The sequence below is a fragment of the Conger conger genome, chromosome 7 (assembly GCF_963514075.1).
Source record: "Conger conger chromosome 7, fConCon1.1, whole genome shotgun sequence".
NCBI lineage: Eukaryota > Metazoa > Chordata > Actinopteri > Anguilliformes > Congridae > Conger > Conger conger.
In genome coordinates, this window is record NC_083766.1 from 30,792,563 (window position 1) to 30,845,429 (window position 52,867).

The following is a 52,867-nucleotide window of genomic DNA, read 5'->3' on the forward strand; positions in this document are numbered from 1 at the left end:
ATTAGATTATACATAGTAATAGTATTTTTATTTACTTTGCTTTACTGCAGTATTTGACCTCCAATAGTGTCATGTTCAACACTTTTTACTTTCTGATGAACAGCCAGAAGTAGATATTGAGATCTGAGCACATACGAGAGATTTTATCCCGCTCTGATTGGATGTAGCTAGTTATAGCACCTCAACTGACCAATGGCAGTGCAGTGCAGTTCTGTTCTGTGTCAATATAAAACCAGCCACCTTTAGCTGGGGGAGAATTATTGATGCGAAGGAAGACGGGCAGTCAGATCATCTCCTGGAAAGCATCAACCAAAAGCTCACCGTGACGGAAATCTGAAGACCTCATATTTCTTATATTCTCTGAGGTATGATACTTTCTATATGAACTATGTTAACAAGACTGAGGATGTTGTGACTTATGTTGTTACAAACTATGGTGTTTTGTTTGTTTTTGCGGTTTTATGAGGGCACAGAGGCAATCAAATTCAAAATATGTATCATTAATATGGTACACCAATACAGCTTATGTTGTAAACTCATTTGGTTGAGCGCAGTGTGCTTCAGATGGACTCTTTGCCGTTTAGTTTTGTTTAAGTTTTGAATTTAGAAATCCAAGATGCAGAGAAAATCCAGACGGGTGTGCTTGTATTAATTTTAGCAGTTTCGAAATAAATTTTGTCCCTGGCATATCGGCTCTACAGTGGGTTAATTGCTGAATGTCACTTATGTAGAGTGTGATTATATGAGTGTATATGGGTTCTAATACCACCATGTACACTGGGGTTCATTAGAAATTAGGACCCTGGAAATACTGTGCCTGCCACGGGGCCGCGCTCGTGCACAGACAAAGCGGTCGACACCTGAGTCATCTGAATTAACTCTTTAAAGCATGACCTATACGGCACATGTGGTCGGATTCCCGTCAAATGCATATGATGGGATAGCGTGTTCTGGGACCACGGAAAGCCTACTTACAGGTGCTACGAGTTCTGTTACGAAAGTAAAATGCACCTGATAAATTGCTGTCGAAGCAGTTTGCCCAGTAGGAAAAAGATCAGTGACAGACGAGTTACATTGCAAAGGTGATTATGTCAGACTTTAGAGTAAAGAGATAAGTGCCCAGTAGCCGCACAGTGCTATTGCAAAGGTGTTTCTTGTAGTCTTTCAAAATTATACAATTACTTGGGAAACTTAGCCATTTTTCTCAACTGTTATTATTCTCAGCATACTGGTTATTTTCAGATTATTAAAAACCCGATTGATACAATTAAGTAATTATATTTCTCGCCTGGGCAGCATGAAACAGACGAGAATGACTTAATTTAAAAAATATGGCTTGAGATCATGACCCCTATACCTTTTCACATCAACTGGAATTTGCCCTCAGTTGGCGTAACGCAGGTGACGCAGATGGGGCGTCAATAATATTGGGTTCAGTTAAGCGGTGTGGCGTTTATTTTTGGATTAGGCTACCCTGCAAAGAGAACGAAACGGCGAGCTGTTTTCACGGATTACATGGCTAATGAAAGCAAATTGACAATTAGTTGCTAGTTGACTCTATGTGCGCTGAAATTTACGCAGCCCTCCCGGACTAAAAAGGCAACTACATGGGGAATAGGGGTAGGAAAAGAGGAAGAGCTATGCAAAATTAGATTTCCAATTTGGGAAAAGTATGGCAATGAAGTAATACACAGAAATACATGTCCAACTTCAAGTTGACAGGTTATCAATCATTCCTCCGTGTTATAGAGGATGTGTCACATGCTAATGACTCATTTGTAGAAGGGCTGGAAATCCGTCTGAAGGTCTTTGAAAGGGAACTTGGGAGGAATTAGTTATAGCATGGTGAACAGTTTCTGCCATAAACGGGTGAGATTTCTATGGAATAATAAAATCTATTTTAATATATTTAAATATGTATATATTATTATGAGGATTTAAATCCCAATTATCAGGGTAGGGCCCGATTCCCCTCTCTCTCCATAATGAATATAATGAATGTAATTCTTCATATAACATAATAGTTGTTTTCGGTTTCCTGAATTGAATGAATTGAAATGGAATTGACCCTGATGAGTATGTTAAATGCAGTGCTCCCTTGGCTCCACATTATTTGAAGGTACATCCGACAACTTAAAATAGTGAGATCTGTAGGCTATGCCATTTCTGCATTGTACTATTCAAAACTATTCATATTCTTAAAAAATACTAAACATTTCTATAATCCCTGTCAGTCTGCAACGGTATAGCTGTTATTTGTTCATATTTTAATGTAGGGAGTTTCCCATTAAAATACAGTTTTCCTCATGAACCATTACCTCAACTCTAAACCTAATATTACTCTTACCAACAAAGCCAAAACACAGACCTATCTTTATACTGTATGTGAATGGGCACTTCCTTGTGCATGTAACAGCACCGTTCAATAAGCAATTCCCATGTGTTTGTGAGACACTTTCAGCCCCCTTAAATGAAAACATCAAAAACATGACCAAAAAAGTATGCTGTTTGTTTATTATTATACTGTATATACTCTCTGTACTGAGCTGCTATCTTGGTCGAGTCTCAATCAGTTATCTGGTTAAAAAAGGCTAATGTATTCTAATCCCCTCATTTGATTTAGTGTGCTTTTACCTAAGAATATTTGAAATTTATATGGTCATTCTTCATACACATTCTTTCTCATGGGTTGTCTTTTTTTTTTACTTCACTATGAATTGCTTTGAACTGCTTCTTACCTTCAATGAAAGGTTCTCTACAACTATTTTACTGTAACCCCCCCCCTCTTTTTTTTTCTCTAAACAGAGTCCCCTGGAGCATTTCCAGTGTCATCCCCCCATAATCGGCAGTAACAGAAGCTCACTGGCCAGCAAGCTTTGAGTCTTTTTCTCTCTCTCCGCCTCTCACACTTGTCTTGCTACCATGGCTCCAACACTGGCCACGGCCTTCTCCCGCCGGTGGTGGATGGCGGTAACTGCAGTTGTGGAGAACCTGCTGTTCTCTGCGGTGCTGCTGGGATGGGGCTCCCTGCTCATCATGCTGAAGTCTGAGGGATTCTACTCCTACCTCTGCACAGAGCCCGGTAAGGCCATAGTCTGGTAAGGTCATAGCACAGTAAGGCCATAGCCTGGTAAGGCCATAGCACAGTAAGGTCATAGTCTGGTAAGGCCATAGCCCGTTAAGGTCATAGCCTGGTAAGGCCATAGTCTGGTAAGGCAGTAGTCTGGTAAGGCCATAGCCGAGTATGGTCATAGTATGGTAAGGCCATAGCCCGGTAAGGCTATAGGCGAGTAAAGCCATAGCACAGTAAGGTCATAGTATGGTAAGGCCATAGCACAGTAAGGTCATAGTATGGTAAGGCCATAGCACAGTAAGGCCATAGCCCGGCAAGGCCATTGTCTGGTAAGGCCATAGCGTAGTAAGGCCATCGGCTATGAAGGCCAGCCACTGGACAAGAAGGGGGTGGGGTCTCAGGGATTGCAATATGAGGGCTGTCAACAGAGAATTTCACCCTAGACAACATTTTCTGACAGTAAATCGATCTGTCCAAGGGTGATACAATCAAATATGGGCTATGCTAAATAATGCCTTACTTTCCATTTCTGCACACATGGTGCAGTTGGAGGTGTGACAAAGATATAGATTCAGTGTAATTGAGTAGTCACGCATTACTTAGTGCTGCTTACCTCTTACAGTATCTCTCTTAAGATGTTAAATGAAATGAAATGCCATCTCAATTAATCACAAATAGTTTCAATGAAGTAGGTTTGATTAAATACAAATAATCTGAAATAATATAATTTTGAGGACAGTAAAAGCATCTTTTGCCTAAATAAGACATTGTCTTCCCTCAAGGGGACAGAGGATAAATCTTTACTGTAGTGATTATGACGACTGAGCCTGCAGTGTGGCAGATTTAGTCAAATAGAATTCTTTCCTTTCTGATTCTGCTAGGCTACAGATCTTGGGGAAGGCGCGATTGGGCAGAGAACCTCCATTTTAAATGAACACAAAAGAGGAACTGATCTATGGTTTCTCACCAGCAAAACTCAGAATGAGAGCCTCTGTGCTCTGCACGGACTAAAGAAAGGGCAGTAGAATTGAGCATATAATCTCTCTGGGAGATCTGCACCTCTCCCTGAATACCTGAATACCTGTTTACTTGTGTGCCAGAGGTTTGTGTTTGTGTACCTCTGTTACTTTCCTCCATTGCATTCAAGTCTTTGTGAGTCTTTGGCCTCAGGCGGTCAGTTATGTGTTGGGTTAGATTTCAAGGAAGCTGCAACTGTTATGTCCAACTGAAGGTGCTGTGCCTCGGGAAGACGCATTACCTCTTTTTGATGGAAGTCTATATGCATTAAACGCTTTATCAGTAGACTTGGTTGCTTGCTGGGCAAAGTCCATGTCGATATCACCCATCTCTTATGGACTTGCATCTCTACAGTTTTTTTCCCCTCATGGTTACTGAATACCTGTGGAATGTCTGTGTGTATATAAATATCTGCAATTTGGGTCCCACTACCCCTCCCTCTTTGCCCAGCAAGAGCTAAAACCCAGTTCAACAGACTTTCAAACAGACTGGATGAGACAAAGTTGCTCCTGTTTGAGCAGGGTCAGATTTCTATGATTCCCTGATGCCACAAACAGCCCAAAGTGAGGGAGGAGATAACCAGACTCTCAGGTACTGTCCTTTTCAGGGGAGGAGATAGGGGTAGAGGAATTGGGGGTGGCGGGAAATGGAACATTAGTGTATTTGCAATTCAACAGGTCTGATGAATCTGTGATGAATCTGAATTTGTTCATGACCAGTGTATATCAGGTTTACTGTAAATGTATCTTATGTTAATGTCTTTGCATACAATTCCCAAGCCATTCCCTAGCCTACACAACACACTGAATTACAATGAACTCAGACACTTGCAGTACAGTAATACAGAAAAATGTAGTTTAATGTATGTTAAACAGAAGTAATAAAATAAATGATAAAAAATTTAGATATTCTAAATTTTGATGTGCAAGGGCGTGGACTTTGCTTTTTAAAAGTTCTCAAGGCTCATTAGTGACAGGAAAGATAAAGGAGTTGGCCTGAGGCACACACACGTGACCAAAATGAGACTAATGAATGCAGGGTACTCATATGAATGAATGCAGAATACTCATCATTTCCATGACAACCCACCACACTGGGGAAGGAGCTCAGTTTTTATTTATCAGTGTATTTGCGTGCGGAAATATATGTACTTGAGGTGTACACATGGGTGGTTAATCTACTGTTATGAGAGTCATTTGACTTGGGGAAAGTCATTGGCTCGGCAGAAAGGGCAGAACCGTGTGTTCTTCTGTGTCCCTCAGTGCAGACAAGCACAGTTCTGCTCCTCGGGCTGCATCGGATATGGCCAGTGAATGCTTTGTCAATGTTCTAACATTGCCACTACAGAGCAGCAACGTTATGCAAATTTTTCGTGTTAGCAGGGACCGTTCTTATGTTGAGCCACCAAAGCCCTATGGCTCCGAATGCTGTTCACCTCTATTTGCCCCTTCGGTGGGGCTGATGGTCCTGTCATCTCCTGCCAGGTGGGGTATAATGAGACCATATGTGTTATTTCTTGGAGGTGTGTGCCTCTTATTTCCCAGTACTTTTATGTTTTGTGCTGAAGTATCTGACTGTCTCAGCCTTGCATGGACTGTGATACAGGCAGGGGCAATTCCCTCTGTCCAGGTTATCTCACTCTCCCTGTAATAACACTTTCACGTGTGCCGCACGAATTCCACGCTATCGCCTGCTGATATGTCGCCTTGGTGTGAGGAAAGATGCGAGACGTTTGTTTGGTACGATAATCTGTCCAGGCACGTGCTATAACCTTCCGTACTGAAGTACGCTTCCCAGTGTGCAAATACAGCGGTTGGAATTCTGTAAATCCCCTAACCTCATTTAGATGAACAAATGGACCACCAGTGCAGAAACACAGAGGGGTCGTAGCCAAGCTAGTGCTCAGTCACAGCCCTGCCAAGCTAATTAGACCGCTCGAAGCTATATTTCGTGCGGAATAACATGTCCTTGTGTTTCTGTATTTACCCATGAATATCACAGTAGAAACATCTTAACGGGAACAACAAAACGGGAGTCCTTTCCGATGCCGTTTAACGCTGATTACACTTACGAAGTTAGTGAGGACTCCATTTTCATGTTAGCTATACGTCAGCAATTTGCAATCGGAGGGCATCCAGAGGATTGCCCATTGATACATGTGGATGCGCTCTGAAAACAGAGTACCTATTTTCTGTTTGGATGAGGCTGCCGATAACGGCAAATCACTGCTAAGATTGTTTTTATTCAGTAGTTACAAAGTAGCGCTACTTTACACCTGGGTGAGACTACCAGGAGCCGATGATGTTGCTTTGCGCTGTGGCCATGGTCTCTTCACGCATTACGGTGATTTAATCTCAGGAATCGGGTTAGGATACGCCAAAGCATACAGCTCTCCATTTTGGCAGTCTCCATTATCACGGGGCCTCAGGATACCCTGCAACGCAGTCCTTTCGCCAGTCCACCGACAAACGCGTCACGGAATTCTGCAGTGTGGCACGACGCAAAACTCTTCAGTTGCTGACACCATTCCGACCGCAGGTGATGGAAGGATCACGTGTGTCACATAGTTGAGGCTGGCATTACTTGTTTGTGATTGTACTGTGAGTTTGCGGAAGTATTGAGTGCTGTCTCGAAATTCTCCACCCCAATTTAGCAGTTGTCCGATACCTTCTAATTTGTATTCGGGCGCAAATGGTGCTACATTTGAGAGACATCATCACCACTGGCTTTTGTTTTTCAATGTTTTCTCTTATTACTATTGACTCTCATGTTATCTATTATTCTACTCTTCCATTTTTCTAATAATTCTCAGATCTTTATAATTGTCATAAACACTTTCTAAAAACATATTTTGTCTGAAACAAAGTCATGAAACATTTTAGTCTCAGAGACAAGAAACATACATCATCTATTTATGTACAGCACCCCAAGGATATTTTGTATCTCTGTTATCGGAGTAGAAGACACACACACACACACACACACACACATGCACACACACATGCACACAAACAACGCTGTCTCTTTGTAAGCATAATATTTACCTCAAAATACAAACCAAAAAGACCATAGATCCTATCATTCAGTTTGTGCTGGAAAAACTGGTTATACCTAAAGCATACCAAAAACAAAATAGATCTAAAAGAGCAATAGAGGTCCACAGAAAAACTGAAAGTGGAACCCCTCCAAGTTTTTTGGAGGAGTTCCAACAAGAATGTGTTTTTCTATATATACATTTTTGCTTGTGTACTGTACACACTATAAACTATTGTATTTCACAGTTTAGATACTGATGCCTCAGATACTGCATCAGAAAGTTTTGCTGTATTCTTTTTTAAAGAGGCCAGGAACAAAATTATGAGAATCACCGCGGCTGTCACATTCGTTTTTACGTTACGTTAGGCTAGTCCATCGTGTATGATGATGACCTCCACTACTGTTTGTGGGACTGTATAGTCCAATGAGGGATGCACACTGTCTGCCACATACAGGGCAAGTGAAAGCCTGACCCGATGGGACAGGTGCAAACATGGATGCCTTTCTTCTCTGGCTTCTTACCAGACGATGTTCAATCCTGTGCTCCTCAGCCAGCTGTACTCCTTGTTGACAGAGTCCATGCCAGGAGGAGCGAGCTACAGCAGCAGCTTCCAAGGAAGAAGGCTTTATTCCACACTTCTTTAGGGAGGTCTTTAATTGGTCCTTCAGCCTCTTTTTTTGACCCCCTGCAGAACGATGGCCTATGAGCTGGCCATACAGGGTCTTGCGCGACAGGCGGCTGGCCGGCATCCTGATAACATGGCCAAGCCATCTCAGTTGGTGGTGCATGATGGTGGCCTCTATGCTCCTGTAGCTGGTTCTCTGAAGGACCACAGAGTGCGGAACACAATCCTGCCAGGTCACTTTTAAGATGCGTTGGAGGCACGTTCTGTGGAATGACTCCAGCATCTTTAGATGGCGGGCATAGATGGTCCATGTCTCACAGCCGTATAGGAGAGTGGAAATGCATATTGCCTCGTAAACTGCAACTTTGGTGTGTAGATGGAGGTTGCTGTTATTGTAAACTCTTTTCCTCAGCCGCCCAAAGGAGGATGAGGCCTGCTTGATCTGGTTTTGGATGCTTCCAAGGTACAGTACTGTGCAAAAGTCTTAGGCACCTGTATAACATTCTGTACAGATAAGATTATTTCAAAAATAATCCAATGAAAGGTCCTAAATAAACATACTGTACATTTATGTTTTAGTAATTTTGCAGAATAGTTAAAAACTGAATCAAATCAATATTTTTTGTGACCACCCTTCAGCGTTAAAGCTGCATCACTTCTCTGCAGGACAGTATTGGCTAAGACAATCAGCAGGGAGGTTGTTCCAAGCATGTTGGAGAACTTGCCACTGTTCTTCTGCAGACTTTGGTTGGCTCCTTGCTTCTGATCTCAGACAGCCTTGATCAAGTTTTTATGTAAAAATAGTCACACAGTGACTGGTGTGTGCACACAGTCATCAGCATACTGGAGCTCCAGTTGTAGCTTGGAGCCTCCTGATGTTGAAGAGGTTCCCATCCAGTCTGAAGTCCAGGGTCACCCCACTTCCATCGTTACACATAGGAGAAAGATGTTAAAGAGGACCGGAGCGAGAATACATCCCTGTCTCACAAAAGGGGCAGATTCCAGTCCACCTACTGTAACTTTGGCCTTCATTCCATCATGGAACTGCCGCAGGATGTTGACAAACTTCGCTGAGCAGCCGTAGTGCAGAAGGGCTTTCCACAGGATGTATGGTGTCAAATGCTTTGGAGAGATCCACAAAGGCCACGAACAGGTCTTATTTTTCTTCACAACATTTTTCCTGCAGCTGCTGTGAGGTGAAAATCATGTCCATTGTGCTTTGGTTTTTCCGGAATCCACACTGGGATTCTGGTAGTAGGTCTTCAGTGATGGTATTGATAAGCCTGTGGAGCATGATTTTTGCCAGAACTTTGCCAGCAACAGAAAGAAGTGCTATACCCCGGCTGTTTCCACAGATGGATTTGTCCCCCTTTATTTGCATCCTTCCATTGATGGGGGATGCTTTCTTCCTGCCATACTAGGGAGATGAAGAGGTGGATTGCTCTGGTGCAGAGATAGCCCCCCTGCTTCAGGATCTCAGCAGGGATAGAGTCAGGACCTGGGGATTTATTGTTTTTCAGTGCCCTTATGGCAGCATGTACCTCGGAGAAGGAAGGAAGGCCTACATCCTCATCCGAAAACTGTCCCACCAGCCAAGATTTCTGCCAATGTAGCTCACTCGTCACAGTATTTTTACCCACGATTCTTTGCATCTGCACTTAGGCACCCAGCTGTCTCCTGGATGAAGCCCAGGTAGAACATTATGTAAGCACTTATGTACGTGGACTGATAACAGCTACTCCAAAAGGGACAATAAAGAGCGATAAACTGTACTGTTGGACTCTTCCTTATCCTCAGCTCTGAGCTAAATGAACAGATTTTTGTGCTGAAGTCAGTAAGTTTGAAGTCTAGGGAGCTTTTTTTAATACTCGCAGTGCTGCTTCAGAGGATGGTCAAAGGTCGAATTTCCCCTGCCGGGGCAGAATGATGCGTTTGATGTCTGTGCAGCAGGATAAGCCATAGTACCCACTTCCTCATTCCCTTTGTCCGAGTCTCTCCCCCCGCCTTGAGCATGTGCACGGGATCAAGGTCGCTCAGCGGCTCTATTCCATGGAAGAGTTCCAGGAACTGCCGAGGGAGGCGGGGTAGGATGGGGCGGGACATACGTGTACCCATTGTGTCAGGAAGCTGTGAATCCCGGGAATGAGGGCTGGGTGTTACTTCAGCAGTGCGCTGCGGCCCGGTTTTACGCCAACATCACCCTTCCCCCGGGGGCCTCGCATGTCCCCTCGTTCCCCCGTTCACACCCCTCCCTCCTCCATCCTTCTTTCCTTTCTTTGCACGTTTCTCCCTCCTGCTTCAGCAAAGGGTCGGCAAAAGCATATTTGGTGAGCTGAGCGTGTCAGCTTTTTGACCCCTCTGTTTAGTGGGCTCAAAACCGACAGCTGCAGAGATGTGAATCGGATCTTCACATATGACTGTTGTCGCACAGAGAGGGTGATTTATGATGGGCGAAGCGCATACTGATATTACTGCCGTCCAGCATACGGTGGACCACTGGTGGAGCGGCGGGTGTTTTGCTGATGAGCAGGTTTGCGGGGTGTGCTAGCACGTACAGTGTAGGGTGTGCTAGCACGTGCAGTGCACTGTGTTAAGTTCTGCTGGTCTAATGAGCTTTCCCATTGACTCAGCACTGCTTTCTGACCCAGCGTTACTCATCAAGGCCAATGACTCACTCTAACATTCACATACCTCGTGCTGCTGGCACACTCTGCTGTATGTCTGGAAATAAGATGAAAATGTTTCGGGATTTGCTTTGTCAGGGCATATCTGCACACAGCGAGGAAGTCCTGGGTTCGAATCCCGGTCGGCCGGGGCCTCTCTGTGCGGAGTTTGCATGTTCTCCCCATGTTCGCATGGGTTTCTTCCGGGTACTCCAGTTTCCTCCCACACTCCAAAGACATGCAGGTTAGGCCGATTGGAGAGTCTAAATTGCCTGTAGGTATGAGTGTGTGAGTGAATGGTTTGTGTGCCCTGTGATGGACTGGTGACCAGTCCAGGGTGTATGCCTGCCTTTAGCCCAATGTATGCTGGGATAGGCTCCAGCCCCCTGCGACCCTGTTAGGGATAAGCGGGTTAAGATAATGGATGGATGGACAACTTTAAGAGCAGGCCGCATATTGGCTGACTGTGTGGAAGCTGCTTTTAAAGGAAAGGAAACATGAAAACTGTATTCGACTATACAATCAGATGCTCAGTGTTACTTCAGTTCCAACTAAATTTTTATCAGTTCAGTTCTCTGATGCCTCCTGTTTATGTATATTTTTGCTCTAACTACAATAGTAGCTTTTGAATTATACTAAGATAATGATTGTTGGGGTGTCTCGGTGGCGCAGCCTGTAGAGCACTGACCGCATGCTCATTGCGAGCCGTGACGTCTGAGTGACCGTCTGACATTTGTCGCATGTCTTCCCCTCTCTCTCGCTCCAATTCTTCCTGTCTCTCTATACTATACTGTCCAATAAAGCTGAAAAAGGCCTAAAAAATATCTTTAAAAAGATAATGATTGTTTCAACATTTTGAATGTTGAGGGAACTGGGGAGTGGTTTTCTCACAATTTACCTTTTATGTCAGAAACAGTCATGCGTGCCTCAAATGGCAGTGTAGTGTAATGGTTCAGAGACTGGACTTGTGACATAAAGGTTGAAGGCTTGTTTCCCAGGTTGGACTCTGCCGTTGTACCCTTGAGCAAGGCCCGTAACCTAAACCACATACAGTATGTACCTAGCCTATAAATCTTTAGAAAAAAATCAAAAGCTGTTTATGCCAATCTAGATAAGAGTCACTGTTAAATGTATGATGAAAGTCGTGAGGACCTTTAATCAGTCAGATCAGTTCTCAAACAACCAATGCTTTTAATTTTCCATATTGTTCTGTATGGAAAATGATTGCCTTAGAAAGTCGTTAGTCTTCTTTCAGGTGAAATCAACAGTGTTCTTAAATGCTCAAATTGTTGGCCTTAGAAACTAAAGACTATGTAAGATTGTGTAAGATTGTAGAGTTTCTAGACAAAGAAAACAAGCCAAATAAGTTTAAGGGGAACCAAAATATGTAAGGTAAATTCAACATGTTCTCCACAAGCATTCATTGATCACAGGGTATCTCCGTGCTGAGTTTGATAAAGGTGTCAGCACACATAGAGGGGTCTCTGTACTGAGTGCTCTCTCTCTCTCTCTCTCTCTCTCTCTCTCTCTCTCTCTCTGTCCACCTATTTGTTTCTCTATCAATTTCTGATTTCAATAAGCCTTTTTGTATTTCATACATGGGTAATGTCTAAGCTTATTTTCACCACCTCTGTGTCCTCCAGGGAACAGCTCTGTACACAACCATACAGAGTCGAAACCTGCAGACCCAGTGCCTGCGGACCCAGACTACACGGACTACTCAGACTACTACGGCTCGCCGACCAAGGCCCCGCCCGGCCACGCTGACGATGGCCTGCGCATGAACGGCTGGCTCATCTGTAAGGAGCAGGACGAGACGCTGAACCTGGCCTTCACCATGGGCTCTTTCCTCCTCAGTGCCATCACCCTCCCGCTCGGCATCGTCATGGACAAATACGGTCCCCGCAGCCTCCGTCTGCTTGGCAGGTGTGTGGGGTGTCCCCCTGTTAAGTTGTGTTTTGCTGTGGTGTGTTGCCTTCTCAAATTGTGTTTTGCTGTGGTGTGTCCCCCTGTCAAGTTGTGTTTTGCTGTGGTGTGTTGCCTTGTCAAATTGTGTTTTGCTGTGGTGTGGTGTGTTACCTTGTGACGTTGTGTTTTGCTGTGGTGTGTTGTGTTATCTTGTGAAGTTGTGCTTTACTGTGGTGTGGTGTGTTACCTCGTGTAGTTGTGTTTTGCTGTGGTGTGTTGTGTTATCTGTGAAGTTGTGTCTTGCTGTGGTGTGTTGTGATGTTGTATTTTGATGTGGTGTGGTGCGTCACCTTGTGAAGTTTTGCTTGTGTTTTGCTGTGGTGTGGTGTAGTGTGTTACATTACGAAGTTGTGTTTTACTGTTGTGCAGAGTTATATGGTATAGTTATCCTTCAGAAAAAATGTAGACCAACCTCTTACAGTATCATTGTGCTTATATATACACTATGGATGGATTATGGATTCACTTTGGTTATTGCTGTGCAAGCCATCCATAGTCTATATTTCCAAGAGATTGTTGAAAAATAGGACTGATAGCCATTTCTGATACAATATATACCTAAAAATAGCCATTTAGCAGATGCTCTTATCCAGAATGAGTCATAGCCTTGCCTGAATATGATGGCCTCAGCTTTGTTTTCACTGTTCCTGTGTGTGATTACAGTGCCTGCTTTGGCTTCTCCTGCCTGCTGATTGCCTATGGAGCCAACGACCCAAACAGTGAGTGTTCCTACTGCTTCTCCTGCCACTCCTTCTGACCTCATTCAGCATGCTCACTCTCTGACTTCACCTCTCTCATTCAAACTAAACATGACCTCTACAACCCTGCTTACTGTTTTCTTCATCTGTCTGTCTGTCCTCCTAACGTCCGCACCAGCCGTTTGTCTCTCTGTTTGTGTCTCTCACAGACATGTCTGTCCCTCATCTTCATCACTCTGACGCTCTGTTTGTGTCTCTCACAGACATGTCCGTCCTCATCTTCATCGCTCTGGCGCTGAATGGCTTTGGCGGGATGTGTCTGACCTTCACGTCTCTGACGGTGAGTGACCAGGGGAGGGACGTGCTGCTGCCAGCTCAGCAACTTTATCCCCACATCCCGCAACTTTCAAGAACCCCAAATGGCAACATTTTCTTTAACCAGTCAACTTTTTTTACTCAGAATTTACTTTGAAAATCTCTGCATCCTGCTTACATTTGAAAATGGTTGAGAACATACATGAATAATTTCATTGCATAATGACATCATCACATCAATATGCCATCATTCAATGACTGCTAACAATCGGCAAATCATGAGCAACTCCCCATGAAAAAAAATATGTTGTCACCATATGGATGGGGGAGGGGGATACAGCACAGATACAGTGTCACATTGGTGTGGTAGCACTGGACTGCACCTGAAGCAAGGCTCTGTACATAATTTCACCTGAGAATAATAACATTAAACTTGTGAGCCAGGGTGTCTTCAACTGTGGTTCTGGAGAGAAACAGGGTCTGCTAGTTTTTGTTCTCACCTTAAAAACAGCAACCAACTGCTGGTTGACCAGTTCAGACCAGTTCCACTTCACCTTCACCAGCTTAGGCTATGTTTTGAAACAGTTGGTAGCTGGTCATTTCAAGCTGGTCAAAGCTGGAATTTACACCAGAGAAGATCTGTGATGTAAGCATTAAAATCCCGCTTCCTCTGGAGTTTTCTTTTCTCTCTTCCTCGGGCGTCAGCAGGATTTGTTGTTGTTTCAGACACTAAATCCTGCTTAGCCATATGTGTGGCCAGTGTCGCAGGAGCTGGGGGGCAGAGTATCTGTGAGAGGGAAGAAAAAAAAACACAGTGAGAGAGTGAGACAGAAAGAGAGGGATGGACAGAAAGAGTGAGACAGAAAGTGAGAGATGGAGAGAGAGATTGAGAGAGCAAAATGTAAGTTTGGCATCAATGGGGTTCTTCCTAAATTGCGCGCAGTGACCACTTTATTAGGTATATCTGTGCAGCAGCTTGTTAATGCAAATATTTAATCAGCCAATTATGTGACAGCAACTAAATGCATAAATGCAGACCAGGTCAAGAGGTTCAGCTGTTTTTCAGACCATATGTCAGAATGTGATCTAAGTGACTTTCAACATGGAATGATTGTTGGTGCCAGACACGGTGGTTTGAGTATCTCAGAAACTGCTGATGTCCCAGAATTGTCGCACACAACAGTCTCTAGGCTTTTCAGAGAATGGTCCGAAAAAAAATAAATCCAGTGAGCAGCAGTTCTGCGGGCCTCGTTAATGAGAGAGGTCAGTGGAGAAGGGACAGACTGGTCAAGGCAGTCAGGAATGTGACAGTAACGCAAATTACCACACATTACAACAGTGGTATATAAAAGAATCTCTGATCACACAACATGTCAAACATCTAAGTGGATAGGCTACAGCAACAGAAGACTTTATAAGTCAAAAAATAAGTAAATACCTAATAAGGTGCTCGCCGAGTGTAGTATGTGGAGTCAATGTACATATCTGTATATCTGATGTGTGTGAGTGTTAAATATGTGAGTGTAGCCACGAATCTTCACCTCTTTGCAGTTAGAGATGATAGCTGCTATTGGTGCCTTACGTATTGTAAAGCTGGCGACCTGCGCTGATATGAACAGAGACCAGAGTTGTGTGCCTGATATGGTGGAGAGACAGAATAGCTGGGCGTAATTGAGCCTGAGAAATTGAGTCATTTCAAGCTGGTCAAAGCTGGATTTTACACCAGGGAAGACCTGTGATGTAAGCATGTAAAAAAACGCTACCTTTTTCTTCTCTCTTCCTCGGGAGTCAGCACGATTTGTTGTTGTTTCAGACACTAAATCCTGCTCAGCCAGAAGAGAGGCCAGTGTCGTAACTTCCTGTCCCGGCCTTTTAGGGTCATGCAGGGCACTGTGCTGGAGCAGGCTCGAGTGCAGTCACATGACCTGCTACTTCTCTTTTGTTTTTGCCATTTTCTTCAGTTTCAATTTCGGAGCAGGAAGATGTTTTGAGTCCCTGGTTGTTTGTGCAGTTCTGCCATGTGAGAGAAAGAATGTGTGTGTGTGTATGTGTGTGCGTGCGCATGTGTGTGTGTCAGTGTGTATGTATGTGAGTGTGTATGCATGAATGTATGTGTATGTACAGAACGGTTAGCATTACTATGAATAAAATATCTATCTGTGAGAGGGAAAGAGAGATAGACAGAGAGACGCAGAGAACAACATGTTGTATAAGCTTGACATGATTGGGGGTTCTTCCTGAATTAGTACATGGAGTAAATGTGCTTATGTATGTCTGCATGTGTGTAGTGTAGCCAGTAAGTGTTAGGTTTTGTGTTTTTGCCTGTATGTTTTCTGTCTATGTCATTCGTTTCCGCGTTTTTGTTACCTCTGTGCCCACCGTAGCCACACTGTCAGTTCATTCACTTCATTCATCGTTTCACCTGTGTTTCTCTTCCTGATTGTGTCCCACACCTGTGGCCATTCCCTCTTGTTACCTGTCTTATTTAAACCCCTCAGTTTGTATGTCTCGTCGCCAGATTGTTATGTCTTTAGACCGTACTTTCCAGCATTTTCCGATTGATATCTGTTACGACCTGTTTCGTCCCCGACCTCCGAGTTTAGCGTATTCCTTCTGTCTGATTCTGACCCGTAGTTATTCAACCCGTTTATGTTTTTCAACGTTTTTTTCTGGTTTGTGTTTCCGTTTGATTAGCCAGTTTGTTTTTGACCCATTGCCTGCGACCGCTACCATTCTTTGGATTATCATTGAAATATCTGTATGCCCATTGCCTGGACTATCGTTTACGAACTCCATTATCCCTACTGTACTTGATTGGTGGCTTTTGACCCTCGCTTGTTCGACCTGCTTTAAGAAAATAAATACTTTGTTAACCAAAGAACTTTCATCGTGGTCTCGCTATTGCATCCCCAGTTCTGAGTGCCTGATAGTAAGATGTGTGAGAGTAGCCAGGAATTGTCACCTCTTTGCGGTTGGAGATAATAGTGACTATTGTCGCCGTTACGTATTGTGAAGTCTCTGCTCTGGTCAAAGCTGGCGAACAGAGAGCAGGATTGTGTGCCTGATATGGTGGAGAGAGAGAGAGAGCGGCTGCCTGCCGTCACAGAGTACCCTTCAGGCTCACTGGCCAATGACCAACTCTGTTCTATGAAATTGTGCTGCGTGTGTGCGGGCCAGAACCGGTTTCAGCTGGCTTGTGTCAGCTGCTGTTAAACTGTAACATGTTCATTGCGGTTTCTTCCACCACCTAAACTTCTTCTCTTACTCTCTGCATTATTTCTCCTCTCCCCTCCCACCTTTCCCTCCCTCTCCTTCCTTCCTCATTTCATTCTAATTTTCCCTGTCAGTTTTTTTTTTCTCTGTATGATGCTCTCTCGCTTTTTCGTTTGTCAGCAAAGTGCTGAAGGTTTTGTAGATTTGCCTATAGAACAGGCAAATCTAATCAAACGATCAGGGAGTGCAGTTTTCCAGTGAATTGCCACTGAATCCATTTATACCCAGGCTGTTCTGTAGGTCCGTTCTTTGCGAGTTCCTTCTCTTCCTCCCCGTGTCCCATCACTCATTATGTAAGAGCCACAATTGTTCAAGTGATCCATGAAAATTGCTTTATTGCCAGAAAGGCAAACAGATGAATCCCAGGTCGGATGCGAACGGGAGTGGGTTGCCTGGTGTAGCAGGTGAACATTCTTTCTATTCCACATCCCCCTGGGAAGGACGAAGCTGGTTACTGATTAGCCCAATCAGCAGGGCTCATTACACCTCTGTTCAACCTTATATAGTCACGCCTGGGAACTGCGCTCTGCACAGCATGGCACGGAGCACACTCACACACGTACGGTACTGACACACACACACACACACACACACACACACTAACACACTCACTCATGTATGGTACGGGCACACACACACACACACACACACACACACACTAACACACTCACTCACGTATGGTACTGACACACACACACACACACACACACACTAACACACTAACACACTCACGTATGGTACGGGCACACACACACACACACACACTAACACACTCACTCACGTATGGTACGGGCACACACACACACACACACACACACACTCACTCACGTATGGTACTGACACACACACACACACACACACACACACACACTAACACACTCACTCACGTATGGTACGGGCACACACACACACACACACACACTAACACACTCACTCACGTATGGTACGGGCACACACACACACACACACACACACTAACACACTCACTCACATATGGTACGGGCACACACACACACACACACGTACGGTACTGACACACACACACACACTCACACACGTACGGTACTGACACACACACACACTAACACATGTACGGTACTGACACACACACACACACACACTAACACACGTACGGTACTGTCACACACACACACTCACTTATGTATGGTACTGACACACATACACACACACACACACACACTCACTCATGTATGGTACGGGCACACACACTCACCCACATGCGGTACTGGCACAAGTTGCAGAAACACTGCAGTTTAAAAAATATTTCTGAAAAATATCTGGCTCAAAAAGGGAGACGCAGACTGACACATTAAAAAAAAGCAAGGTCAAATATTTTTTTATAACCAGGTAACAAAGGAAATGGGAGAAATGTGGGGTGTGAAAGTCAGTTGCATCAGTAAATGGTAAATGGTTGGCATTTATATAGCGCCTTTATCCAAAGCACTGTACAATTGATGCTTCTCATTCACCCATTCATACACACTCACACGCCAACAGCGATTGGCTGCCATGCAAGGCGCCAACCAGCTCGTCAGTCGGAGGGTTGCCGGTTCGATGCCCCGCCCGGGCTGTGTCGAAGTATCGAACCGGCAACCCTCCGACTGCCAGACGACTGCTCTTACTGCCTGAGCCATGTCGCCCAGGAGTGTGAGTTAGTGGATGTGTGAAGCCATGTTGTCTGATGAAAACCCAAAAGGTGATCAGTGGAAACAGGATGCACCTGAGCTCAATTTTGAGATTCATGGCAAAGGCTGTGAATACTTATGTACATGTGATTTCTTAGTTTTTTATTTTTAACAAATTGCAAAAATTAAAAAAAAACTTCTTTCATGTTGTCATTATGGGGTGTTGTGTGTAGAATTTTGAGGAAAAAAATGAATTTATTCCATTTTGAAATAAGGCTGTAACATAACAAAATGTGGGAAAAGTGAAGCGCTGTGAATACTTTCCGGATGCACTGTATGTAGCATTTCTGTTAAACAAGTAGTAATCGTTATTTGTCGCTTGCAAAGTTAGCAGCATGTGTTTGCTGAGTGGATGCATTCAGAGTAGAGGAGGCAACAGAGAAAATGGTGGCTGAAAAAAAACCCAAATGTCATTGTTCTGCTGGTTTTACGTATGAGCAGCGGTATGCACTGTGGAAGTGCTCTGCCTGTTCCGCCCCCTGCGTCCAGAGTGACGTCTGGGTCCATGTTGAACAAAGAGCCGCAACTTTCATATCCCCTTTTTCCTCCTAGCACTGCCTTCCTCTTCAAAAGGAAAGAATGAATTTTGCAATTGCATGTGAAGAAATTAGTATCTGCTCAAGCCTGCCTGGTTGTGTAAATGGGTCATTCTCATTTGACATTTTACCAGTTTAAGTATCTCAGGCTTCTTGATTAATTGCATCTCATTAATTTTCCAAATAAATAATGCAATGAAATTATTTCAGCTTCCATTTAAATAGCGTAAATTCTTTCATGAACCGGGTGTACCAGTGATGTGCACAGGCTCACACACTTATGTAATGAAGCGATTGTAGTTGCCCAGCCAGTCATAAAGGGAGTGTTCCAGATCAGCTCCTGTTGAGACAGAAATTGGGGGAAGGGTTGGTGGGTTTGTTATTGTTGTCATAGTAATTGCCACTTTGGTTGCTTGTGTCTCTGGGCCACCTCTGTCCCAATTAGAGAACTAACGAGCCTCAAATGGACAGGGATGAAGGGGCAAGACTGTGGGAAGGGAGGGAAAGAAGAGAGGGATTGGTGGAGTAGGCAGGCAGGAGGGTACCAGGAGGACCGGGGGGGGGGGGGGGGGGGGGGGGGGCAGGTGGAGGGGGTTGTTCTGATGAATGGGGCAGGTGTAAAAGCATATTGAAACCACCTCCGGTTGACGGATACTCCTGCTTAGCAAAACTCAATAGTAGCGAGTTGGGGGGTTATACGATGCATTAAACCCATTACATGCTCCCCTTTTAATCTGAATAAATGAGCGAACGCACCTAGACTCAGAGAGAGAAGCAGCAATGGAGTCTCAGCCGTTTCCCTCTCTAAATTCCCTCCCCCCCTCCGCTGCACGCACAAACACACACACACACACACACACACACACATCTGAACACTTATCCTCTCTGATCAAAGTTGTTTGCTTTGGTCCAGTGGGTACAGACTGTGCTCCCTCTTTGAGATCAAAACAGCAACATTGCTCCACACTCCTGTTTTGGCTGTCCTCACTGCTGACCTCACTCGTGTAATCCCTGCCTGCACAATCCAACCCACAGCGGCTTCTTTTCTTTGGGCACTTCTGTTACAAGTTACAAGTTTCAGGCAGGGTATGCAAACCTGCTGCGACTGAAAACATTTAAAGATGACCTGAATGCATCAATGTAATCGAGCCTCTCTCTGTCTATTTTTTTCTCTCTGTCCTTGTGAATTGTGGGAGTTGATGATTTTCTGTGCCTTGTGTTATAATAAAGGTGTGTTAAAACTCTCTCCCTCCCTCCCTCTCTCTCTCTCTCTCTCTCTCACTCCCTCTCTCTCTAACTCTCTCCCTCTCCCTCTCTCACTCCCTCTCTCCCTCTCCCTCTCACTCTCTCCCTCTCTCTCTCCAGCTACCCAACATGTTCGGTGACCTCCGGTCCACCTTCATTGCCCTCATGATTGGGTCCTACGCCTCCTCTGCCGTCACCTTCCCTGGCGTCAAGGTACTGAGCACGCTCTGTGTGTGGCGTGAGAACCGCGCTTCTTCTCCCAGGTCTTCTCGTCTCTTCCCAGAGGGGAAGTGTGCGGGCTGTGACAAAACTCAGTCACGGGGCCCGATGACTTCAGTGTGCTGTTCCTTCTCAGGTGATCTATGACATCGGTGTGTCCTTCATCACCATCCTGGTGTTCTGGGCTGGCGGTGCCGGCCTCGTATTCATCAACTGCTTCCTCTGCTGGCCATTGGAGCCTTTCCCGGGACCCGAGGACATGGACTACACGTGAGAGACTTACACACGCAAACATCTGTACAAATATGGTCATACTACAAGCACACTTGCAGACCCACACGCTTACACACGCAAACATCTGTACAAGTATGCTATACTACACACATACTTGCACACACACGCTTAAACACATGCCCACTTAAGCACCCACATGCACATATATACACACACATACACACACGCACACACACATATATATATACACAGTGTCAAAACCAAGAACACGCACACAGTGGCACATGCTCACATACATCATGCAAGCAGACAGGGAGAAACTTGTTTTAACCATTGATATTATGTAACAATATCGGAGAGCATTCTGACCCAGTTCCTGGTTGGCACGCGAGGTCTGACAACCTCTGTCATAGATATCTCGGCCATTTCCACCACAACTGGTCACCAGTACCGATATGGTTCCTCTTACACTTGAACTCAGATAGCAGGTATCCCACCATGACAAATGGTCAAACGTCACATGATACCACACATGTACCCTTCACTTATGTAATAAATATTTTGCATATGCATTTCCAGTGCATTGGATTTTTGATTAATAATTCATTATGTCTGTTAAATTGCAATTATATCTGACTTGGGCCAAATCATAAATAATTGACATATTAATATTATACATGTATATTTCTAATTGCCATTGTATGGCCTTTCATATAATGACATATTTCGTTTTGTTTCGTCAGGGGTTCATTAATAGAGAGGGAAAAAAACATCCTGTCTTAATGTAAAGGTCATTGCTTCATTTCAATGCTGGCATTCCTCCCAGCTCTAAATACAGTTTCCATATATCGCATGCCTTCCATAGATGCTCTATACCCTGGTGTGGTAGGGTAGGCTGAGCGGAGAGAGGTCACTGTGGAAAGGGCAGGAGGCTGGCTGGGTCCTGGTGCGCAGTTTAAGCTCAGGACGCTTAGCGTAGCTGCTTCCGTAGCCTCCTGTTTGCGAGGCTTGCCCTGGAGAGTTAACACAGCCATCTCTTCTCTCAGCTCCATCTCTTCTCTCAGCTCCATCTCTTCCCTCAGCTCCATCTCTTCCCTCAGCTCCATCTCTTCTCTTAGCTCCATCTCCTCTCTTAGCTCCGTCTCTTCCCTCAGCTCCATCTCTTCTCTTAGCTCCATCTCTTCTCTCAGCTCCATCTCTTCCCTCAGCTCCATCTCTTCTCTTAGCTCAATCTCTTCTCTTACCTCCATCTCTTCTCTTAACTCCGTCTCTTCTCTTAGCTCCATCTCTTCTCTCAGCTCCATCTCTTCAGCTTCACTCGCTGTAGAACACAAATGTATTCTGCTTATTCTCTCTCTCTCTCTCTCTCTCTCTCTCCCTCTCTCTCCCTCTCTCTCAGTCCAGTTCAGTTTAAAGATGCTATACTGGCAGGGCAACCAGAGCAGTGTTGACAAAGCACATTACTGAACATACACTGATACAATTTAAAAAGTGTAAATATGCCAGTGACATTTTAACGATACACTGTGAAGCCTACTTACGGCTTGTAACTTGTAGTATGGTTTGGGTCTTTTGTTACACGAAATAAGCCATTATTTCAATAAGTATGTGTCTACATTTACCACTTTTATGAAGGTGTTATAAATATACCATATTATAGCATATCAGCACAACAGTAATAATGACAGCAACAAATAATATAATAATGATAAAACATAATAATATAATATTACATCTCGCTCTCCCTCTTGATCCATCTCTCCAGTGTGAAGATCAAGTTTAGCTGGCTGGGCTTTGACCATAAGATCACCGGGAAGCAGTTCTACCAGCAGGTGACCACTGTGGGGCGCCGTCTGAGTTCGGGACAGTCCATAAAGCACAAGGAGCTGCCCTCACAAGACGGCAACAAGCTGTGCCTGTCCACCATGGACCTGGAGCTGAAAAGCGCGTCGGAAGAGGAATGTAAGGGTTAACCTGCAGATCAGTGCCCGTACACACGCTCACACCTGAACGCGTCTGCACGGGGTCAGTACTCACCTGAACGCGTCTGCATGGGGTCAGTACTCACCTGAACTCGTCTGCACGGGGTCAGTACTCACCTGAACGTGTCTGCACGGGGTCAGTACTCACCTGAACGCGTCTGCACGGGGTCAGTACTCACCTGAACGCGTCTGCACGGGGTCAGTACTCACCTGAACGCGTCTGCACGGGGTCAGTACTCACCTGAACACGTCTGCACGGGGTCAGTACTCACCTGAACGCGTCTGCACGGGGTCAGTGCTCACCTGAACGCGTCTGCACGGGGTCAGTACTCACCTGAACACGTCTGCACGGGGTCAGTACTCACCTGAACGCGTCTGCACGGAGTCAATACTCACCTAGACACTGCCAGACTCAAGGCCAGTCTATAGACCTGCGACAGAGTCGTTGTCCATTCGACCCCAGGAGACTCCATTGCACACAACAATGCGATTGGCTGCCATGCAAGGTACCTACCAGCTCGTCAGGAGCGTTTGGGGGTTAGGTGTCTTACCCAGGGACACTTCGACACACCCAGGGTGGGATCAAACTGGCAACCCTTCCGACTGCCAGACGACTGCTATTACCACCTGAGCCAATGTCACCAGTACTTTTCAATTCATTAGTCGATTAGTCTGGGTGAAAAGCACTGGGCCACAGTTGTTGCTGTTGTTTATAGTTTTTGTTATACTATAAAGTGATTTACAGTTTTGAGAAGTGACGCATAGTTTGAGAATATTTACTGAAACTTCTGTGTGCACAAATATATTTTGGGTAAATTGTCTCTCCTCCTTCTCTCCATCCCTCCTTTTCTCCCCTTAGCTCAGTCCTTCATGAAGAGTGTCCTGAGCCCTGTTTACCTGCTGTGTCTGCTCACCATGTCAATCACACAGCTCCGCCTCATCTTCTACATGGGAGCCATGAACAGCATCCTGGAGGCCCAGTCCGACGGAAACCTCGACACAGGTGTGTTCACATCTTCGGGGGTGGAAGAAAGGAGGGAGGGAGGCGGGGGGGCTGCGATGTGTTGTGTGAGAAAGAAAGAGAGAGCATAGGCAATACTGCTAATAATAATAATGTGTATAGGGCAGTATCGGGTTTGAATTATTTTTAACCAGCATCAGGTTGGTGTGTCTGTATTTTTTATACATGAAATGACGCCCAGTGCCTGTGTTTTTTTCTTTTTTTGGTCTAAAAAATATCTGCCATTTCCTCTTGGGTTTTTCATATTTCTTCGTACATTTAGGAGAACTGTCGTATTGTAATCCCAGTATGAAGCTGCTGTACTGTGTTCAAAACGTTTTCTATACTTGGAAGTGTTGAATACAGTGTTGAAATAGGGTGCCCACCTCACTGCTTGCAACAGCGAGGCATAGCGTTTTAAAACGATCTTGGTCTCTTTCTCCCTTCCACTCCCCCCCTTCCTTGTTCATGCTTTTCCAGTGGAGAGGATGGAAGTGGGTAAGGCAGTAGTTTGAGTCATTTTAGCTTTAGAGCTAAAAACTAAACCATTACCAGTTTTTATTTGACTCATTACTCCATGCTCATGCTCACTTTCCTGATAACATGTGAAGCACCTCTAACCAGCTAATTCCCATTTCTCTTTACTCTCGCCTCACTATATACTATACTCATACTATGTATGGAGACTAGTATACAGGTATTATTGATATACATTCCTATATATGGAGACCAGTATACAGGTATTCTTGATATATATTCCTATATATGGAGACCAGTATACAGGTATTCTTGATATATATGGAGACCAGTATACAGGTATTCTTGATATATATTCTTGATATATATTCCTATATATGGAGACCAGTATACAGGTATTCTTGATATATTCTAATTGCTGAAATAAATGGCAAAACATTATTTTTTTAAAATTAAGCTCTTATTCGGCAAAAAGAAAATGCACAATAAATTGGTATTCGTTGAAAATATATTTGGAATGCCTCCATATTGAAATGTAGCCTTTGTATGTGTTATAGTATATATTTCAATATATACTATATATGGCACTATATATTTGTTGCCTAAAGGGTTGTCTTATGAACCTTATTAGCTTCTCGGTAAACAGTGAGCACTAGGTGCCCTTTAGTGGTCGCATTATTGGACTGAATGGTTATGTTATGTTATCCTATGCTATGAGTAACTGGTCTCTCTCTCTCTCTCTCTCTCTCTCTTTCTGCCTCTCCCTCTGTCAGTGAGTCTTTACTCCTCCATCTTCGGCATTCTGCAGCTCCTCTGTCTCATGACCACCCCTGCGATCGGCTGCATCATGGACTGGAAGCTGAAGGAAAGCGATGATGGAGAAGCGAATGAGAAGGAAGTCAAGAAGTGAGTCTCTCTCTCTCTCTCTCTCTCTCTCTCTCTATCTATGTCTCTCTCTTGCTCTCTGTCTGTTAGTGTGCATGTGGAAGGGCAGAGACACAAGGAGCAAACCTTAAAAATGATGATTCAATGAGCAAAGATTACTAATAAGTTGAGGGCGACATGGCTCAGGCAGTAAGAGCAGGCATCTGGCAGTCGGAGGGTTGCTGGTTCGATCCCCCGCCCGGGCTGTGTCGAAGTGTCTCTAAGTGTCCCTAACCCCTAAATGCTCCTGGCGAGCTGGTTGGTGCCTTGCATGGCAACCAATCGCCGTTGGTGTGTGAGTGTGTATGAATGGGTGAATGAGAAGCATCAATTGTACAGCGCTTTGGATAAAGGCGCTATATAAATGCCAACCATTTACCATTTAAGTGGAACTTAACACATAAAAGGAGCCACTGCCAGACAGATAGACAGACAGACAGAGTACAATCTAGGAGGGAACAATCTAAGGAGGTCCAACCTAAAAACACAGACAAACAGGGAACAGGTGAAAATACACAAAAGGTGCTCTCATAGACACAAAATCGATTCTTTGCCACCCTCTGGTGGCAAAAAGGAGCCACGATGAAATACATCAATGAGAATATGTGTTTCAGATATACCTGTGTATTGGTGCAGGGTTAAACCCAGACAGCCTAAAATGTTTTAATTCTTCCCAATATTTCATGATAGTCAGACAGAGATAAGGGCTGTGCATCTATCAGGCTGTCAGTCGATATGAACTACAATCAAAAGGGTGGGGCATAGGCTGCTATAAATATATATGAGGTATGAACCATGTAAAGTTTTTGTGCTTCAGATACACTTGTGCTGGAAGTGCTTCCCTCCGGTGTTCCACAGGGGTCAGCCACAACCCAAGAACTTTGACCGTCAGATTCAGAAGATCACCAACGCCACCCGGGCCTTTTTCATCACCAACGTGCTGCTAGTTGGTTTTGGGGTGACCTGCCTGGTGCCCAACCTTCCCCTTCAGGTGAGTGGGGGCATATACCCGGCGCCTTACCTGGGAAACCACCTGAGCAGTTAGCGTATAAGCGGCCTGTTGGTGGCCTACCATCAACACGGTTGTCTGGTCAAAGTGAGGCAGTGGAGGTGAGGGTCAGCAGAGTAGCAGGTGAACAGTCCTGTCACTTGGGGGCGCTGTAGTGACGTGTAAATGGCTGGCAGATCAATAGATGCTACTCATCACAGTCCAGTAAGGGTTCACTTGCTGTGTCTGTATGGAGGTTTGGGCAAAATACACAAAGATTTTTTGGGAGCTAACGCTGTAAAGACTCTCCAAAAGCAAAGCGCAAGCCCTGCAGGTGTTCAGGACTCAGTCACCAATTCCCGGAGCTTAAATATAAATGAATAATAATTGAATTGTAATAAACGTATATTTGGTATGAAATACATCCCAAATAAACGTATCCACAAACTACACCATTATAAACGGGACATGCAAACCCAAATTGCATGTGAAATTTATACATGCACATTTCCCATGCAGTGCGCGTGTTGGGAATGCTCTTGTCTTTCCCTGTTCACTGTGACTGGAAAGTCACGGCTTGAGACAGACACGGTTGTGGCGCTGTGGCTAAAGCAGGGAGACTCAGCTCTTTCCCCATTTACGCTCCGGATGACTGAGGAATTCCCATTAATCCCGCCTAGGGGCCAACAGCTCCTGTCCCTGGGTGCGTCCCAATACTGGAACAAATGTGTGTTTTTGTGTCTTTAGTATTGGGATGCACCCTGTCCCTGAGGACAGAGGCGTTCTTCGTCACCCCTGTGGGTGTGTGCGTGGTGGAACATCCTGGGGGTCGGGGGGGTTCATTTCAGCCGCTTATTTTACTTGTCCTCGCTTGCTCGGTCCTCGCGTGACCCAAAAATCTGCCATCTTTTATGACACTCCGATCCGTTAAACGCTCCTCGTAGTAACGGGTAGGCTCCCGGAGGATGCTCCAGAGAGGATACGGGGGTGCAGCCTTTGTGCGATTTTTTTTCCGGAACGCGCGACGATGATCCACCGCTTCACGTCTGCCACGTCTGTAATTGACAAACACGTGAGAATTGGGAAGCTGTTGCTTCGAGGTCTTGCGGTACAAGGCCCCCTTGGTTGAAGCGTCGATGCCTACCCCCGGTGGCCATATCTGGTCCCTGCAGACTAGGGACAGCGGCATGAACGGATATGCATCAGTGGCCTTCTCATTTACCAGGGAACTCCTTAAAGGACAAAAGAAAACACACAAAGCCCCAAAGAGGGCTTAAAAGGGGTTGCGCAGGGACACTGCTCTGGAGGTAAAAGGCTTCTCTTTCTTGTTTTTTTCCCTCCCTCCAGATTCTGTCTTTTGTCCTGCACACAGTTGTCAGAGGGTTCATCCATTCCGCCGCCGGAGGGCTGTATGCAGCTGTGTAAGTGTGATCCCTGAGTCCCAGAAACTATATACATCAGATTGCCAGTTACATTGTCCTGCAATGACCTGTAATATCTGCCTGCTCTACTTTTTTATAACTTTATTGTTGACTGTTTATTTGTCATTTTAGTGAGAATGGAATTTTAGCGTCTATCTACATGTTCCAACAATGTCATGTAGTTCTATCCTGACATAAGAATTTGTTAATGTACATGTACAACATATTATTGTATATAATAACATTTTATTTAATTATCAATATAAATATATTCATAGTTTTTTACCAATTGCTGCTTTTTGGAAAATATGATATGAATTGGAATTATATTTCCATATTTCCAGTACCTCCATATATACAAATCTATTCAATATATTTCTGTCTATAGCCACACTTAAATATCTTGTATGCTGATACCTATTACAAACAGAAGGGGGAGCTCTCCCCTTCAACATCACATTCCATCCTGTATATTAAATAGCTCACAATGTATATTTTCAAAGTTGGATATTTATTGAGTCTCTACATGCCTGTTTGCATAGGGAAAGTTTATTGCAAGAGTGTGTAATATGTATTGAGAACTCAGTGCTCTGCTCAGTGTGTAATGTGTATTGAGAACTCAGTGCTCTGCTCAGTGTGTAATACGTATTGAGAACTCAGTGCTCTGCTCAGTGTGTAATACGTATTGAGAACTCAGTGCTCTGCTCAGTGTGTAATTGTATTGAGAACTCAGTGCTCTGCTCAGTGTGTAATACGTATTGAGAACTCAGTGCTCTGCTCAGTGTGTAATACGTATTGAGAACTCAGTGCCCTGCTCAGTGTGTAATACGTATTGAGAACTCAGTGCTCTGCTCAGTGTGTAATACGTATTGAGAACTCAGTGCTCTGCTCAATGTGTAATGTGAGCTCTGTGGCCTGTTTGGTCTCCAGGTACCCATCCTCTCAGTTCGGCAGCCTGACAGGGATGCACTCCCTGGTCAGCGCACTCTTTGCACTGCTGCAGCAGCCCCTCTTCATGGCCATGATGGGTCCACTAGAGGGAAACCCACTCTGGGTAGGCCTGCTCATGTACACACACATTCACACACATACACGCACACACACAGATACACACACACACATGCACATCTATGTACACATACACATAGATACACACACGTACGTGCACACACACACACACACACACGTGCACATCTACGTACACACACGTAGATACACACACGCACATGCCCATCTATGTACTCACACACACACGCAGATACACACACATGCACATCTATGTACACACACATACAGTACATTTGTGTTGACACAAACACACTCTCAGAAATAAAGGTATGAAAAGTGCCTAAAAAGGTGCAAATGCTTGTTGCTGGGGGGTATCCTATAATTTTATCGTAAAATTGCCAACCAGCAATATATAATTAATTTGTACCTTTTTTGCTGCTAAAAAGTACTCACTTTACTGAAAATGACTGTACTTTCAGGGTACATTTGGAAAATTTGAACCTTAAGAAACAGAAATTTACCTCCACTGACACTTTATTTCTGAGAGTGCACACACAGGATGCAAAAAAGGCATCTTGACTCTCTGTGTGATATGTTGAAGTGTCCAATAATACATTGACTCAGTGAGCACATTATTAGGATTAGGTTGGTTTTAGAGAAAAAAAAAAATCAAATAAATCAAAGCAAATCAAATAAATTCTCAAACATTGTCAATACTCAAACCACCCTGTCTGGTACCAACAATCATTCCATGGTCAAAGTCACTGAGATCACATTTTACCCCATTCTCATGGTTGATGTGAACACTAACTGAAGCTCCTAACCTGTATCTACATGATTTTATGGCTGATTGGCTGATTAAATAATCGCATGAATAAGTAGCTATACAGGTGTTCCTAATAAACTGTGTGAGTGTATAGCAGTGCAATAATGGATGATTCACATCAGTATGTTGCTAAAGTCCCATGACCCACTACATTACATTGTAGTGATTTAGCAGATGCTCTTATCCAGAATAATGTGCAACTCATAACCAGGGACAAATGTGCTGAAAACTCGAGAGGGAAGCACAGTTCCTTGTGCGAGAGTGATCACACAGATAAAAACTTGAATCTTTGTAGAATAATTAGATAAACTGACCAAGTAACGATACCACAGTTGGCAGCTAGAACCCCAGGAATAGTAAAATGCTGAATCCGGGTCCTCCTCTCTCCTGCACAGGTGGATGTGGGTCTGCTAGGGCTCAGCCTGTTCGGCTTCTGCCTGCCCATCTACCTGATCTGCTTCCGCCGGCAGCTCGCCCACCAGAAGAAGGCACAGGACGAGGACGCCAAGATCTACCTGAAGATCAACGGCAGCAGCAGCCCAGAAGCCTTCATATAGAGAGAAGGGAAGAGGGAAGAGGAAAGAGAGAGAGAGAGAGAGAGAGAGCGAAGAAGAGGGAGTGAGAGGAGGATGGGGGAGAGTAGCTCTTACTGTGACTTTATGTCCTTTTTCCGATTTCTTTTAGCCTTATTCACTTATCTCAACACATCACCTCCTGTAGAACGACACTACTGAGAAACAAGTGTGTGTACACATGCAGAGACACACTCACTCACACATACACACACACACACACACACACACACACAGGAGCTCACACACACACTCTCACACACACACACACTGTCTCACACACACACACCCACACACACACACACACAGGAGCTCACACACACACACACACACACACTCTCACACACATGCACACACACACACTCTGTCTCACACACACATACACACACACACACACACACACACACAGGAGCTCACACACACACACACACACACAATCTCACACACACGCACACACACACTCTGTCTCACACACACATACACACACACACAGGAGCTCACACACACACACACACACACACTCTCACACACACGCACACACACTCTGTCTCACACACACATACACACAGGCACACACACTCTCACACACACATACACACACGCACACACACACTCTTTCTCACACACACATACACACACACACACACACACACACAGGAGCTCACCCGCACACACACACACACTCACACACACGCACACACACACACACACACACTCTGTCTCACACACACACACACACACACACACACCCACAGGAGCTCACACAGTCCCCAACACGCAGTCTGCATTTATCAGGCACATCCGCAAAAACTCAAAAAGTCACATTACTCCAACACCCTCCCCACTCACACACACACACACACACACACACACAAGCCTGCCTGGCGCGAGGCACACAGACGGACTGATAATGCTGTTGTCATGGAGACTGACACTTAAGATCTGGGATGGCAAGAAGAGGAGAGGAAAGTCTTTTTCTCTTTGCACGTCCCTGCCTTTCTTTGTTGAGTTGTGCCACCGCGAATACTGAAGACCTGGCTGAACATTTCCTCTGCACCCTGAAAAACTGAAACCAGAGAATGCCTTCAATGACAGAAAAAACATGAATCATGTTCAGTTATTTCCCCTTTGGACAATTCAGGAGTATTGTTTACTGCCAGTGTTTTTAGCAGGCTAATGTTTTTCTTGTTTTTTCTATGCTTCTCCTAATTTTTGAACGCCCAATCGTATTAACCAGCTACACTCACTGCTGCAACCCCCGCTGTCATTTCGGGAGACAGACGGGCACGAAACACGATATCCAGCCGCTGCTTCTTTTCAGAACCCCCCGTCCACGAGCTGAAGACAAGCGCTGGGGGACGGCCATTAAGCGTGCGGCTCGAACGAGCGCACTGCGGGTGCCTGTCTGACCAGCAGGGGTCGCCTGCGAGCAATGGTTCACAGTCCTCTTGACCAACTGAATGCCTCCCTACCCCTCCTGTGGGGCCCCTGGCCACAGTCAGCACTGGCACTGCCCTGATTCCATTCCAAACGGCTCGGCTCCTCCGCACACAGGAACAGTGTCTTAGCAGGATCAGCTTCGTAGCAGCCATGTCTATTCTCCTGCCATTTTAACCCAAGTTAAAGACTGATGGAGAGACTGAACTGTTCCGTGAGGATGATCCTCTTGTCAAAGTCATTTCACTCAAGGGGATTTTCTTTGCTAGTGGGGTGATTTGTTAAAAAGGGTTTTCTAAAATTATTTATTTTCTTGGTCACAAGTCACGTGGTGACAAGCATTTTGTCTCACAGATTCGCAGAATCAATACGTAAGACGTTCGTTTTTTTGGTGCCTCAAACATAAAAAAGAAATTGCATCTTTTTCATTGGTGCTTAATAATTATAGCAATTCAAATAATTAATTAGACGTAGATAATGGTTTTCTTAAAGAGTGACCAATGAGATCTCCTGCTATGGAGACGGAGTGAGTTTGTGAGTTCTGAGTCTGACCAGGCATGAGTCTATAAACCAGTTTAAACCAGTTTAAACTCACTGCAACACACAGGGCTGCAGTCCATGACCTCCTGACTGAGACTGACTGGACGGCTCAATGCCTAGGGTTGCGAAACACCCGGTTTTCCACCGGTTTTCAAATTACTTGTAGATGTCCGATAGGTGCTGGCTCGCTATATTCCAACTCTAGCACCACTTTCTGCACTTAATGTTTGGGATAGAGTAAAAGACAGACAGAGAGAGACAGAGGGATGACATATTGAAAGAAGAAAACAGAAAGCGAACGGAAAGAAAGACAGGTGTGCTCACAGTATGGTCCTCTTCCTCATCGAATTGACCCGGTGTGTACGTTATTTAACTCGTCCCCCATGAGATATTGTAATTCAAGCCAACGGCCATAAATGCCACCACAAGGTTAGCTGATGTCAGGGGCAGCAAAAGCTCTTACTAATTCGAGTCCTGGCCCCTTGAGGGGAGATGGATGGGTGTGTGTACACCTCCCAAATGTTGTCTGCCCTTCCTCAGGTCCTGCGTTAAGGAAGGGGGCAACAAGTGATCAAGTGCACCTTTAGTATTTAGCTTCCGGCTGACCTCCACCCTCCTGCCTCCACCTCCACCTCCCTGGTCCCTCCATCCCTGCCCTCCTTTCACCTGATGTTCCCTCGTTTTGGTTCAGGGGCTCTGTCCTGGACAGCTCAGAGTGCTGCTGGGAAATGGGTGGGGCCTTGTAGGCAGGTGGTAGCATTAATGATTTAGTATGGAGCCAAAAGTAAGTTAATCAGTTAACCACAGGTAATTATTTCTAGGGTGATGGATTTCTAGCAGTGTGCCCTGGTATGTTTGACCAGTGACAGAAAGTGTGTGTGACTGCGTATGTGTGTGTCCACGGTGTGTAGTGTTTCAGAGAAAATTAACCCTGTTGTCTTGTTAGCACATGTGAGGGATATGGATTGAGGTACTCCAACCACCAGTATTGTTAACCTAACGCAGACAGGCAGTGCCCTGGACTAGACTATACTGTACATCGGTGATGTGGAACATTGCTGAACCAATCGCAGAGCTCCACACTCACTCTGCTTGATTTGTTGTTGTTGTTTTTTTTTTTTTGTGTGTGTGTTTTCACTGAAGTAAATATACTGTATGTGCACCTGAAAAACCTACTGTAATCTGTAAAATTTAATTTCTTAATTTACTTGCAGTATGATACTGACCAGGTTCTATTCTGTCGGTGTTTTCAGTAATATAACTTCAGCAGTAATTTTACATTTAAAGCATTTTTTAAAATGTATACATTAAAAACAGAAAGGCAAGCAGTATGCATGAGCAGAATGTAGCAGTGCAGTGTTGTCACTAAAGTGGAGTTGTAACCATAAGGTCCTGGGTTTGAATCCCAGGGGTGGAACTGCTATTGTGTTCTTATGCAAGGTACCTGAGGTGAATTTTGTCTGTGAATATCGAGCTGAAACAGTTGATAACACTGTATGTATTATATGTGCTGAGTCTCATTTTATTTCTCATGAGTGCCTACTCAAAAATAAATAATGCCTAAATATATGTGATGTATTTTATATATATATATATCAATTATTGCAAGTTATTTTATATATTGAAATATAATATTTTTGTATATTGTGGATTATTATTATATTCTTACTCAGATGAAAGTAGCAATAATTGATATACTAGGACAACATTTTGAAATAAAGGCTTGTAAACATACTCTTTTGTACCTGGGTGTCTTGAATCTTTAGGAAGTTTGCTCTCCTCTGACCTTAAAGCAGTTTGACCAAAATCTTTAATATTTATTACTTCCCTCCATATGCACAGTTATTTTGTTCTCAGGTATGACTTGTTATAAATAATAATGACCATATAACAATCTGACATGTAAAACTAAAACAGACAGGGGATCACACATAAAGTTGTAGTTATGACTAACTTGTGTGTGATGGTGAAAATGTAATAGTCAATGCAGATGGACTGGAATTGGGAGAGGCTTCTGCTTGATTTGTGTGTATGTGTGTGCATGCGTGCGTGTGTGTGTGTGTGTGCATGCGTGCGTATGTGTATGTGTGTGTGTGTCTGCATGTGTGTGTGTACGTGTGTGCATACGTGTGTGTGTGTGTGCGTATGTGTATGCATGTGTATGTGTGTGCATATGTGTGTGTGTATGTGTGTGCATGCATGCATTGTGTGTGTGTGTGTGCATGCGTGTGTATGTGTATGTGTGTGTGTGTCTGCATGTGTGTGTGTATGTGTGTGCATGCGAGCATGTGTGTGTGTATGTGTGTGCATGCATGCGTGTGTGTGTATGTGTGTGCATGTGCGTGTGTGTGTGTATGTGTGTGTACGTCCCTGGCAGTCCCTGGAATAATGACTTGTTACTGTGAAAACCACAGGAACTTGTTTTACTCTCCAGGGGGTGATTCTTGTGTCTGATAAAATTGCCTCTATGAGTGTCTGGGCATGTTTTGGATAATCAAATATTTGTTAAATCTACAAGAGCTGCCAATTATGTCTGAAAGGGTAATGAATAATGGGTTAGTCCTTTGATTGCCCCAGGGAAGAATATATCCATCACATCATGTTAACCTGACCATCCACATGTTAGTGGTAGTTCACCCAGTGTAAACCTAAGAAGTCTATAAGTATGCCCTACAGGACAATGGCATCAGCAGGATTTCACGCACGTGTTTGATCTGTCTGGTACTCACTTTGTCTTCTCTCACTGTATGGATGACCAGTATATCTCTGGAGCTTACTGGTTAAAACCATTAGAACACCCAGTAAGGTTCAGTGTTAATTCAATTCTTACAGAGTACATATTGTCCTTGTAGGACACATATACAGATTGTTAGAGTTGAATGAACACTGGAGACTTTACACAGAACTACACAGCCACTGGAACAAGTGCTCCTTATCTCATAGATTAGTAGTAGCTGCCACTCTGTCCTGTTTATTTTTCCTTCCTGAGTATACCTTTGTACAGAATGTCTTTCATACAGTAATCTACAACTTCTCCCTGTGTGATGAGAGACTACAATGCCTGCTGATTTTGAAACACACTCACCTAGACATGCTGTGAGACAGATCTTGTCCCTGTACATTGTAACTCTGTTTTATTCATGAGTTTATCACTGTTGAGGTAAAGCATACATGTGCCCTGGATGGCAGTGTTGTCATGGTTTGATCCCAGGTTTGGGTTGGAGGTTGAACGTGACGTTCATGTTAATCCATCCAACCAGCATGCTAAATGTGGAAGTATAGCATCCATTCTCTCCATGGGCAAATCAGTATGTGTACAGCCATACATTAGAATCTGCATTAAGTAATTGTTTCCTTTTTGAATGTATCTGTTTTATAATATTATACAAAATTGCAAGTATTATTTATTTACGGTACAAAACATTTTGGTGGCTGTGGCAGAGATTTTTAATCAAAGAAAGTGTCATTACTCAACTGTTATTTTAGATAGCAATTGGTGGTTATATTTTGTGTCCTTTTCTCCTCCTTCATGAGGACAAAACAAATTGTTTTGTATAGCAAAAGGCTCTATACTTGTCAGGATCAAGCATTGATTGTCTAAAAATTCTGACAGTGGGAAAACAAACCAAAAAGAAGCCATATTCCATCACTTGTATTCCTGTAATCACTCATTGCTCAAGATGGACATTATATTTATTTTACTCTCCTGGTGTTATGTTAGCAAACTCGTATTTGCTGTCAGCTATACATTCACTGTATATCTATCTTATTTTTAAAAAAATAAAAATAAAACCCAAGCAAAAAGATGATGCAAATCTTTGTGATTAGCAAAGCCTCATCCATGTTTCAATTTATCAATTCATGGCATTTTAAAAACATCTGCAGGAAATGAATGTCAGCACACAGTGTGCATGTTAGTTAGGAATTCCTTTTCTCCAATCAAATTTTAAGGAACATGTGAAAAAGAAGCGATACATATCGACTGGCATGTTATATAGAAGAAAATGTCTGTTGTACTGTAACAAGAACCAACTTCTTTTGTAACAACATGTGGCATTGAACTTACACTGTCTGCAGGCGTAGACGCTTGCTCTAGTCCAGTAATAGGAATCCCCCGTGATTGTCATTCTGCCCTGCCACGATGCTAGAAACGATTTGATTTTCCATATGAATTAAAAAGGAATAAAATAATAGCCTGGCTTGTACCGTAGCATACAAAATTATAGCACAATTCACGGAAGGACAGATGTGCTCGCTATATTTAGATTGGAGAGATTATTGTTACATAAACGCGACACAGTGGCACAATAAGAATGTCCCTTGAAAGCCAAGATGCATTTGTCTGATCCCAGATTTATTCGGCAACCCCGTGGAACGAGTCCTTTTACTGACGTGCACCCATATTATGTGGAAGACCGGTTGCTGGGATGTGGGGTCTGGAGATGGTCGTTCCCGAGATTTTGTCTGCATGATCGACCCGTTACTTGACGTCACACTCACTATGTCATGACACACAGTGGTTGTGGTTGCCGCGACGACGCCGCGCCCCCTTCGGCCCTGATCAGGAAGTGAATTTAAGGAAAATAGAAAACCGGAGCGAGAATGTGACAGAAGGGAGAGAGGAGGGAGAGATAGATAGACAGACGGAGGGATTGCAGTCTGTTTGGATCCTTTTTTCCGTATATCTGCAGTAAATTACGAGAGATCCGCAAGAATGCTCATTAAAGAATTGTAAGTATTCTGACATATTATAATTTTTGCATAATTTGAAATTATGCGAAGCAAGCAACATAACATTCCTGGCGTCATTGACATTGATGCAGCTCAATAGACTGCAAACCAGAAAACGAAAAACGAATACAGCTTGCTAATGCTATGGCGACATTATAAACTTGACCTCTCTGATGTCTGTGCATGTTTGTAGAAATTATCTGTGCTGATGTCATTCAAGGATCCTCGCGCAAAACGGTTAAGCTTTCCCACTAGCAAATAGTTACTGTCACATTGTTATCGTTTATAATGATATTTACGTCTGTTTCACAAAGGAATTTCATTTTGAGTAGAGAAAAAGAGACATTGCGTGCCGACATCCATCCTCACTGCGACGCATCAGTGTTATTGTAGCACCGCGGTGAAGGTGAACCCCAACTGGATAAAACCCGTGGAACGTTTTGAAATGAAATGGCGCTCGTGTATTCTTGTTTCAAATTCCACTGGATTTTTTTGTTAGTTATATTCAATTGAAATAGTTATGTCATTCAAAAATTACAGCCAAAACTCGAAACATATTTCAGTGACTCAACATGTTTAGTAGCCTATTCGTGTGTAATTTCAACCCGTGTTTGATTGGTCAACCAATAACCAAGTAATGAAACGCAGGACTTGCTTGCTTGGTAACTAGCAAGCTATCTTAACTAGCTACCTTTTGTAGAACATTTTTTGTTTTGTGTTGCATTGTATTTCTTGATTTGTATCACCTGCAATAACTGTGGTGGGCGAAATAACATACAAATTTCATATGAACATGATTGCATGCAACGAATGACATTTGTTACGATTTTGTACAGTTTGTGAATTTAATGACAGTTCCCGTATAAGGCTCGAAAATTGGGTATGGAAAATGAGTATCACTGGCGGACGAATAGGCTATGTTGACCACACAGCGTCAACGGAGCCGTCGCTGATCTTATGTAACCGTTCACCGGGGAAGGAGCGCAGGACGGCTGGCTTTGAGCCGGCGCCAGGTGAATTGTAAGATTGTTCTGGCGTTTATGGCCGTAACGGTGGCACGGATAGTTCGCTAATAAATGCACACTCATCTCTCCACTGGCGATATCAGTGGGTGAGTCAGACTCTTAAACTGTGCTATACAGGGGAAATCAGGGAACACTTATAAAAATAAAACAATGTTATATATATATATAATATTATTATATTAATTGATTTCTTTATATATTTATATATTCTTTATATATATTACACCATGGTTATTATTATCAATATTCTTCATATCACATATCACATATCCATGTCCAATTTCCCCGCTGTCACGGTAAACGTGGTGTCAAGGAAAGGGGTTTTAGCCTACCTGTGTTTTTTTTTTCTTTGCAAGTGAAATATTGTAGAACACGATAGTCTGTATACTGGACTATTAGTGGGAGATTAAAATGATGAAATTCACAAGATTACAATAATCCAATCATTTCATTTTGTTCAATCAGATAAGTGTTCGTCGTGCAGTTTAGTTCAATCAGTTCACATACAGTAGGTTTGTTTTGTCGACCCTTTTCTTTTACATGCACATACATATGAAAAACCAGTCACAATGGGGAGTGTGTAAAAATCGGTGGTGAAATAATTTTTACCTCTTGATAAAAAGGGATTATTTCGTTTATTTTTATTTTTTTCCCACCTGGGTCAGCCTGTTGCTTATTTCACTTGTATTGTAGTATTGTATAATGTTATTTCGGGCATGCAAGTATTTGAACAAACCCTATGCATTTATTTTGGTGCACCTATCTGATACAATATGACATGTCTAAGGAGTTAAGATGGCAATGTTCCCATTAATCATAAAAATGGAAAATGACAAATTATTGCATCATATATTATATAAACACACACACACACACACACACACACACACACACACACACACACTTAATCTCTCCACATCTACCATGCAGTCGCATGCCATGGAGATAAAGTACAGCTAGCACTATCCTGGCCATAGTTAGAAAACTGGAAATACAGACAAAAGGTCACACATGACCAACCATTGGCAGGTTCACTGAGGACAAGTCCTTTCAGATAAGAAAAAGAAGTTAAACAATTTGAATGAAATATGAATGCACTTTAGACAATATATGCCACATTATAACATTTAGCACCAGCCTTTGGTATCATAACTGTATGTAGTAACTTGCTTGTGATGTCATTTTCAGGGTGTTATTATGATTTGGAGCATAACTATCAGGCATCTCTGAGTAATTTCATTCATTTTTAACAGTCTTCCCTAATGCTAGCATTTAACATTTTATCATAAAAACGGCGACCTAAATGGGAAATATAGCCAATCCCTTCATGTGACTTCATCCATTGTTAAGAAAAACCCTGGGGCATTTCAGTAATACTATAATGTAGTAATGTATGTAATAATGTAAGACATACATGCATAGTGCATGTGCACTAAGAATGTGCATTTAAACATTTTAAAAATAAATGAAAAAGTAATATGCATGCGTAGGCCTTGCCAAAGGCAAGGAGCCTAATTGGACTATGCCAGCCTGTTTACCGAGGGGAGGGACCTCCGAAGCTAAGAACAAACAATTCTGCTCAAGTACGCTCTCCTGAAATAAGCCAGGCAAACAACAGTGATGTGGATTGTATTCCCACTTACCACAATTCAATAGAGACCCAGAATCACATTTAGTCATAAGAAACCGAGAACTTTTAGAATGAACAAGACTGTTGGATGTATGTATTATTGGGATATTTAATGTTATGGTGACCTATGATTCTTCACTGAAAAAACAAAAGCACTGCTCAGTTAGAACCTGCTGTTGAGGCTTCTCTGTAGCTTATTGCTCGTTGGCTGCTTAATGTGAGCTCACTGTACCTTACTGGTCTAATGTCTCTGTGTTCACCACAAAGAGTTAACACGTGAATGTTCACTACAGACTGCGTTATCGTTCCTGGAAAAGCGATAAGAGCGCGGTACCTTCCCTTGGCTGGAAGACCTTGGCAAAGTGCATCTCATAAGGAGAGGTCATGGAGGGTCATTGTATGAAACCCACAGAGGGCCTAACCCTGATGCACCTGTAGACAGGATGGTGCCAGTTGCCATGGAAATCAGTCGGTGCAGCATTGGATATCCACTCAGGAAAATCCACACAGTTAATGCTAAACTTGATGGTCTCCTTTTTGCTTGTTGATTCAATCGGTCTGTTAATGCATTCAATACTCCACCCAATAGACTCAAATGATCCTTTGTTTATTGGTTGAGATCTTGAACATTAATCACAAAACTACAGAGTCAAATCTCAGGTCGTCAAAAATATGCACATCTAAAAGTCCCCACTAGTGCCAGGGAAGAGGTAAATCTTCAAAGCAAAAATGACGCCACTAACTGTTTAATGATCCCAGGTGAACTTTATTTGATACATATGGAAAGGGATATTTTAGTCATGTTGGTCTTCTTCTGCTGAAGTTATGAATTGCAGGTAGATTGCTGTAGATTTTTGCTGGGTCTTCACCTTTTTTTCAAGTTGCGATAATATCACCTGCAAAAATGGATGTGCAAAATGTCGGTAATGGTGGATACAAGCAAATAATAGGTCATTATCAATAGTGAACTAAAAACCCTAGTGCCTCATCCCACTGAATGGTCAAGCTTGGACTAACTCCAGACACAGTTTGAACTCTAAATCTAGCAATCTAGGGAAGTATTACTGAAAATATATTGAAATAAAATATAGCAACAAGACATTGAATGTCAAAGATCCAGTGCTGGTGAAATTATATTTATCATTATATTTTCCTCTCTTGTGCAATGTATTACAGTTTACGGTATGTTTCATTTCCGTAAAGGGAGCCTCTGCTAACCGGCTGCACCTTGGAGTGTTTGTTTCCAGTATGCATCATTAAATGTCCTGAACGGTGTGCATATAGTACATGCTTTAAAATGTATTTTGAGATTGGGTTAATGCATTTTTGCTACATGAATGTAATGGCATGGCTTCAGTGAGGATATAGTTTAATTGTCATCAGGCAAGCCCTCAGCTAACATTCGCAAGTGTACTGTCTAAGAGGGCCTCCTTTGGAAGGCTCACAAGACAATAACAGTGAATATGGATGCTGTAGAGATGTCAGGGGTCTCAAGCTCCAGTCGTTGAGGGCTCTAGTGCAGTTTCTCTGTGTTTTTGTGGTTTCTCTGTAATCGGGAGCCTGTGCAGGCCTTGGAAACATCCTGTGTGGATGCTTTAGTGAATCCAGTTATTTAAATGCCTGGCTTAAGTGTTGAAGCATGCCAAAAACCAACTGACTGTGACTCGCTGACGGGGGTTACGTACCCCTGCAATTTTTTTTCTGATTTATTTTGTTTTATTTGTGTACCTTTCGCAAAGGCAGACTTATTGTTCTTAAATATCCTGTCTCAGTCAAACTAACATTCAATAGAATTTTTAGTTTGACTCAGAGCCTGTCAGTCCCATGTGGTTCTCAGTTATATTCTACCACTGATCAACATGATCGTGATGTCAAAACGCTTAACCACATTCATTACTGCTTGCAAACATGTTCTGTATTATCCTGGGGGGAGGGGTAAGGGCTGGGGACAGACCTGTTCTGTATGTACGGTTCACTGGCGTGACCAATGGAGATTTTCAGAGAAGTAATCTTGTCAGAATTCAGGCTATAGGCTATAGGGAGAATGGGATATCAACAAACCAGTCAGTCAGTATCACATGCGTAAGTAGAAACAACTGTATTATGCTGAGATTCAAGCCTAAAGTCCTGGAAGGACCAATAGGGCTTGGCAGTTGTTTGTGTTAAGCAAATGGATCAAACCCTGTAGATAACTAAAACTCGGATAAAAGAAAAATAAATAGAAAGAAGAAATTATTCCGGATTCTTCAATCTTGTTGGATTAGGTTATGTCCTTCACTCATCTTTAACCTGAACACATATTAAACTGCAGAAACACAAGAGTATGCATGCACACACCATAATGTTTGGGGCTAATGGCTTCACAGTTATTTCTGATTAGTCAGATGATTTCAATTGCTTCCTTTGTGCAGGTATAAGAGATCTGGTCTTGGTTTAAGGCTTTTGATCGCCTTTGGAGTATGTTATTGGCATTTTTCAACATGAGGACCAATGTTGTGACACTGAAAGTCAAGGAAGCCATTATAAGGCTGAGAGATAAGAAAAGACGGTCGGAGACATACTGTAGGACAAACCCCCTAGGCTTAACAAAATCAACTGTTTGGAACGGCATTAAGAAGAAAGAAAGCACTGGTGAGCTCAGTAATTGCGAAGGGGCTGGAGGGGCAAGCAGGACCTCTACAGTTGATTACTAAAGTATTCTCAACATAATAAAGAAAACCCCCAAACCCCTGTACGACAGATCAGAAACACTCTTCAGGAGGCAGGCGTGGATGTGTCCATGACTACTGTCTGCAAAAGACAGAAAAAAACTCCAGGTGCTATACTACAAGATGCAAACCACTAGTGAGCTGCAAAAACAGGATGGCCTGGTTACAGTTTACAAAAAAGTACTAATTATGCAAATGATCTATCATGTAAAGATGTAAAATAAATAAAGTATGTACATCATCACTGAACAGGCAGTCGGCATAGATTCAGAACCCAGGCCAATGTGGAAATATCTTCTCGATGAAAGTCTGATGGCTAGTCCCTCACAGATGTTTCAAAATAGGAAATGGGGTAATCAGTCCTTGCCCATTGCAACCTGTGCTCTGTTTCCAAAACAATTCTCTAGAGCTAAGCAGACATAGTGTAACAATTAGTAGCAGGCCATTTAACAAGCTTGTAGGGAAAAAGCAGAACCGCAGAGCTGTCAGTATCATTGGAATCAGCAGACTGCCAGAAAATGATGCAGATTATCTATATATAGTCCTGTATCTTTTTTTAAATTATGCTGCTTTGCGACAGTCCTCAGTGTCCTCAATAACAGGTATGTTTAACGATGCAATACCTGTAATAACAGGTGCCGATGGACGATGGTCAGAGACGTCCTCAGCTCCATGCGCCTGACAATATGCTGAAGAGAAAACTTAAGGCAACTAGCCACCGAAAATATCAGGAACTGAAAGTACAGGCCTTGTAGAGCATTACCAGAAAAGATACCCAGCGTCTGGTGATGTTTATGAGACACAAACTTCAGACAATAATAAAATGGAAAGGATTTGCAACCAATTACTAGACAGGATGACTTTATTTAAGATTTTGTTGAATTAGTTCAATTACTTTTGGTCCCCTCAAACGGGCTGTAATTCCTACATGGATATTGAGGTAAATGCCCTTCAATTAAACCAGACCTCATATTCATTGTTTCATTTTAAATCCAATGGGCTGGACTACAGAGTTAAAGCTGGTTTCAATGTGTCTATGTATCAAAAATGATAAAATGTACACGTCGAACAACCAAACCAAAAAACTAGCCCGTTTTATTTTAAAACTGGTGTCTCACTAGCTTCTTCCACTGGCCTCTCCCCGGGTTCCTCTGTCAGGCCTGCAGTCAGCACTGCTACAGGCTCCTCTTACACCAATATCTGTTTTAATAAAATATTCAGGGCGGCGAGAATGGGAGCGGGTACAGATTAATTACCCCGTGTGCAGCAGCTCAAAGGGGGCCCGAACAAGAGCTTTAATTGGTTTCTGGAATGTGAGGTTTTTCGGGATCTGCCCTTGGCTTTGGCGTGGGCTTACGCGGTAATGACGTGGAGTGCGCCTCCCCGCTGGTGTTCGCCGATCAGACCTCCAAGGTCAGCTCTGCACGGCTTACACTTCACAGCGTTCCCAACCCCGAAGAAGACCGGAAAACTGGAGCCGATAAGACTGATTACTGGGCCAATTGAATTGTGTCGTTCCTTGACTGGAAGAGGGGTTTCCCTGTTTCCTGTTGCCGTCTTCAGACTAGCTTAGCAGCTCTCAAAACCTTTTCTTGCCCTGCTTCACGGGGGCTTCTATTATCCCCTGTCTTCTGGCTCTAGGTTTGCACGGGTTATGAAAAGTGTGGTTTTGATGCAGTTTAATGCGATTCAGGGTTGCATTTTAGGCTTTTATCAGGCACTGTTATCCAGAGCACCTTACACAAAATGACATTCTCTTTACTTACAGTTGGTGTATACAGCTGGATATTTAAGGGGCTGAACGTACAGTCCTGGTTGGGTTGTGTAACCGTCATTCAGCAGTTTTGCTCTAATGATGGAAATGCTGTATGTTGCTCTCAGAAGTGCAGGGCCCTGCCCCAGCTCTGTTTGTTTGTGATTGGATGTGTGATAACGGGTCGTTGTCTCTAATCGCTCTGTCTCTCTCTCTCTGTCTCTTTTGCTCTCTCTCACTCTCACGCTCTCTCTTTCTCTCTCTCTTCCAGTCGAGTGATCCTGCCCATTTCTGTGGAGGAGGTAAGTGCTGATTTTGTGTTTCTCTGTGTCCTCTTTAGTGGTGTTATTTGTACGTGCTACATTATTAGTACATCCGTCACTTCATCTTTATGCCTGCCGGGCTGAACTCTTACATTCACAGTCCATGGGCCAGACTAGCTTTTTGCCTTGATAATGATACAAATACACAATGCTTTCATGCTGTAGAATAATTTGACCATTTACAGTATACAATATTTTTAAAATATGAGTTAAATATGAAATTTGTTTCTCCATGTTACGACAGCCTGGAATAGGCTGTGGCCTTGGATGAGGGTTTGAGTGTGTGTGCTTAGGCATGTGTGCATCAGCATACTGTATGTGTGTGTGTGTGTTTGTGTGTGTGTGTGTGTGTGTTTGTGTGTGTGTGTGTGTAAATGCAGGGGTACATACTGTACATACAGTATATGATAATGTGGTTATACACTCACTGAGCACTTTATTAGGTAGACCTGTACACCAGCTTGTGAATGCAAATATTTAATCAGCCAATCATGTGGCAGCAACTAAATGCATAAAAGCATGCAGACATGGTCAAGAGGAACAGCTGTTTTTCAGACCAATGTCAGAATGGGGAAGAAATATGATCTAAGTGACTTTGAGCGTGGAATGATTGTTGGTGTCAGACAGGGTGGTTTGAATATTTGAAACTGCTGACCTCCTGGGATTTTCACCCACGTTAGTCTCTAGAGTTTGCACACAATGATGCAAAAAACAAAAAACATCCAGTGAGCAACAGTTCTGCAGGCAAAAATGCCTTGTTAATGAGAGACGTCAGAGGAGAAGAGCCAGACTGGTCAAGGCGGACAGGAAGGGGACAGTAATGCAGATAACCACACATTATTACAGTGGTATGCAGAAGAGCATTTCTGAACACGCATCGCGTCAAACCTCTTAACCCTTGTGTTGTCTTAAGGGTCAAAAATTACTTGCCACTATGTTTAACAGCAGAGAAAACCCCCTAAATGATCTTTTTTTCAACTTGAAATTTGTGACAGGTTGTTTCTTCATACAAAATAGATTTGAAAAATAGAAATTTAATTAAGCTGCTTTATTTTAGGGGTTTAGTGAAGGCAGGTTCTTTTTTAACCTTAGGACCAGGAGAGTACACAGAATGTTAAGACTACATTAGGGTTAAGTGGATAGGCTACAGCAGCAGAGGACCAATACATCTAAAAAAGAATTGTAAAAAATACCTAATAAAGTGCTCACTGAGTGTATTTGTAAGTGAGAATGTATGATTGCCTGTAAGCACAAGTTTATGCGTGTTTGTGCGCTTGTGTGTGCGTGCTTGCATGCGTACGTGTGTCTGTCTTTACATTTGCTGCAGCCCTGAGTGAGCGTGTGTGTGTGTGGTGTACTGGCAGCTAGGACAGCATGTATCTGCGCTGACTCACTCAATTCAGGGCTACATTTAGTGCCATCACCCTGGGCTGTGCATGCACCGCCTTCCCTCAACAATGCAACCCAGGGTCTCCTGGGAACCTGTCAGGGGAAGTATGTGTAATGTCTGGTGACAGCACTAGCTGCGTTTGGGGACATGTATTTGTGACATGGACAGACAGCAGTAACACTAATAAGCAACATTAATGGCACCCAGAGCAGAACTGTTCTCTGTCGTTGAATTGCAGCCACAGATTAACTGCACTTCCATAACCCACCCAACACCTCAAGCACCAGACCGACCTTCACACAAGGAACTGGGCCCTGCCTAACAGTCCAGTACAATGTCCCCCCATAACTGCATTCTTCCCATAAATGTTCAACAATAATTATTTAAATAATCTGTTATTTGGCTGATGGTTTTGTCCAAGGCGATTTACTGTTGATTAGACTAAGCAGGGGACAACCCCCCCTGGAGAAATGTAGAGTTAATGACCTTGCTCAAGGACCCAATACCTGTGTGGATCTTATCATGGCTGCAACGGGGCTTGAACCACCAACCTTCTGGGTCCCAGTCATGTACCATAGCTACTGCGCTACTGGTTGCCCCTGTAGGGGCAATGTTGCACAGATAAAATACTGGCAAAATAGCATGGATTGTTTGTGAGACAGGTGTTGCCATGTAAGAATATTTGACAAATATCACTGAGTGAGAAAGGTGCTTTTTTGATATACAATTCAACTTCAGGCTCATAGTTGTGCCTACTGGAGGCCTATATTTACATTTTACATTTTTGTCATTTGGCAGACGACTTAATCCGAAGCGATTTACAAGTGCATAGGTTCTTCCACAAGTTAAAAGCATCAAATCCATAACGCGCAAAACATGCACGAAGAGCTGATGTTGTTGCAGTCAGAGGAAAGTTATATCCTGCTTATGTCTCCATCCTTTATATACCACTGCTGTGGACTGATTATTAACAAATAATTATAACTATTAGCAAAGTAATGGTTAATTGATTTTTGTTTGACTGGTTGAACTGGTTAGAGTTAAGGATTTTAGGCAAAGCTGTAATGTTGGAAGAAAACTTCATATTTTCATAAAGCGAATACTGTGTAATAATGTATAAATTAATATGTTTGAGAGTATATATGTCCTGTTGCTGTAACTAGGAGGTTGCAGGTTTGACTCCCCGGGGTGGCACTGTAATTGTAATGTTGGGATTTCATCAGAATTGTTTCAGTAAAATACGACTGTACGCATGGACAGTACATAAAAATGTATACTTTACGAGTCACAGTATACTCTTTGCAACAAAACCATGTAAGTGCAGTATATCACAAAGCTGCACATCTTGAAGAAAATCAAGTGAAATGTATCCAACTAGCAAATGTCACAAACCTCGGAACCAGTGAGACATACTCAGCGATTTCTTTTTGTAATTTTGTAACACTTGCAAATATGTGCTTCGTCCACCACACCTTTTTGCTGGCCACCTTGTGTACCGAACTCTCCAAGGCATATTTAATGTGGCAGGTGCTTTTATGCAGTGCATACTATTTCTAGTGGCCATTCATAAAGCTAGATCTCAGATGATGCATTGTGGGAAAGGTGCCTTGGGAAGCTCCAGGGAACTGCTGCTCTTTCATAGGCATAATGGAAAATCCCCATAATCCCCAGCACTGACCACCAATCTACCAACCACCAATCCAATCCACCAGTCATGTTCAGCTGTTTTTGCAGTTGATTAAAATAGTATGCATGATTAATCATGCACTAAATTTGACAAGTTCATCTCCCTGTTGCCAGTTTCCCAAGGAACAAACAGTACTAATTTTTGTCCCATTTACTGTATATTACTATTTTAGGAATTTATCAGAAGCACTTATCCAGAGTGACTTACACAGCTTATAGTCTTTTTTACTTACAATCCACTTGTACAGCAGGATATATACTGAAGCAATTCAGGTTAAGTACTGTGCTCAGGGGCACAATGTCGGGAAAGGAACCTGCACTGCCTGATTTCCTAGCCATTATGTTACACTGCTGCTCTCTAAAAGATCCCTGAAAATAAATCTGCTGTTGAAGAATAATATTTTATATTCTTTTAAATAATATTTTTGCTGTAGTGAAGTTGTGTTTGGGGATCACATTAAGACATGTACAGCATGTCATGTCAGTTCCTCAGTGGAAGAACAGTGCGGAAAAAGCCGACCTCCAGTGAATCGGCCTCTCAGCAGTGAGCAGGCCGGTTCCTCACACTGCTGGCGAGTCAGGCTGAGAAAGCCTGTAAATCAGACAGCCATCTGGCCACTGCAGGGGTCAGATAGTCACCCAGTCCGTCAGCAAGCCAGCCAGCCAGCCATTAAATCAGTCAGACAGCCAGACGGCCAGTCAGTTAGCCGCCCGCCCAACTAGTTTACCAGTCATTCAGGTAGCCGGTCAATAATTCAGCCGGTCAGTGCATAAGAGATGAGCAGGACTGGCTTAAAGACTAGCGAGTGGCAGGCTGGTTGATGGCTGGCATGGCAGCTTCAGGCACTGGGGTTGTGAAAGATGACAGCCGCAGAGATGAGCTGGAGAGATAAGCTGGCCTGTAATCCCTCCTACATTCTCTCTGCAGACTGATAGCCGTCAGATGGCTGTGCTCCAGATTCTAGCCGTCCCTCCACACTTTGCCTGCAAAGATGCCCTTCTCAGAACACACCATTCATCGTCTTGCGATTGAACAGAGGGGATGCAAAAGCCGCAGCAGTGTGTGTGTGGTTGTCTGTGCGTATGTGTGTATGTATTGGTATGTGTGTGCTTGTCTGTGCGTGTCTGTGTGTATGCGCATGTGTGCGTGTGTGTTTTTCTGTGCATGTCTGTGTGTATGCGCGTATGTGTGTGTGTTTGTGTTTGTCTGTGCGTGTCTGTGTGTATGCACGTATGTATGTGTGTTTGTGTTTGTGCATGTCTGTGTGTATGCGCGCGCATGTGTGTCTGTGTGTATGCGAGTGGGTGTGTGTGTGTGTGTGTGTGTGTGTGTGTTTGTCTGTGCGTGTGTGCTTGTCTGTGTATACACATATGTGTGTGTGTATGTGTTTGTCTGTGTTTGTCTGTGTGTATGCGAGCATTTGTGTGTGTGTCTGCGCGTGTCTGTGTGTATGCGCGCATTTGTATTTTTATGTGCGTGTCTGTGTGTATGGAGGTAAATGACTTTCGGTTCCTCATCTGGTTGGTCATGAGGAGATTCGGTCTTCTAATTCCTCTCAATTCCTCTCCCCTCTCTCCTCCCTCCCCACTCATTCTCTCGTGTCTTTCTGTGGTTCAGCGTGCTTAGCGGCGAGCTCTGCCGCATTATCCGTAACGTGTAGTTGTGACACGGGGAGGCGGATTTTCCCCTGAGCGTGTGTGGCGCGTGAGGAGAGTCGTGAGAGGCCACCACCACAGCTTTCATTTCCCCTGTCCTGTGCAGAGTGACCTGCCCGTGACCCCACACAGCCCTGGCCCGAGAGTGTGCGTACATGTTACATTTAAACCATTTAGCAGACTTAAATGTAAATGTGAGTGTGAACTTGCGTCCAAAGTGACTCGTCCAAAGTGCATCAATTCCTCAACAAGTGAAAAGCGCCAAATCCATAAATGGCAAAGCACGCATGATGTGTGGAGCATGTATGTGTGTGTGTATGTGTGTGTGTGTGTGTGTGTAGCAGTACGCAGGGGCAGAGCCATGGTGGGACATTGTACTAGACTTTTAGGCATGGCCCAGTTCCTTGTGTGAAGGTCGGTCTGGTGCTTGAGGTGTTGGGTGGGTTATGGAAGCGCTGTTGCAGGAGGCGCGGCATTGAAACACAGCTGCCTGTTGAAACGTTGCGGGGCTGTCCAGTCTTAGCCACCGACCTCATTATAACTCCACCGCTTCTCCTCTTTCCCGTTCTGCGAGCTTCTTTTCTGTGCCCTTTCTCTGCTTCTCGCGTGGCACCGCGAAGCCTGCGGCTTCGTCGCCTCTGTCACCGGATCGTCCTGCTGCTCTATAAATACAGCAGATGCTTCCTGTTTCCTGTTATCCCCAGTTCTGCGTCCGAGTGTGCTACGGATGAAATGCACAGACGGCTAAAAATACCCTTCTCTGCATCGAGTGGTCTCGGCTCACACTTGCGCGCGCTGCAGACGTGCGAAGCGTTCACGCAAGGCCCCGCGTGCGTCCACCCGCCCGCGCGGCACAGGGACAGAGCGAGGAGGGGGAGAGGCGTCTGAGCCGGGAGGAGAGCCGCAGAAGAGGATCGAGGAACAGGAAGCACGTCTGGGGGAAGGGGAGGAAGAGGGAAAAAAGAGCGATGACTCAGTGTTTAGTCAGAATTTGGTGGAGCGGCACAGAACGTGACGCGGAAAGCGCAGCGTCTCCCCCCCTCCGCGCCGTGGTTACCGTTGCTGCGGCGACAATGCCAGCGCTGCCGGAGGTGCTGACACCCTGCCCGGGAGGAGCCGCGGCCCCCTCTGCCAAACGGTGACATCAGCGCAGTCACGCTGACCTTGTGGCCCTTGTGACCTGGGATTCCACGGCTCGTGTCTTTGCCGCTCGACGAAGGCGCGGCACGTGCCCGTGCCCTGGTTTCATGGGTGAGAGTGTCGTATAAGGATAAGCGAATCTGGGCAAAGAGATTGCAGTTTTGACTCTCAGATGGGACAAATTAATTTGTCACGGAAAAAAGTTGGATTAAAGCATCTGCTAAATGTACAGTGGTGTGAAAAAGTGTTTGCCCCCTTCCTGATTTCTTATTTTTTTGCATGTTTGTCACACTTAAATGTTTCAGATCATCAAACAAATTTAAATATTAGTCAAAGACAACACAAGTAAACACAAAATGCAGTTTTTAAATGAAGATTTTTATTATTAAGGGAGAAAAAAAATCCTAACCTACATGGCCCTGTGTGAAAAAGTGATTGCCCCCTAAACCTAATAATTTAGCAGCAACAACTGCAATCAAGCGTTTGCGATAACTTGCAATGAGTCTCTTACAGCGCTGTGGAGGAATTTTGGCCGACTCATCTTTGCAGAATTGTTGTAATTCAGCCACATTGGAGGGTTTTCGAGCATGAACCGCCTTTTTAAGGGCATGCCACAGCATCTCAATAGGATTCAGGTCAGGACTTTGACTAGGCCACTCCAAAGTCTTCATTTTGTTTTTCTTCAGCCATTCAGAGGTGGACTTTCTGGTGTGTTTTGGATCATTGTCCTGCTGCAAAACCCAAGTTCATTTCAGCTTGAGGTCACGAACAGATGGCCGGACATTCTCCTTTAGGATTTTTTGGTAGACAGCAGAATTCATGGTTCCATTTATCACAGCAGGTCTTCCAGGTCCTGAAGCAGCAAAACAGCCCCAGACCATCACACTACCACCACCATATTTTACTGTTGGTACGATGTTCTTTTTCTGAAATGCGGTGTTACTTTTACGCCAGATGTAATGGGACACACACCTTCCAAAAAGTTCAACTTTTCTCTCGTCAGACCACAGAGTATTTTCCCAAAAGTCTTGGGGAACATCAAGATGTTTTCTGGCAAAATTGAGATGAGCCTTAATGTTCTTTTTGCTCAGCAGTGGTTTTCGTCTTGGAACTCTGCTATGCAGGCCATTTTTGCCCAGGTCTCTTTCTTATGGTGGAGTCATGAACACTGACCTTAACTGAGGCAAGTGAGGCCTGCAGTTCTTTGGATGTTGTTGTGGGGTCTTTTGTGACCTCTTGGATGAGTCGTCGCTGCGCTCTTGGGGTAATTTTGGTCAGCCGGCCACTCCTGGGAAGGTTCACCACTGTTCCATGTTTTCGCCATTTGTGGATAATGGCTCTCACTGTGGTTCGCTGGAGTCCCAAAGCTTTAGAAATGGCTTTATAACCTTTTCCAGACTGATAGATCTCAATTACTTTCTTTCTCATTTGTTCCTGAATTTCTTTAGATCTCGGCATGATGTCTAGCTTTTGAGGATCATTTGGTCTACTTCACTTCACTTTCAGGCAGGTCCTATTTAAGTGATTTCTTGATTGAGAACAGGTGTGGCAGTAATCAGGCCTGGGTGTGGCTAGAGAAATTGAACTCAGGTTTGATAAACCACAGTTAAGTTATGTTTTAACAGGGGGGGCAATCACTTTTTCACACAGGGCCATGTAGGTTTGGATTTTTGTGTTTACTCGTGTTGTCTTTGAATAATATTGAAATTTGTTTGATGATCTGAAACATTTAAGTGTGACAAACATGCAAAAAAATAAGAAATCAGGAAGGGGGCAAACACTTTTCCACACCACTGTAATAGAGGAGTATGCAGTGGCTGCCCTCCTAGACCGCCATAAATGTGGTGGTTAGAAGGCACGCGTAAGTTTCCGTAGCACCCCATAGTATTTGCCGGACGCTGAGAGCCCAGTCTCTCACTGGCTGAGTGGCTGGCTGACTCGTTGACTCCCTAACTGGAAATTCAGATATTCTACTCAGCTAACTAACAAATGTCCATAGATTCTGAACACTCCAGTTCACATTCCCTGCCACGTTTTATGCCACACCGTCTGTTCTCGGACTTCAGGCTTTACCCACGAGCCTGAAAATAGTGCCCTCACATGAAAAGAAGGTCCAGTGCCATTTATGGTCAAAAAGTCATGGATCAAAGGTTTCAGTGTCTGACAGACAGTGATCCCCACAGGCTGTATCCAGGGTCGGGCAGAACTACAGTAGGCTCGCCTAGTCTTGTTTTCTTTCTCTTTCTGTCTCTGTCACTCCGCCAATAAAGCCCTTGGCACAGTCCTTTAGTGTGCACTGGTGTCGGCTATGTGGTGTAGAATGGTCCTTATTGAACAGAGGTCGGGACTGGGGGAGGATTTATAGAGGCACAGAAATGGGAAATTTGTATTCTTATGTGTCTGCTAATTGCCAATAAAATAATGGTCCTTATTATAGTCATTCTTCTTATGTCCAGACTTTGCCTTCTGTTATAATAGTCTACGTATATATAACGACTGTGAGAGTGGTGAGTCCACTAAAACAGATGGGATGGTATGATTTGAGAGAACAATAATAATATAAAAGAGTGCAACTATATTCTACTCTGTCACATATCTCTGCATATCACTGTGTGTGTTTGTGTCTGTGTTTGCCTTGTATGTGCTGTGTATGCATGTGTGTGTGTGTGCATGCATGTGTGTGTGTTTGTCTGTGGCTTTGCCTTTATGATTGCCCACATAAACAGTGCGTACTCTTGTGTGTGTGTGTGTGTGTGTGTGTGTGTGTCTGTGCACGCGTGCATTTGTCTGTGTCCATGTGCGCGTGTGTCTGCGTGTGTTTGTCTGTGGGTTTGCCTTTAAGATCGCCCACATGTACAGTATGCACTGTGTGTGTATGTGTGTGTGTGTGTGTGCATGTGTGTGCATATGTGTGTGCGGGGGGTGATTGTTTGTGTAGTATGCAGTGCTGTAATGGATTAAAGGTGATTAGGACATGAAAGAAGCCATTGTGCTGCGTGATGTCACTGTTTGGGAGGGGGAGTACACAGGAGAGAGGAGGA

The 52,867-nt window shown here is 43.8% G+C and overlaps 1 protein-coding gene across 3 annotated transcripts; it reads left to right on the forward strand.

The window, feature by feature from the left end:
* Positions 1–270: 270 nt before the first annotated feature.
* On the forward strand, positions 271–30,098 carry slc43a2b (solute carrier family 43 member 2b). 3 transcript variants are annotated; one of them, XM_061248900.1, is made up of 15 exons: positions 271–365; positions 2,806–3,082; positions 12,059–12,341; positions 13,047–13,102; positions 13,345–13,421; positions 20,277–20,369; positions 20,512–20,645; positions 22,375–22,571; positions 23,451–23,594; positions 24,072–24,089; positions 24,842–24,974; positions 25,851–25,983; positions 27,328–27,401; positions 28,332–28,455; positions 29,631–30,098. In XM_061248900.1, exons 2-15 carry the CDS (start codon positions 2,923–2,925, stop codon positions 29,790–29,792), a joined length of 1,788 nt encoding a protein of 595 aa, XP_061104884.1. In that variant the 5' UTR covers positions 271–365; positions 2,806–2,922; the 3' UTR covers positions 29,793–30,098. The 3 variants fall into 3 exon arrangements, 2 of the variants coding, with proteins under 2 accessions (XP_061104884.1, XP_061104885.1); XR_009709187.1 differs by lacking the exon at positions 29,631–30,098 and having other exon boundaries at positions 25,810–25,983; positions 28,332–28,394; XM_061248901.1 differs by lacking the exon at positions 24,072–24,089.
* The last annotated feature ends 22,769 nt before the right edge of the window (positions 30,099–52,867 follow it).

Bases quoted from the DNA above. Each gene is read 5' to 3' on its own strand.
- slc43a2b (XM_061248900.1), top strand. From the start codon at position 2,923: ATGGCTCCAACACTGGCCACGGCCTTCTCCCGCCGGTGGTGGATGGCG. The intron at 3,083-12,058 runs GTAAGGCCATAG...TGTGTCCTCCAG, and splicing joins CTACCTCTGCACAGAGCCCG to GGAACAGCTCTGTACACAAC. The intron at 25,984-27,327 runs GTGAGTGGGGGC...CCCTCCCTCCAG, and splicing joins TGCCCAACCTTCCCCTTCAG to ATTCTGTCTTTTGTCCTGCA.